Source organism: Silene latifolia, chromosome X, assembly GCF_048544455.1.
Source record: "Silene latifolia isolate original U9 population chromosome X, ASM4854445v1, whole genome shotgun sequence".
In the NCBI taxonomy this organism is placed as follows: domain Eukaryota; kingdom Viridiplantae; phylum Streptophyta; class Magnoliopsida; order Caryophyllales; family Caryophyllaceae; genus Silene; species Silene latifolia.
Genome location: NC_133537.1, coordinates 90,309,045 through 90,381,133, shown reverse-complemented (window position 1 = coordinate 90,381,133; position 72,089 = coordinate 90,309,045). Strand labels below are relative to the sequence as shown.

Sequence of the window (72,089 nt, the reverse complement as noted above, 5' to 3'; positions counted from 1 at the left end):
TTTGTTCAACATTACTTATTTCTTTCTTCAGTTGAGATGAGAGACTAGCGGGAAAATACTTTTCTAAGAAAGCCTTCTTCATTTGATTCCAAGTGGTGATGCTCCCGGTAGGGAGATAATAAAGCCAATCATTTGCCGCATCCTTGAGTGAGAAAGGGAAGGCCCTTAGTTGAAGTTGCTCAGCGGTAACCCCATTAGGCTTCATGCTTGAGCAAACCACATGAAATTTGTTTAGATGCTTGTTGGGATCTTCTGTGCTAAGTCCATGGAATTGGGGCAATTGGTGAATGAGCCCGGACTTCAACTCAATGGTGGCATTTTCCGCCAAGGCCGGAAAGGAGATACACAAGGGCACTTGTGTGAGATCCGGGGCGGTAAGTTCCTTAATGGTTCTAGGCCTTGGTGGGTTCTCTCTTTCACCATCTTGGTGTGGATTCCCGTCTTCACGATCACCCATGATGATTTGTATGGGTATGGGTTGTTCAAAAGGAATGTTGTTATCTTCTCTTTGGTCTTGTTGAAAACCGGGATCAATTTCTTCAATAACCGGGTTGTCTCTTCTAATACCTCCTCCTATCCAAGAAAGTGATCTTTGAATCTCCGGATTGAATGGAAAAAGTGGTTTGCTTGAATTCCTAGTATTGACCATAAACAACGCTACACAAGAGCACACAATCAAAAAGTTCACACAAGTGATGAACAAGACACTAACAACAAGAAACAAAGAGTAACTAAAACAACTATTCTAAAAACACCAATAACACACTAGCAAAACCGTTACCTTTCCCGGCAACGGCGCCAAAATTTGGCACGCCTAAAACGTCGCACTAAAAGACGGCCAAATTAACAATTTATATACCACTAAACACACTAATTAACACTAATTATAAACTAGTAAAATAGTAAGCAAGGGATCGAACCCAAGAGAAGATGGGTTTTGCAATAGTGAAATTAAAAGAGCAATTAGAACAATTGTGACAAAGTAACAACAAATATGTAAAAGGGGAGAGGGGGGGGGGGGTATTTGGTTGAGTTTTCAAAGACAATTAAAGGAAATTCAAACAAGAGTATGCAACAAGTAATCAAGCAAGAGAGTTTTAAGATGGAAATTAATCAATTTTAAAAGAGACTTAACCCGACCCAAAGTTAGGCACTTTAGTTGACAAAACCCCTCAATCAATCCTTTTAATCAATATTATTGTCCTATTAGTGAGATTAAATCTCCAAATTCCCTTAATTAGAAGTCAATCACAAGGAAATCACACTTAATAATTGACCCAACTTATCAACTCCTCTAGTGGAAATCACACACATAGATTCATTAACAAGAAGATGAAGCAATAGGAATCTAATAGGTGGAATTACTCACAATGAAATCACAATTAATGAGCAATCACAACTTAATCTCTCCAATGTTAATTAAACCAAGAAGAAATCACATTCATTAGTCTAATAACAAGTTGTTGCAACATGGGATTACAAGGAAATCACACTTAATAAACCCAACAACAATAAATTAAGGAACTTGGAAAGATTATGTAACAAGGAAATCACACTTAATCACAATAATCTAACAAGGATTCCAAAATTAAGCATTTAAACACAAGAGATTAAGAACAATAATAATAATTAAGGAAAGATTGGGGAGTCTTACAACCAAAGATTAAGCCTTTGAGTCGGATTAAGAAAGGGAGATTAGTTCTCTATGATTAGATCTAAACCCAATTCAAAAGATGAAAATATTCCCAAATTACAACTTGATTAATTAAAGTGAACAAAAGATGCTTAACCTACTTGCAAACATCCTATTTATAGTCTACCGTAACCTAATAATTATGGGCTTAACAAAGGGAAGGCCCGTAATACAAATCACCATGAAACCCAGATTTTTCGCACCGTGCGAGTTCTGGTGTCTGGAAACTCGCACGGTGCGAGTTTGGTCCTGGAGTGCGTCTTTCTTTCGTTCTTCCTTTGATCCTTTGGAAGGCTTTCTCGTGGTATTTCTTCAAGCTTGTTCTTGGCTCTTCCTTGGACACTTCTCTCGATCTCTTGGCTTCTTAATCTTCACTTGAAATCATGCTAAATGGTGAAGCACATGGAATTGGTTAAATAACGTCAAAAACGTCAAAAACCGTCACCAAGTGCTACCAAATGAGCTCAAAATGGTGCCAAAAAGTAGTAGAAATAGGAGCTCATCACATAGCTTAGGTGATGCCCAATTTCCATATCCCAAATAATCCTATCAAGATAGTGTCTTGGACTACAGCGCAGTACATACTGTTTATCGAGCATGGCTGGGGGGTTAAAGGATTCCAGACGGCGGAATCCTAAACCACCTTCAACTGTACTTTTAACACAATTTTTAAAGATAAGTCTGGATGTCTGGGTAAGATATTCTTCATTTCAACCATAGTTTAGTTCCTATAACTATTAACAATCTCTTCTGTCAGACCCATTGGCGAAATCAATGAATAAAATCTGAGATAAGTCGATCAGAATCACCAGAAAAGAAATTTTCATGGCCACCAATTCTGACAGAGGGCTAGGTATACATAATGCACTTTGGAGCGTTCCTGATCTAATGAAACAAACACTTGTTAAAAACTTTTCTTTTCATTAAAACAAAAATATTCACAAGCTCATACAAATCAAATTATAGCTGACCAACTATAGCTCATAAAAATATCCCATCTATTAGATCCAAAGCAAACACTTGTTAAAAGCTCTTAACTATCTGCCTAAAATTAACTTTCCTAGAAAGTTACAAACAGTAAGTCTTATATCCCATCTATTATATCCAAATCAAATTATATATTTGTCTTATATATACAAGTGTTATGATACTTGACCCGTCTTAAGCTTAAGACGTATAGTGCCGTCTTAAATGAGAATTTGTGTTTTACAAAAAAAAACGTTCATCAGGCAGCAACTACCTATGTTTTATAAAGTACATAACAGTGTCTAGAATCCTGTAGTACTGAAAGAACAGAGAAGAATGTTGTCCTTGAAGTCCATCTCTAGTCCTCCTATTCCCACCTGTAAGATTATTACATGGGCTTCCTCCGATCACGAGATCAAACCCGCCAAACTCCGTAATCCACTGTCTTATCATCGGATAATCCACTTTCTCCACATCATCCATATGGATCAGCTGACCCGGCTGCTCTGTCTGCTCCCACCAGTCCTGAAATATCTTCCTATTGACTTCTGATATCTCTACTGAAACTACTGTCTTCAGTGGGATTCCTAGTCTGTGGAGGGCTACCTCTGCCCCACCAATGCCGGAGAAGAGGGACAAAATGGTCATTCCTCGTGGGTAGATGGGTTTCAGAACTGATAGGTGGTAAGCAATTGTGTCAATCTGAAACGGTATATAACAAAGTAAAGAATAGAGAGCCAAAGGCTCAGTTAGAAATTTAAATATGCCTGAATCTGACTTAAACCGCACAAGGAAACTTGCTATAGACACTGAAGGCTAGCATTTCCTTATCAGGAGTACCAACATTTAACTTTCAAGCTTGCTGTAGTAGGATCACTTCACAAGTTGCCGCGATAAATAATACTCCGTATAGATTATGATTAAGAATTAACAATAACAGATCATTGGTTCAGAACGTTGTTTTTAACAATAACAGATCTGTTATTGTTAACAATAACAGATCAACAACAAAGCCAACTAACTATAACGATTAAGAATTAACAATAACAGATCTATTTCTCTAAAAACAAAACAGTGACAGATCTAAATATGTCTTTCGATAAGTAATTATAATTACAGTGACAAAATTAGTGAGCAAAGCCTGCAAACCTGAAAGGAGTTCCCTAAGGCTTTATATCCGTCGCCGGCTAACACCTCTTGTGTGATCCTGTGGAAATCCCAACAACATCTCCATATCACTAGGTTCAAGTACAGCAACCTTGTACTTCCCAACCCAAACCAAGTTCCATTTCTTGCATTGTTTCATAACAAAATCTATGTCACTTGGAGACGGCGTACCAGATTCCACACGCTTCCTAATCCTCTCCGTAAGTGGAGCACTTCCTATACAAGTTAAAAGGCAATTTAACTTTTGTCTTTTGTCCCAAGTGGGCCACCATTTTTTTGTGGATGAGAGTGCCTCATGTATGGTTTTGGGGGGGATAGGAAGAAGAGGTTGTCTGTTTTCTATAGGAAGGTTATGTATATAACCCCTTTTTCGAGCAGCTGCTGAGAAATGAAGAGAGTCCACAAACTCGGGTTCTATGTCGTACAAAAACCGGGAAATCTGATCCCAAAGTCCCAAACACCCTTTGGAGTGCAGGGGACGTTTTCGTAGTAGAAGTAGGGAGGACCAGAAGCTAGTTTTGGAATCTCCCTCTTAGTCACCCTTGTTGAGTACCCAAGAATCCCAAAGCCAATCATATTGTTTGGCAGATTGATTGAATCCCTGATACGCACACTTTGAACCAGTTTACGGGGTCGCTCTATGGACCCAAAACTAGGTTTTCTCTTTTGGGGTGTTAATGTAGGGGCATTAGTGTCAGTCTTCACTGTTTGAGCGGCGAATATGAAGTCGGTAAGTTCGTCTAGTGGAGCATTAGATCCTGAAATGCAAGCCATATATCAATCAATTTATCAAACAAACGGAATCATGTCAATTTATATAAAAATAATACTTCATTGCTAACTCAGGAAAATAAGTTTTGAAATATACACTGGCCAGCACCAGAATTTGAAAAGATTAATATTTTGCTAACTCACCACATTGCTCGATAGCCTTTACCACATCAACATATTGATAACCCATGCCAGTGAGGCGCGATAGTGTGTCTACCGTTATATCTTCCTGCAAGGCAAAACGGATGGCATTTACTAGTAGAACTTATCTAGCTTTAAGAAAACCATTCCTGATCGCCAAGCTAAAATTTCACCAGGAAGAAAAGTAGATTGAAACTTGTTGAGTGTCAAACAACGGTAACACCGTAACATGTAAAAAAGACATTCAGGACATAAGGTATACAAAAATGAAGTTAACAAAATTCATTGCTAATCCAAAGTTTTGCCCTTTAAAATGGATATACTGGCAACATTGTGGAATAAGGAAGAAAACAAACTAGCATTTCCAAAGAGCTTGTACAGAATATTTCACATTTTTCTTTTAAAACGAGAAAGATACAAGGCACATAGCTAAGCAATGTAAAGATATTATAGCGCACACACCTCCAAGTCTGCGCAAGAACTATTGCAGTCAGAAAGCTCCTCATATGGGAAGCTTGCTCTAGAAGGACAAGGGTCTTCGCTAGGAAAAATTTCAGTAACCTGCATTTATGCATATCATGACAAAGTGTATTTGCATCCGAGGGCCATCCATCAAACTTAAGCTGAGTTTTAAATTTGTAGTTATACAATGAAACATATAATTACAATACATTATCAAATTAATCAACGGTTAATAAAATTGTGTATGCACACTAAGACTAAGCAAACATCACGTAGAGAAAGTACATTAAGCAACGAAGGGGCCTATGTGTTTTGTGGTTACAATTCATGTCAACCGACAAGCTAATGTCATTTGCATTAGACTTCCAATTCATAATGAATGATTGTGAATCTACTCATGTTAGTAGGGCTTTGGAGTTCATAAATTAAACACAAATACCTCAAACTAGCTAGAGCTATCACATCACAAGAGTAAAATGATGAAACAACGATAGAAGTTAATGTATTGAGAGATGATTATCAAAGTCAATAGGGACTGTATAAAATATAAATGGGATGGAAGGAGTACTTGATTAGTATGCAGTTTTTGACACTTTCCTGGTAAGCATTCCTGTCAACTGAAGAACTTAAATAATACGCTGCCTATTTAGATGACGATTCTCAAAATAAAAACTATTCAACTAAACCATTTGATTATGATACATTGACGCCAGTAAGGTGTTAAAGGCTACCATATTTACCATTTACCAAGGCCTTTGAGAACACGTTATCACACTGAAAGTAAAAGAAGCATTACCAATGGGTAACAAAACCACTTACAGGATAAGAAAGAAGGGTGTTCAAAATTGCTTCAGTATCCTCCTCCCCTGCCAATTATTGGTTCAGAGCATTAAACAATCAATGGTATTCAAAAAAGGATAATATGTCAATCTCAATCAACTAATAGGAATATTTATAATAGTTGGGCCTCAACCATTACCTTAAGGTTTTGGTTGAGTTGGTTCATCTATCATGGTATCAGTGCCAGTGTGACCGAAGGTCACGGGTTCGAATCCTGGCAACCTCAAAAACTCTCGAAGTGGAAACCCAGCACACGGTACGGGGGAGCCGGTGCACAACTAAGCGTAATAGGAATATTTACAAAGAAGAGCTATACAAAGATGTGAATGGACATCTTGAGGAGCAAGATTCTACTACTTTCATCCCAAATCATCTGCCCGTTCGGCTTTGATGATCAACTCATGACAACTTGGGGCATTAGCTACTCAAAATATATGTATACTAGTACGTACAATGTAACATTCAACATGATTGGTTTATTTAAAAGTGGTAGCATTGCATTTCGAAAGTAGTAGTAGCCGGTTTATTTAAAAGTGGTAGCATTGCATTTCAAAAGTAGTAGTAGCCATATTTGAAGAGTCAAGGACGAGGGCACCTAAGAGGGGGAGGGGGTGAATTAGGTGTCTATTTAAAATTTAAGCTTAATGAAAGCTTTTTTAAAAACTCTTAAACATATTAAACAATGCTTAGATGAAAGGAGGAGTCGATACTTAGAACTAGAGAGTTAGAAGTATTCAACAACGATTCAGCAAGCAGAAGTTACAGTGTACTCAACAGTTGATTATGTAGATAAAAACGTGAGTAGAGTGTGCAGCGGAAATAAAACGAAATAGACACGACTAACGATGTTTTTAAAACTGGTTCGGTCACTACTCCGCGACCTACGTCCAGCGCTATTTTATTAAACATCTCAGAAGTAAACTCATACAAACTAAGACCACCCCGAATAATAAAACAACTCCCCAACCTACTCCGGTTGCTAATGCTTAAAAGCTACTCCGCTTCCAAGACTTTTGCTTTGGGCTACTCCGCCGAAAGACTCCTTGCTTAAAGCTACTCCGCAATAAGACTTTTGCTTTGGGCTACTCCACCGAAAGACTTCATGCTCAAAATCTACTCCGCTTCGAAGACTTCATGCTTAAGGATAACTCTATCCTAAGACTTTTTGGTTCTACCCGTTTGTTACAAGACCACTTATCTCAATGTTGTTCACTCAATTGAACGGAGTAGATAAAGTTTAAGTACAAAACACGGGATCCTTGAACACGACTAAAACGACTAGGTGCAACAACAAACTCAAGTAAAAGACTCAAAAGATAAATAAACAAACTTGCAAAAGATTCAAATATTTGAAAATGATAAACGGTTTTGCAAAGTTAATTTACTTGATTGAAAGCTTAAGTCTTTTTCAGTTTAAAACTCGTTTGTTGTACACTTGTAAAAATGAATTAAGCAAGCTATTTATAATGTTCAAGTAGTATACTTTACATTAAAATATCTTACACTCGTAAGCACAAGTGATTTAAAATATTGTAAGTAGTTTGCTTGGGCAACATGCAAAGCCATCCGAATTCCTCTACAAGCAACCGAGTATTCTTCCTCAAGAAATCGGTGCCTAAGATTGCAAGAAATCAGGTTGTGCACACATACAAAAATAGGCTGGGTTTTTCAACAAGAAACAAGCATAAATGGTTGTGTTTATGGGAACCATAAACATTTTCATAAATGTAAAAGCAAACAACCCATTTATAGTAAGTGTCTTATTGTGCAAGCAAACTCCTTAGCAAGTCATTGAAAGCTCTATATTCTTTAAAAGACTTCAAAATATTTCCAGAAAACATTTGTGAACATTGAAAGCATTTTAACAAAGATTCAAATATTTTCGAAATATTTCTTTCAAAGACGAGCCTTAATTAACTGTTGACTCAACTGTTGTTTTTGCACCTAAACGTAAATTCGTGTTAAACGATCACCTTACAACACATGACATTAGCACTAATGACTATCTTCATCTTTGATCTTCATGATGACATTCTTGATAACCTTGAATTGACAATTGGAGCTTCATGCTACATGGTTAAACTTAAGAGGCACATAATTAAATAACAAATGAGATTAATTTGTCTTAAGGCATCATCAACACTAGCTTAATCAAATTGGGTCTCTTCAATTTCCCCCTTTGATGATGGCAAGACAAATAAAATTCAGTGTGCAATTCCTCCTTAATCCATGGTCAAGGTTAACAAGTCAAAACATGATCAAAATAAGATGCATAAATACATGCTCATTGAAAATTAGTCAAATTTTTCGTTAGCCTAGGTAGAACATTTAATCGCCAAGTTAATTTAGTTACGGTGTACGCAAGCCTAAGAGTCATTGAATCACCACCTGCAATTTTAAACAACTTCCCCCTCTTGACATCATCAAGTAGGAAGAACACAAGTCTAAATAAGGATTAGAGTTATACAAAACAAATTGTTCAACAACTAACAACATAACCAATGATTAGCAAAATATATCACAAACACAAAGCCAAGGCACAAAGGGATGAGAAAGGCTTTTGTTTTGATTAGACATTAGGCATGGTTATGGCAAAAGGCTTGGTACGGCATTAGGCATAGGCTAGGTACGGCATAGAGCAAGAGATCAATCATCGACTTCATCGGTATCCTCTTCTCCAACCAACCCGTGAACCATCTCCAAGAGTTCTTCATTTTGACCCTTAACCTCCTTGAGTTCCTTACGCAAACCCGACACTTCCAAACGAAGACCCGCAATCTCACTCATTTGAGCATGTTGGAGATCCAACAAGGCTTTAACATCCTTAGTGAGACGTGTCATAGAAGACGATTGCATAGAGGAGGAGGAGACATCCGTAGCCTTCATACCCGACCAAATACGAGCAAGTTTATCACCATCAATTTTCAAGTACATTTGTGATAAAACTCCCGAGGTCATAGTGTCACACATGTGATCCACACCGAAACTAGTCAAGTCCACAATATCCAATTTCTCGAAAATAACCGATAACCACATCCCATATGCTAACACGGTGGAACTATCAACCTTACGCTTCTCAACAATCTTAGCAAGATGATCAATGTGAAAGAACATCAAAGCGGGTAGGTTAATTTGAAGATGTTTAGCAAGATAATAAATCAACCATATGTCTAGCACACCACACACACCACGACTCTCATTAGATGGAATCAAGGTTCTAAAAATGAAATTAAAAAAGAACCGGTGGTTTATTTTGATTTCTCTCGGTTTGAGTGTGATAGGGGACGTAGCTTTGGGACTTAGAAACTTTGTTACGGTCAAGGAACTTATACCATCAATAGTCGGCCAACCACCCTTAGGAAATGAGGACAACCCGGTTGTAGGAATACCGAGCAATTTCCCGACAATTTCGACATTGAGACACAAGGGTTTGTTATTGATAACGGCGGTAAGACTACCCGATTGGACATCGAGTTTGACCGTAGTATAAAATTGAACAATCTCCGCTAAATAAACTCGGTTATAGAGATTAAGAAGACTCTCCCACTTTTATGCATGAATTGCATCTTTAAAGAATTTAAAAGCGGGGAACGAATCATACCATTAGAGTTCATAGCGACGGCCCGACTTAAAGTTTCCTTGAATGACATGCTTGCAACAATCAAATATATCCTTTGGAAAGCGGTAACCATGAAGAATCTCGAGTGCCTTGGACTTGTTCTCATCAAGAGGTTGCTCAATAGCAATCATAGCATTATTCGATTCATCGACTTCCTTTGCCATTTCCTCCACTTTCCTTTTCCTTGAGATAACCCGAGTGGACATTCTCCTTGCTTTGCCTTCCGGTTTGGGAACGGTTTCCTCCTTGAATAACTCGTCATCATTGAAGACGGCATTCAATTTCTCCGTGTCAAGTTCCGTTTCCACAACCGTTGCCTCACTCACGGTTTTGCCTCTCCTTTTTCTCCTTTTATTTCCAACCATATCCTTCAACATTTCATCACTACCAACACTTCCCTTCGATTTCGATTTTGATTTCGATTTCGATTTCCCATTACTCTTCTCACCGGATTCCTCAACAACATTCTCAACACTCATTTCTTTTTCCTCACTTTTTTCAATTGATTTTTCAACACTCTTTTCTTTTTCTTTTTCAATGTTTTCCTCATTCTCCTCTTCACTTTCATTTTTCTTTTCCTCACTGTTTTTCTCTCCTTCCTTCTCGGCATCCTCATCAACAATCTCCTCATTTTTTCACTCTCCTTTTCAACACCAACATCAACTTCCTCAACTTCTTGAATGATTGGATTTCCATCATCATCAATCTCACCAACAACCCGTGTGCTTCCTTCTTCACCCTCGGTTTCGGTTGCATGCGGCATATTCAAATCGAATTTTTGATTGAACACCCAACTTGAGAATCTCCTAGCCTCGGCAGCTGTTTTAGGACGATTAGCAACTGATTTCTTTCTTGTCATTGAGGCGTTTGGCACAAAAACTCTAGGTTTCTTTGGTGGTTTTTGATTTTGGGCAGTTTTTGATCCAGGACTTTCGATTTGTGGTTCAACCGATGGTATTTTCGGCTTGTAGGAGTCTCGGATTTCCTTCAAGGTTTTCGGTTTTGGTTGATTTTGGAGGCATGATTCTTATAGTGAAAGTAAAAGTGACAGTTGGTAGAGGGATGCTTTTAACGGTTTTGGAGAATATTTGGGGAAGATGTAATTTTTTGAAAATTTTGAAAGTGAGTAAGGAGGATCATTTAAGAGTTGAAAATTCATATAGGTAGTAAATGAGGTGGGTGAATAGTGTTTAGCTTTTTTTATTTGATTGGTTGAGAGGAAGGGTGTGTAGCCGGCTAGGTGGGGTTTAGGCGGCTAAGGAATGGGTAATGGGGAAAGGAGATTTGATGGTTAGATGATGGTTGAGTGGCTCCATGTGAACAATATCTTTACCCATTGGATTTACATGCAAATTAATCATCTAATTCATTGAGTAAAAACAACACATAGTCACTTATAAAAAAAAATGTAACATCTACTCTAGTCAATCATCGAGGGCAAGTCGTCATAAAATTTTACGCGGAATCCAACAAACCAATTTCCAACCGAAGTTTTACGAATTGTTCTCTTTCAAGCGGTTTTGTAAAAATGTCGGCTATTTGATCTTCCGTTCTACAAAATTTAAGACGAATTTGACCTTTTTCCACATGATCACGTAAAAAATGATGTCTTATGTCAATATGCTTAGTCCTTGAGTGTTGTATAAGGTTCTTTGAAATGTTAATGGCACTAGTATTATCACAAAAAATTGGAGTTGAATCAAAGATAATACCATAGTCCCTTAGTTGTTGTCGAACCCAAAGAACTTGCGCGCAACACAATGCGGCACTTACGTACTCGCTTTCAGCAGTGGAAAGAGCAACGGTGTTTTGTTTCTTTGACGCCCATGAGATCAAAAACGGACCTAAGAAAGTAGCCATCCCGGATGTACTCTTTCGATCAACAACGCTTCCGGCATAATCTGCATCCGAGTATCCTAAAAGCTCAAAAGGACAATGTGAGGGATACCAAAGATACAATTAGACGTTCCAACTAAATACCTAAGAATACGTTTTACGGCAATGAAATGAGATTCTCTAGGACTAGCTTGGAAACGAGCACATAGACATACACTATATAAAATATCCGGTCGACTAGCGGTCAAATAAAGTAATGAACCGATCATACCTCGATACATCGTTTCATCAACCTTCTTACCATTCTCATCTTTGTCAAGCTTTGTGGACGAAACCATAGGTGTAGAGAAATGTTTAGAATTAGTCATACCGAACTTACATATCATCTCCTTTATGTACTTTTGTTGATGAATCATCACACCATCTTGAGTTTGCTTGATTTGAAGTCCAAGGAAAAAACCTAGTTCTCCCATCATACTCATCTCAAACTCAGATTTCATTAGTTCCGAAAAGTACAAATAAAGGAGTTCATTCATTGCACCAAATATTATGTCATCGACGTAAATCTGTAGAATCAACAGTTCACCACACTGTGACTTTATGAACAATGTCTTATCAACCGATCCACGCACAAAACCATTTTCCAAAAGAAATTTTGACAAGCGATCATACCAAGCTCTTAGAGCCTGTTTTAAACTATAAAGCACCTTGTCCAATTTAAAAACATGGTTTGGAAATTCATTGTTCATAAAACCCGGTGGTTGCTCCACAAAGACCTCTTCTTCTAAATAACCATTTAGAAAAGCCGTTTTGACATCCATTTGAAACAGTTTGATGCCTTTGTGAGCTGCAAAAGCTATGAGCATACGTATGGCTTCAAGCCTAGCTACTGGTGCGAAGGTTTCATTAAAATCAATGCCTTCTTGTTGTTTAAATCCTTGCACCACTAGTCTAGCTTTATTCCTTACGATATTGCCCGAATCATCTAGCTTATTGCGAAAGACCCATTTGGTACCAATCACGGTACAACCAGTAGGTCTAGGGACAAGATGCCATACCTCATTCCTTTTGAATTGATTTAGTTCCTCTTGCATTTCCATCACCCAACTCGGATCTTCAAGTGCCATGGTGATGTTCGTCGGTTCAATTTGTGAGAGCAATGCATGAGATGCAAAGAAATCATTGAGGGATGATCTTGTTTTCCTTCCCGAATTCAAGTCACTGGTCAAGTTAGAAAGGGGGTGAGATTTTTGGTGTTTCCACTTCTTTGGTACGATTAAGGATGGTGAGGCTTCTTGGGGTTCTGACTCAACAATTCGCTCAACTGTTGGTTCTGGTTCATTTTGTGTTTGAGGGTTTGTTTCTGTTTGTTCATTTTGTTCAAGTGTACCCTCATTCCCCCTGGATGTCGTAGCCTCATTTTGTGGTTCAAGTGGTTCCGTTCCCCCTGTCTCTTGGCCAGTTCCTTCAATCAACAGTTGGTCCGACTGTTGATTCTGCTCCTCTTGTTCGTTCTCCTCGTGTACATCATCCATGTCATGTCGGATCATTCCAAGCTCATAGTCCTCATCATCTTCATCATCCTCTTCCCGTGTATTAGAATGAAAAAGACTAGACTCATCAAATATGACATGCACACTTTCTTCCATTTTCATGGTTCGTTTATTATACACTTTATAAGCCTTGCTACGATCCTAATAACCGACAAATACGGCCTCATCACTACGAGCATCAAATTTACCCAAATTATCCTTTCCATTGTTGTGAACAAAACATTTGCTTCCAAAGCATTTCAAATAGGATAAATTAGGCTTTCTTCCTTTAAGCAACTCGTAGGGTGTTTTGTTAAGCATTTTTCGGATCATAACACGGTTATAAATGTGACATGATGTGTTGACGGCTTCGGACCAAAAATTCTTTGGCAACTTACTACTAATGAGCATAGTCCTAGCCATGTTTTCAAGTGTACGGTTCATACGCTCTACAACCCCGTTTTGTTGAGGTGTAGCACGCGCGGAAAAGTTATGGCTAATACCGTGCTCATCACAATAAGTAATAAACGAGGAATTTTCAAATTCGTTTCCATGGTCGGATCTCAAAGATATGAGCTTTTTATCAAACTTGTTTTGGACCTTTTTCAACCAAATTAAAAATTCATCAAATATTTCATCTTTAGAACTTAAATAGAGAAGCCAAACAAATCGTGAAAAATCGTCAACAATCACACATAAGAAACGACTACCTCCTTTACTTCTAACACGCATTGGACCACATAGATCAATATGAAGTAACTCAAGAGGTTTAGATGTACTAACGAAGTTTTTGGATTTAAAGGAGCTTCTTACTTGCTTCCCCTTAGCACAATCATCACACAAACTATTAAAGTCAAATTTCATATTAGGAATGCCATCGACTAAGTCAAGTCGCTTAAGGGTGTTTAATGTTCTAGCATTTACGTGACCTAATCTCTTATGCCAAAGCCACAGGTCGTTTTTTTTCAAAGCACTCATACAAGACATGGTACGACTAGACAATGCAAAAAGATTAGGCAAGTAAACATCTTTAACACGTTTTCCTTCTAGAACAACTTCCCTTGTATTACCATCTAAGACACGACATTCACTAGCACAAAATTCAACAATATTACCATTATCACACAATTGAGATATGCTAAGGAGATTATGCTTCAAACCTTTGACAAGCAACACTTTGTCGACACATTGTGACGATGACTTACCAACCTTTCCGATTGCAATAATTTCACCTTTCTTATTGTCACCAAACGTCACAATGCCACCATTGTAGGTTTCTAGTGAGAGAAATTGGTTTCTACTTCCTGTCATATGACGTGAACATCCACTGTCCAAGTACCAATTCCTGCTGCCTCTCACTAATGCCTATAAGAAATCAAGAGGTTAGTTTAGGAATCCAAACGAATTTGGATCCCTTTTTGTGAGTTGCATTGTTAATCAAATCTTTGCGAACCCACTCCTTTTTAGCAACCTTGATGTTCTTATTTAAGTCGTTTAGTTGGTTAGGACAACCATTAAAGTCATGACCAGTCTTACCACAAAAGTTGCAAACAATATACTCAGGAAGGCCTGCATATTTTCTCCTTCGAAAATCAGTCTTGCTTGGTTCATGGTTTCTGAAGTTACAGATTCATCGAATCACTTTGGAAACCAAGTCCAGCTTTCTCTTCAGATTTTTGGGACTGATTTATGAGGGAGTCTAAAATGTTTTGGCTACCTTCCCATTTCCTGTAAAACTCTTTAGCATCATGCAACTCTTTGGTCAATGTTTCAATTTTAGCAAGATGGTCAAGATTTAGTTTGCCTACTTTATCGAAAGCGGATTTAGCATGACTACATTCATCACTAAGCAACATAGCAATTTCTTCAAGTTGCTTATGATCATGTCGACACGAGGTAAGGTCAGCTAGCAGTGAGTCTCGTTCTTTAATCAAAATATCAACTTGAATAATTAAAGACTCGTTTTCTTTTTCAACATCGAAACAACAATGAGGCAAACATTGTTAATTTTGACGAGCTAGCAATATTCGTGAGAACAAGGTTTTCTTTCCTCAATTTTTTAATTTCTTTTCTGAGTGATGGAATGATGTTACTTTCTTTTATCTCGTCTAGACATTCTCTAAGACCAACATTTTCTTCAGCAATTTCCTCAATTTGAGTTTGCAAGTCATAGAGTTTATCGTTTTTAGCAAGACTCTTGTCAAGTACATCATCAAACATCAAACAAAGCTTATCCTTAGAAAGAGTTCTCACCTTGTTCTTGAGATTCATTACCTCGGTGTCGGAGTCTTCGCTGGAGTCGTCGGAGTGCACCATAAGACAGAGTGCGGATTCTTTCTTTGAAGACTTGGGTCCGTCAAGATCAAGACGAGTTGTCATACAAACTTTGGCATCTAATTCTTCCTCAAGGACTTCATCCTCATCGGAATCAGATACACCCCATATTGCAAACATGACTTTATGCTTAAAATCTTTCTTTGCAAAATCTCGTTTTTCTCTAGATTTGAACTCATTCCACTTGGGGCAATCTTTGATAAGGTGACCTTTCTCACCACATTTGAAACAAGCCACCATGGAATAAGATCTCTTCTTCTGAAAACGTTTTTTGTTATAGTATTGTTGAACTTCTTAGGATTGTGACAATTGATCATATCCGCCATGTTACGTGAGTAAATGGCTTGCTCGTCATCTCCATCATCTTCCTCATCACTTGAGGTTGATTTGAGAGCGAAACCTCTAGCTTTGGAACTTTCACCCGAGCGCTTTGCGAGACTTAACTCGTGTGCTATGAGTGAGCCCATTAGCTCATTGAGGGACAACTTGGACAGATCTTTAGCCTCCTCAATAGCCGTCACCTTCGGTTGCCATTTATCACTTAGGCTTCGAAGCATCTTTCGGACTATATCCTCGGATTCAAACTCTCTACCTAGACCTTTAAGTTCATTAACAATACTAGAAAAACGAGAAGAAAGACAATTGATTGACTCATCTTTCATCATATTGAACATCTCATATTGTTGCATGAGAAGGTCAATACGATGCTTCTTGACTTGGGACGTTCCTTCATAAGCAAGATTTAATGTGTCCCAAATCTCTTTAGCCGAGGTACATCCAGAGATGCGATTGATATCTTGTTCACCGATGCCATATTGAAGAATGGACATGGCTTTAGAATTTTTCTCGACTTTACGATAGTCAGCCTCGACATAACTTTCCTCGCTTTTTACTAAGACCTTGTTCCCATCGTAGTCGATAATCGTTATAGCAAGGGGACCCTTTTCAATAATGACCCAACACTCATAATCCGTACTTTTGATGTATTGTTCCATACGGTGCTTCCACCAGGAGTAGTTATCCCCTTTGAAGATAGGGTACTTAGTATGTTTCCCGTCCATGATTATAGGATCAACTCACTGGTAGTTAACCAGTTATCAAAAGCACAAGGCTCTGATACCAATTGAAGAGTCAAGGACAAGGGCACCTAAGAGGGGGAGGGGGTGAATTAGGTGTCTATTTAAAATTTAAGCTTAATGAAAGCTTCTTTAAAAACTCTTAAAACATATTAAACAATGCTTAGATGAAAGGAGGAGTCGATACTTAGAACTAGAGAGTTAGAAGTATTCAACAACGATTCAAAGCGAAGGTTCTGATGTACTCAACATTGATTCTCAGATAAAAACGTGAGTAGAGTGTGCAGCGGAAATAAAACAAAATAAACACGACTAACGATGTTTTTAAAACTGGTTCGGTCACTACTCCGCGACCTACGTCCAGCGCTATTTTATTAAACGTCTCAGAAGTAAACTCATACAAACTAAGACCACCCCGAATAATAGAACAACTCCCCAACCTACTCCGGTTGCTAATGCTTAAAAGCTACTCCGCTTCCAAGACTTTTGCTTTGGGCTACTCCGCCGAAAGACTCCTTGCTTAAAGCTACTCCGCAATAAGATTTTTGCTTTGGGCTACTCCGCCGAAAGACTTCATGCTCAAAAGCTACTCCGCTTGGAAGACTTCATGCTTAAGGATAACTCTATCCTAAGACTTTTTGGTTCTACCCGTTTGTTACAAGACCACTTATTTCAATGTTGTTCACTCAATTGAACGGAGGAGATAAAGTTTAAGTACAAAACACGAGATCCTTGAACACGACTAAAACGACTAGGTGCAACAACAAACTCAAGTAAAAGACTCAAAAGATAAATAAACAAACTTGCAAAAGATTCAAAGATTTGAAAATGATTAACGGTTTTGCAAAGTTAATTTACTCGATTGAAAGCTTAAGTCTTTTTCAGTTTAAAACTCGTTTGTTGCACACTTGTAAAAATAAATTAAGCAAGCTATTTATAATGTTCAAGTAGTATACTTTACATTAAAATATCTTACACTCATAAGCACAAGTGATTTAAAATATTGTAAGTAGTTTGCTTGGGCAACATGCAAAGCCATCCGAATTCCTCTACAAGCAACCGAGTATTCTTCCTCAAGAAATCGGTGCCTAAGATTGCAAGAAATCAAGTTGTGCACACATACAAAAATAGGCTGGGTTTTTCAACAAGAAGCAAGCATAAATGGTTGTGTTTATGGGAACCATAAACATTTCCATAAATGTAAAAGCAAACAACCCATTTATAGTAAGTGTCTTATTGTGCAAGCAAACTACTTAGCAAGTCATTGAAAGCTCTATATTCTTTAAAAGACTTCAAAATATTTCCAGAAAAGATTTGTGAACATTGAAAGCATTTTAACAAAGATTCAAATATTTTCGAAATATTTCTTTCAAAGACGAGCCTTAATTAACTGTTGACTCAACTGTTGTTTTTGCACCTAAACGTAAATTCGTGTTAAACGATCACCTTACAACACATGACATTAGCACTAATGGCTATCTTCATCTTTGATCTTCATGATGACATTCTTGATAACGTTGAATTGACAATTGGAGCTTCATGCTACATGGTTAAACTTAAGAGGCACACAATTAAATAACAAATGAGATTAATTTGTCTTAAGGCATCATCAACACTAGCTTAATCAAATTGGGTCTCTTCAATATTACTGAGATCGGATGGAGGGAGTAGTTCGCAAACCTCAAATCAAATATAACTCAGGTTACCCATCAAATGTATAATAACTACGGAGTATAATAAATTCACTTGACTGTCAACGTATATAATGAAAGGCTGAAACAAAACAAGTACATACTTGATCATTTTCAATCTCTTGAAAGTATTCCATCTCAAGCTCATCATCAGTGTCCCACTCATCGCTTTCCACTAAACTAACATTAGTAAGATCCTGCCAAGCAACACAAATATTTTGAGAGAACAAATGACACCTTGATATTATTATACTATGCTTAATCGCTACAGTAAAGACAATGGAAAATCCAAATTCAAACCCTGGAAGCATTTATGTTCCTTAACTTACAATGAGTGACATCAAACCAGTGGTGGAACCAGGGAGGGGCTAGCAGGGGCGGTCGTCCCTGCTGACATTTGAAAATTTCAAAAATTTTAGTTAAAATTTTTGAATATTTTTGAGGCCTCCTTATATTATTACCGTTTCGCCCCTGCTGAACATTTTCGCCCCCGCTGACTTATATTCCTGGCTCCGCCACTGCATCAAACTAAGCCAAGAAAAAAAACAAAAAGTTATCTACACGTTAATGCAATCATGGGCAAATAAATATGCATTTTTTAGCAGCTTGTTTTTACTAAGGTGACCACCAAGACATAATAATTAATCTAAAGACGAATCAGATATCGTTAATATACAAGCTCTTGATGATTAACTCATTAGTCATTACCAAAAGAGCATTAATTCAAGGCATGGACAAGTTAAAGCCTCAAAATAGATATCCAAAAGCAGATGAAAACACACCATTATTGTGTTAAGATAACACTTGCACTAAATTAGTACTGCTCTTGAGACTTTCTTTCGGGAGGATTTATCAGCTCTACTTTGTTTCCAAAAGCATGCAAATAGAGACACGTTAATAATCAACTCTCAACCGGCATAGTTTTTGGCCTCACTAAATACGTCAACATAATATAAAAAAAAAAGGCATAGGGTCATTTTCAAAACCTTTACAAAATGGTCGCATTTTTTATATCACGTCTTAATCAAAAATTATAACCATAGTTTTCAAGGATTTGAGCAAACACTCAAATACAAACCTCCAAAAACAAAATCCAACAAGTCTAACAAATGTGAAATGTATAACCTGAAACAAATAAATTTCATTAGCACAACCCTTATTTAAAAAGTTAAAACTCTCAAAGAACAACCTATAAGAGGTTTGTATTTCAATGAATAAATTTACAATGAGTTCCATCCTATTTATACTACTAATGACCTAATAGATGGAGTCATATACAAGAAGACTATATTTATAGTTTATGGAAAAATATATTACAATTATTTACTCGAGTTATTTGTTGCAGTTTGTGACTCGATTTTCTTGCTTGAGGAAGATATGGAAAGTATGGGAGATCTTGAGGAGATATTGTTAATACGCCCCCGCAAGATGGACGTAGGAGGAAGGAGTACAATCTTGTCACGTAAATCATTAAAACGAGGCTTGGGCAATGGCTTAGTAAGAGCATCGGCCAATTGATCCTTACTTGAAACGTGTTGTATGCGAATGTGGCCAAGCTGAAGCTGTTCTCGAACAAAGTGAAATGAAAGAGCCATATGCTTCATACAAGAATAAAAGACTGGATTTTTGGCATAGAGGGTCGCAGAGATGTTATCACAGTAAATTGCAGGCGACTTTGTGACTTGAATGTGCAGCTCAGTGAGTAGGTTTCGAAGCCATAGAACATCAGTAGTGACAGCTGCAATAGCCCGGAATTCAACCTCAGTGGTGGATAGAGCAAGACCTCGTTGTTTTTTGGAAGACCACGAAATGGGATTGCGGCCTAGATAAGTAATGTAGCCGGTTGTAGATAGGTATTGATCCTTATCACCCGCAAAGTCAGCATCGCAGAAGGTATGTAAGCACAAAGGAGAGTCCCGATAGAGTTGGATGCCAAAGTTTTGAGTACCCTGGAGGTATCGAAGTAATCGTTTGAGAGCAGACCAGTGAGTTGCGGTAGGATGGTGCAGAAATTGTGCTAGTCGGTTTGTAGTAAAGGCAATATCTGGTCGAGTAAGTGATAAATACTGAAGACTACCGACAATAGCGCGATAGTTCGAATGGTCATGAATGGGGTGATTATCTTCACGGAGAAGATGGCAATCGACTGCCATAGGTGTGGAGTTTGGTTTTGCATTTGACATATTGTACTTGAGGAGTAAGTCATAAATATATTTGGATTGGTTTAGATGAAGGCCAAGGGAATTTGGTATGACTTCAACACCGAGAAAGTAAGAGAGTGGTCCAAGATCTTTAATGGAAAAGCGTGTTGCTAATTGGTTGATAAAAGATTGTAAATGGTGTTGGTTTGGTCCTGTAACGATTATATCGTTAACATAGACAAGCATGTATATACAAATGTTATTGGTTTTAAAAATAAATAGAGAGGAGTATGAGATAGATTGTTTAAAACCATAGGTGAGTAGATACGATTTAAGCTCGCTGTGCCAAGCTCGAGGAGCTTGTTTGAGGCCATAAATTGCCTTGTTCAGTTTGCATACATAGGTTGGTTTTGATTCATTGACAAAGCCTTGTGGTTGTGACATGTAGACATCGTCTGTCAGAGTGCCTTGTAAGAAGGCATTATTGACGTCGAGTTATCGTAATGGCCAGGATTGGGTGACTGCTAAGGAAAGAATTAGTCGAACAGTGGCGGGTTTGACGACTGGGCTAAATGTCTCAGTATAGTCCAATCCGGGTCGTTGATGGAAACCTTTTGCAACGAGGCGTGCTTTATGTTGTTTTAGTGAGCCATCGGGGTTGTATTTAATTCGATAGACCCATTTACATCCAATTACATTGTAGGATGGTTGTTTAGGGACTAATGTCCATGTTTGATTCCGTTCAAGGGCACGAAATTCTTCTTGCATAGCTGCGCACCATTGAGTGGAAACTAGAGCTTGTTTTACGGTTGTGGGCAGCGAATGTGATGAGGCGGAAGCAAGGGCAAGGTTGGCATAGCGTGGGTTTGGTTTTCGTATGTTATTGTCTAGACGGGTGACAGCTTTTTGTTGTGTAGAAGGTTGTGGCTGGCTGTTTTCGTGACTGACAGTGGATGAGGATGGGATTGTAGTGGATGAGTTGACATCATTTGAAGAAGGTGTGGAAGATGGTGTGGTTGTGGGATTAGTCACGGTGGTTTGCCTTCTAGTATAGACATTGGTGATTGGGTGGCGAGAGCGAGGAATAAGTGTAGATGTCGAGGTGGTGGTTGAGGCGTGATTTGGGGTGGGTGTGGTTGCAGCCGGCAGAATGGTGTGCGTAGGAGGACACCACTCATCCGGGTCCGTATTGTCACTTGGTGACGAAGTTGTGGTGCGCAGTCGAGATTATGGAAAATCGTCTTCAACAAAGTTAACATGTCTCGAGGTGTATAATCGATTGGTTTTGGGATCGAGGCAGTGAAACGCACTTTGGGTGGAAGAGTAGCCAACGAATATGCAAGGAATAGAACGATACTCAAGTTTAGGTTTTGTATACGGTCTTAGCCATGGATAGCAGAGGCATCCAAAGTTGTGTAATTTTGTATATACCGGTAATTTGTTATGCAATTTATAGTACGAAGTTTGTCCTTGTAATGTAGGTGTGGGTAGTCTATTAATGAGGTATGTGGCCGTGCTAAAAGCGTAAGGCCAAAACGTGGTAGGCAGCTTAGCGTGGGCAAGCAAAGCTAGTCCGGTTTCAACTATATGACGATGTCGTCGTTCAGAATATCCATTGTGTTCGGGTGTGTGAGGCGGGGTGGTAAAATGGCTTATGCCATTGTCGAGCAAGGTGGGTATCATTTTTTGAAATTCGCCACCATTGTCGGAAAAGAATTGTCTTATTGGTTTTTGAAAGAATTTTTCTACAAGTGCTTTAAATCGTAAGAAAACTTGGTGGGTTTCCGATTTTCGTTTTAATGGAAATAACCAAATGTATTTGCTGAAATGGTCAACGAAAATTACGTAATATTTGTAATGTTCAAGAGAATAAACTGGACTTGTCCATAAATCCGAAAAGATGAGTTCAAGTGGTGCGTTGGTTTTGAAGGTTGATGTTCCGAATGGTTGTTTCTTGCTTTTACTAATTTGACATGATTCACAAGACGAGAAATTAGATAAATTAATAGGTAAATTTTTATTGATAATTCGCATTACATCGAAGGTTGGATGTCCTAAACGATGATGCCATGATAAAGGAGTTGAGCTTTTCTTCATAAAACTTGCAGTTGGTTGGTGCGTGCTCAACTCATAGATGTCGTGTCTAGCTCGGCCTTGGTGGATTGGTGCTCCCGTCAACATGTCCTTAATAATAAAAGAATCGGATGAGAATATAACAAAGGCATTATTATCTTTACACGGTTTCGAGATTGACAAAATATTACGCGAGATTTTCGGAACATGTAAAACGTTATTTAGTTTTAGAGAATTAAGAGTGAAATTACCTATATTGGCAATGTCGAGAGCGGATCCATCGCCAATAATGAGGTCAACTTGACCGAAGTAAGGGGTGTGAAGGGCAAGGGTGTCGAGGTCGTGGGTTACGTGGTGTGATGCCCCACTGTCAAGAAGGTAATTTGGGTTGGGTATGGGTTCGGTGGAGACGGTGTGAGCCTGCGGTGGTGGTTGTCGACTTGGTGGGGGCAGGGAACACGTTATTTGGAAATAGTTTGCGGAAGAAAGGGCACTCGGAAATCACATGGCCCGTTTGTCGACACCACTGACAACGGCCCTTGAATGGCCGAGGGTTAGGGGTGTTCACGGGTTGCTGCTGGTTGGTGTGATAGAGGTGCGTGGTGTTAGGGTTAGATGCACGGTTGTGTTGGTAGTAGTTGGAGGTGTATCGTTGGTTGCCATAGTCTCTGTTTTGGCGATATGCAGGGTTAGCAGAGGGGTTAAAAATTTCGGTTTCGGGTTGTTGTTGCTTGATAAGTAATTCATTACGTAATAATTTTTCATGGAGTGCTTCGAATGTAATAGGGTTGTCTTGAGCACGAAGGTATCCATGACGGGTTTGTAAAGCTTGTAATCGAGGCCTTTTAAAACCTTGAAAACAATGTCTTCCGGGTCAAGAACTTTACCCATTAAAGCAAGTTGGTCGATGATGGCTTTAATGGAGTTCATATAATCGGTTATTGATTGGTCAGTGGTTTTGACAATCGATTCAAGACGATCTTTAAGTTGTAATATCTGCGCACGCGAAGGGTTTGCGTAGGTTTGCGCAAGCATATCCCAGGCCTCTTTCGAGGTTTTTGCCCAGACAATTAAGGCTTGAACAGTCGAGGACAAGGTTCCCATAAGGGCACCGAGTATGAGGCCGTCTTGTTTAAGCCAAGTGAAATAAGACGGGTTGAGTTTTTCGACTTTGTCATCACCTACAATGGTTGGTGATGGAGATGGGTGGGAACCGTCTAGGAACCCGAGTAGGCTATATCCAAAGAGGATATGGGTTAGTTGGAAGTGCCATGAGGTGTAGTTCATGGGAGTGAGTTTCACACAATGGTTGAGATTGAGAGAGGTGAGTGGGGTGGTGGTTTCATGAGGGTTGGAGATGGTGGTGTCAATGTTGTTAGTCATGGTAGCAGTAGGTGTAAATTGAATTTTGGTGTGGCGTTTGAAGATGAAACGGCGGGGTTGGAGGTGGGTTTTGTCGGATCGTTGTGAGCTTCGTGATATCATATAAGAGGTTTGTATTTCAATGAATAAATTTACAATGAGTTTCATCCTATTTATACTACTAATGACCTAATAGATGGAGTCATATACAAGAAGACTATATTTACAGTTTATGGAAAAATATATTACAATTATTTACTCGAGTTATTTGTTGCAGTTTGTGACTCGATTTTCTTGCTTGAGAAAGATATGGAAAGTATGGGAGATCTTGAGGAGATATTGTTAATACAACCTAATTTGTTATTTGTCAAATAAAATCATTAGTATTTTTACTCCGTAAATAAACAGACTTATAAAGGGGTTTAAAGTTTAAACAAAAGCATAAAACAAGCCATTACCCAAAAACAAAAAAAAACAAAATTGAAACAATTTTTCTTTTCCAATAAGTTGACATAATTTCCACAACTCAGAATACTTAACAGATTCTTCATGTTTTTATTAAACTACCCTTACAAATGAATAAAAGTGTAAAGAACAACTCCATTGATGATTTAAAGTTTTAAACCAAGTCAATGAACATGAAAAGTTTCAGTAAAAGCGTACCAACATCTTCAAGAGTTAATGATTTACATTGTACCTTCAAAATCGAAATTACACTAAAAAAAACTTGACATTGTAATTAAAATCACACAGATCCATGAAGGAAGAACCAAGGAATATGACAAAGCAAGTTTTTTTCCTTACATTTACACATTACAAATTAAAAAAAAAAATCATATCTTAAGAATATTAACGCTGGGTTTAAGCAAAACGCACAAAAAAATTGACATTGTACTAAAAAAAATCTTAGATTTATGTAAAGAAAATGTTAAGAAGATTAAGAAAAATCCAGAAAGAAAAATCTTAGATTTATGTAAAGAAGAGATAAAAGGAGACCGAAAAATCTAAGATGAAAATTTGTTGCATATTGACTAGTTGAGTAGCACCAAGTAGAGTGGAGAAGAGTTGAATATGCTAAAATGGATGAATAATAGGAGGAAAGTATATATGCAATAAAAGATGAGGAAAAGGAAGGATGTCAGTATTGTATTTGTCCTAAGTGAAAAAGAGAAGGCTAAAAATGGAATGAACCAAAAATGTGATCAATGGAATGCAGTATTCTCATGTACCAGAATACGCAAAGTTGGTCAGAATATATGCAGGGTGTTATTATGCCGCTGGCAGTTGTAGGGATGTAGAGGAGTTGTTGGCTTGGGTGAAAATGGAAAATATGCATTGGACATTCCACGTTCCTCCAAAATTACCTAATGATAACTATCACAATGTTATAACTCGGCGAATTTGAAAGTTCTCTCCATTGTCTACTATCTTATCTTTATTAATTCAGAAGACAATACTCAACCCAGGGCGTACCACGTCATTAATTCAGCCTATTTTTTCTTTTTTTTGGAAATCCATGATATGGTGGGACCCGTTAGTGTGCAATGTTTTTATTTCTTCAGAATTCTGGCTATACAAACATACGACAAATTCCGTCTCAGAACATATTTTATGAAAAAATATTATACATTCCGAATAAATGAAAATAATGGCTATAAGCGGAATGAATTACAAATCGGAATAAATAAAACTAATTACAAATAAACGAATTACGTAACTTTTAAAAAAAATTAAATAATAATAAAATTACATATTTACGAGAAGAAATTACATTTAATTACGGGATTGAATTACATATAATGCGAATAAATTACATGCATAATTCTTAAACACTACATAGTCCGATATATCTTTTAAAAAGAAATCATGACAGAGTATTTACTTACAGTATAAAACTCGGCAACTCAAATATCAGCCGCGCACACCGAATTTGGTAGGTGACAATGATAGGCTACCGAGTTAATTTACACTTCAACAAGCATTCTAAACTAAATTTAATTTTTTTTCTCTAAAAAAAACAAATAAATGTTTAAATTATTTGAAAAATTTAAATTTACAAATTTTAAAAAAATTATAACATAAATAATTCATAATTGTTTTAATAAATTTTTTTTTAAAAAAAATAACACGATAATTAAACCATTGTAAAACTTTAAAATATGTTGTTTTTTTAAAAAATAATCCTCTCAGATCTGTACAGAAAGCCGTTCATCACCGAGGATTTATTTACTTGAAGCAAAAATTCTGGCAACTTTACTATCAGTCGCGCACTCCGAACTCGGAAGATGACAATGATAGGCTACCGAGTAATTTCTACTTCGACAAGTACGTTTTATAGGCAACGTTAATATCGTCATGTTAAATACAGTTGGACCGTCCAAACTTCAAATCAGAAACTGCATGAAAATCAGAGAATCAGTTTAATCTGAAATTATGGCATATGCAGTTAAATATGTAATGGCAACAGTTACAGCCGTTTTCAAGGAGTGGTGTTGTCGGCTAATGGCAATAGTGGGGAAGTTAGGGTTACATAAGAGGTTATGTTGGCTTATAAATAGGAGTGCAAATAACCAGATTATCTCACACAAAAATTAACATTGCAAAGAAAAACAAAAGCTTAAGAGATAATGGCACATATCCAGAGTATTCCAATTTCGAGCATCACCAAAGAAACAGCGAGAACGGAGTAACTAACTGTTCGGGTTATGAGGTTGTGGTATAGAAAGTCAGAGACAAAGCCAAATGACGTGCAAGGGGCAGAACTCATTCTAATCGACCAAAATGTAAGTGTCCTTATTTCTGTGGCTATTTTTAAACGATTGTGACAAGTATTTGCTTAAGAAATGATGAACTAATATGTATGAATTCAGGGAGACACCATTCAGGCATCAATCAACAAGAGGCTTACACGGCTTTTCTTAGAGCACCTTAATGAAGGGAGCACATACAAAATCAGAAGGTTCAGCATATCATCAAACCGAGTGGGACTTGACATGGCAACATATCACCCGTGCAAGATCTGGTTCGAGTACAGCACTAGGGTGGTACCCATTCCTAATGCAGAGATACCACTTTGTACCCATGCTTTCTACACTTTCAATGAGGTCGTCATTGGTGCAATGCCAGGTAGACTTTATATTGGTAAGCAATAAATGCCTAGATTTGGATTTTATACATGTTTAATAAATGGTAACTAACAAGAGTCAAACATTGTGGTGCAAATGTAATTGGAAGGTTGGAGCATGTTTATCCAATAAAAGATAGTCATGGCAAGAGGAGGAAGCTAAGACTATTGTTTTGGGCAATAATCTGTAAGTTTACTCTAATGAACTATATTCTATAAATGAAATATTAAACTTAACAAAATCATAACGTAATGTTTATAAACTGTATTTTAGGAACCAACAGTTGTGTTGCTCATTGTTTGGGGACTATGTTGATCAAATTTCAGAAATCGAGCAAGAGTTCATTAACAAACAAAAGCCAACTTTGGTAATGCTATTCTTGAAACGTTCTGTTTATGAAGGTATAAAATTTTGGTCATGCAAAAAACAAATTCAGCAACACAAGCACTTTGATTACATATAAACTATACAAAAATATGTTGGAATAACATTCAGTCATTATGTTGTACTATGCAGGGGAAGTTAGCATCACAACAACATGGGGTGCAACCAAGATATTGGTTAATCCAAACATGAATGAGGTGAACGTGTTCAACAATTGGTATGACAATTAAATCCATTTTATGTGATGAGATCGTCCTTAGGGCAAAAGTAAATGCAAACACAGTTAATGACGAGAATAAAACATAAAATCTAACAGTCCAGAAAAATACAGTCCAAATACACTTTGAATTTCATTTTTTTTTTACTTTCCCGTTTCAGTTTACCTTTACTTAATTGCACCATCTCCCTTACCAGTTTTCCAGATGGTGATGAGTCCGTCTTTGGGGCTCCAGGAACTGCTGCATACCATCCCCCTATCCTCGCAAGTGCAAACATCAAAACGTTAACTGAGATAACAAATTTAACCAGAGGAGGCGCATATGTCACAATGGCAAAGATTCTTGAGTTAGATACATCTGGTAATAGTTGGTATTACTACTCATGCAAAGAATGCAGATCAAAAGTGAAGCAAGGGGAAGATGGTTTGTGGTACTGTGAAAAGGAAAAAGTTTAAACAATAATTAATAGGTTATTCAATGGTTCTTCAAACAATTACAAAATTGGTTAAATTTTAAACAAAAACTGTCTTGCAGGTTTCAAGTTAAGTTTTTTGTTACATACGAAGCTCCAGATTTGCTTGAATTCATTATTTGGGATGATGTAATGGCTGAATTGCTCGGGAAAACAGCACGAGCAATCCTTGATGAAGATGAGGTAACTATGCACTCATTTAGAAACAAACAAATTGCAGTAATATAAAAGCAAGTGATAATGTTATTAACCAATGTTTACATATCATTTCAGATCTACACTATCGTCCCTCCCCCAGATTTCAGGCCTTTACTTGAAAGGACATTTGTGGCAAAAATAAGGGTTAATCAGTTGTTTAACATTGAGCAAAAATCGAACTCATATGAGGTGATCAGTTTATATGATGATCCAAGAAAAATTGCTAAGTGGGATGCCATGAATAATGCAAGAAAGGTATGACATCAATTAGTGACTGATTTATAATAACTTAACATTTGTAGTTTTCATTTACTAATAAATAAATATCGTCCTCTGTTTTAGGAACAAGCAATTTCAACTTCAACAAGGGACACAACAAAAACAGACTCAATGATGGTGAATTGAATTGAAATTTCTGCTGTCAGCTACGATTCTAATACAAATGTTTTTTTCAGTAACCATTTTTTTTGTTAGGAGAAAATGAGAGAGATAGTTGAGTCTGAACCTGTGCTAAATTCTGAAGAGATCACACCGCAGAAAGGAGTCGTGCTGATGGCCGAGGCATCTAACAAATCATCTGCAACAAAATTGAAGGAAATTAAGATGGGCAAACAACCTATGGCGTTCTAAAAAACATTTCAAGTTTTAAGCAATTTATGGACCACGTTCTTAAAGGACATTTGTGTTTTTGTTTTTGGACTTTTTTGGTTTTCCGTACTGTTTTGGACCAAGTTAATTTCAAGTTGTAATAGAATAATTTAGGTAGTCATAGATAAGGTAGATGTGTAGCAAGTTTATAATGCAGAAAATCCAAGAAGCTGAAGGACAAACGAATGTACTACTCTTCAAAGACAGAGCTTTATGGACAACAACGATTGGATGCAATATAAAACCAGCAAGCAAGTAGATGGCAAGGTTGAATCATATTGGATAAGCTAGCAACATCATTAAATAAACCTTATTTATGTTCTATGTTTGTACTATTTTATTTCAAATTCACGAAGCTTTAATGTAATTTTCTCAACATTATCTAATATATTTCTTTACTTTTCATTTCCAGTTTATGATACATGTTATTAGTCATTAATAATTAAAGTAATGACCCAAGTTTTTTTCAAAAAACAGTACTATGATACATTAATTATTCAAAGCACGAGTAAACAAAATGTTCTGGAAATAAAACGGGACAGTTTGTTTAATCCTAAGTGACATACATTAAAATCATCGAATTAAACAATCAGATAGAGAAAATCGTACTATTTTACAACAACTGTTTCAAATAGACGAGTACATTAATTAGTCAGGGAACAAGAAAACAAAAAATTCCGTAAAAAAAATGTTCCGTGTGATTCATCTTAATGACGGTTGGAACAGTTATGGTAAACTGACAATGACTCACTAAATGCAGTTTATAAATAAGTGGGGCATTGTGGGCTAAACTTAAGTAGTTATTGTTAAAGTAGAAATAAATTGTGAGCACAACAATTGTCAAACAATTCCTATAAATTTGTTTTATAGAGTAAGAATCAATCAAACAAATATACATAGATAAGCAATAAAAATCTGTCAACAGTTGCACTACTTTTGTAAAATCAACGTGGGAAGCATTCAAACATTGGTGTGTTAAACATGGAAAACGGGAATACAAGTATAAGCATGAAAAAAAAAGGAAGACAGCAGGCGACAAACACAGAGAACAATATGTTTCCTATTTTTTATCTATAAATTAAGAAATTAGTTATAAAGTGTTGATGGTAACTTAACTTTCCATTTATCTTTTATGAACAATATGCATCACTCCATCTAACCAATGGATTAACCTATATCCTACAAGTTAATAAAACAGTTACATTAATATAATGTTTATGAGAATTTCTTAAAAAGAGAAGTTTCAAAAAAATAAAATGGTTGAACTTAACTTAACATAGAATTTGGAAGCTTCAGATTATTTCTGAAACAAGCAAAATTAACAAAGGTGAGTTCAATATTTTTGTAGAAAGGATAATATACAATTGAAATGCATAGTACAAAAACAAAATTAGCAAACATACTTAACTTTTCACATATGAAGATGTTTATATAGTATCTGCAATTAAGTGTTGAACAATTGTTAGTATAGTTTCTTAACATCAGATTAAAACTAACAATTCAAAGTAAATGAACTTCACAAATATAAACAATGAACTGATAAATTTTGATTGCCTTAACTGAAGTAGAGGTTTGAAAACATCTAAAGGGATCCAGGTTGTGTTGTGTCAGGTCAGACCAGCGTGATTTAGGTTAGGTTGTACCAGGTTGGGTTGGGTTGGGTGGGGTCAGATTGAGTTAGGTCAAACCCAGGGGATGGGTTAGGTTTGGTCAACGAGTTAGGTTGGGTTGGGTTATGTTTGGTCAACGAGTCAAGTTGGGTTGGGTTGGGTTAGGTCAACGTATGAGGTTGGGTTGGATTGGGTTAGGTCAACGTGTTAGGTTGGGTTGGATTTGGTTAGGTCAAAGTGTTAGGTTGGGTTGGGTTGGGTCAACCAAGTGGGTTGGGTTGGGTCAACCCAAGTTGGGTTAGGTCAAACCTATGTTTGGTTTGGGTTGGGTCAAACCCATGTTTGGTTGGGTTGGGTCAACCCCATGTTTGGTTGGGTCGGGTCAACCCATGTTGGGTTGGGTTGGGTCAACCCATGTTGGGTTGGGTCAAACCCATGTTGGGTTGTATTGGGTTAAGACTGTTGGGTTGGGTTGGGCTATGTATGTTGGGTTGGGCTAGGTCAATTTTGGGTTTGGTTGGGCCAGGGTAAACCCATGATGGGTTGTTCGGGTTAACCCATGTTGTTTTTGTGTTAAGTTAGGTGTGAATGAGTGCATTAGGTTGAACGGGTTAACCCATTATGGGTTGTTCGGGTTAACCCATTTGTGGGTTGGGGAAGGTAAGTTTGGAATTAGTCAGTCCACAATTGGGGGTGTCTCAGTTTGGGTAAGGTTCTACCCAGATTGGGTTTTCCAGGTCTAAACACAATTTATAATGGGTTAGGTCATAGTGGATTGGGTTGGTCCAGGTAAAACATATTGTGTTGAGTTAGGTGACATATTAATTACTTTGTCCATTTAATTAAACAATAGTTTGAATAAAAATGGTCAAAGTAATATTGAAAATTACAACAAATTGAATCATTAATATATGCAATTAAATGAACAAAATAATCATATGAATTCATTGAAAACAGGAAATGAATTAATGCACATAAATGTACAACTTTTTGATATTCAATATAAACACCAAAAGACGTCTCAAAATACGAGTAATGTGACAGTAATGGAATTTTATACCATGAATCTAGGGTTTTTATTTGTAAAATAACCAAAACGCAGCATACTTGAATAACATGGTATTTGAAATTTCTCAAATAAACATGCATATACTCGAAAAACAATCAAATAACCTCAGATCTAATAGTGTGAATTAATATTTTCCAATTACAAAAACATGCAACAAAGAACAGATCTATAATTATGAACTTATACGAAGACTAATGGTGTTTTAAAAAAAATTCTAAATCATCATTTTCATATTAAGGCAACAAATATTAACAAAAACGGCATGAATAAAACATCTTCAATAAACGCAATAAATATTAACAAAAAAAAAACACACACAGATCATTTTCATTATTTAGATCCCTAATCAAACAGATCTACTAGATTAGGAAAAAAATGCAATAAATATTAACAAAAAATTATTTTAAATTGTTAATAGCATGTGTAAATCTAATAAAGTCATAGATCTAATAAAAGATCATTCTAAATAACGAAGAAATAATTATTTCCATGTCGATTTTCTAATTAGCATTATTAATGCAAAAACGGCAAACAATTGATACATGCAACAACATAAACAACCAATTTAGAAAAATTGAAAATAAGTTGAAGTCCAAAAAGTATGCGGCGGAAATAACATAGAATAAGAGAGGAAAATTGATCTTACCATGAATATAACATCTTCAATAAACGCTTCTAAGAACCAGATTTGGAAACCTTCACCATCTTCATGGATGACCGTCTGCATGCGGGAAGAAGAGGTAGGAGAATGAACGGATGATAATCTGCAACATGGAGCACGAGGGAGAAGATGGGAGTGTGTAATTTGTAGTGAGAGAAGTTAATTTTTAGTCAGAGAGTGAAGCAGAGAGAGAGAGAGGGAGAGAAAGATGGAGGCGTGTAATAGAATTTGAGACGGGAAATTTAGGGTTTTAGGGGTGGGGATGGGTATATATAGGCTGGGTTATAATTAGGGTTTTATTTAAATTAGGCTGGACGTACAATGTAGATGGCTTGAGCCCAATGTCTATTGTTGTCAGCCCAAGTTTAATATCGCGTGACTTTAATATTTGTTCGGTATTTGTTCACATACGGTCCACATAGTTTACGATTTTAAAAAGTTCATAAAAACAGAACGTTTGACATAATTTGTCTTTTCCATTATGCTTGACGAATATAGGTGTTCAGATGCCACAAAGAAACTTGGTGATTACCGACAATACGCAACAATCAATGTCAAATCCTCGAGTACCGCTATCTGACATTACGAACGGTGTTTCTTTATTTTTATTTGTTAATATTTTAATATATATATATATATTTAAGTTTTTTAAGTTTTATTTTTATCCTTTTTCATTTGTTGTTTTAAAAAATTTATAATACCACATTACCAATTGTGAAAATTGCAGTTTCTCATACCCCATGTCATCGAAGCTGAAGAACAAACGTAAGTGAACAGATAGCGATAACAACCCCGCCAAGTAATGTTTCTAATGATCCTACTCCATCATATGCCAACACACTTATTCTAATGCCTAGAACGACAAGAGAAAAAAGATCGCGATTCTCTAAGAAATGTGCTGGTAATGTTCATAATGACGTTTCTCAAACTACGGTAAATTTTACACCAGCAACCTCCAACGTGACAGGTATATATCTATATTTAATTTTGTTACATTTAACATTTATTAACGTTTGTGAAAGTCTTAATTTTTATTAAAAATGTTGTGTAAAACTTATATGTAGTCCAGCCGATGTTGTTGAGCGTTTAGTGAGAGATCTATGTGCTTAATATGGTGAAGCTTTCAGTGAAGTGAATCCGTCTGTAAATCGAATTGAACAATCACCCGGTAGTTGTGTTTTTAATGCATCCTATTCACATGGAGAATCTTCGAGAACTCAGCAAAATACTTCTGTGCCGTTAAATAATGAGAGTTAGTTTATTCATGACTTTTTATTTGTTAATTAGAATTGCAAAATGCTTTGGTTATTATAGTCTACTTTTTATGTCTCAATTTCTGAATTTTGTTTTAAAAAATGCTTAGCATGGGAAGGATATTGAGACTGTGGAGATGCAGAATATGAGTGTGAGAAATGTCACGCGTTGATGTGGTTAGAGGAGAGAAAAGATAAAAGACGTGGTACAAGAAGTCCTAAGTTCTCACCTTGTTGTTCTGATGGAAAAGTTGAACTCCCATTTCTACAGCAGCCGTCTGAACTTCTAAAGTCGTTGTTGACCGGTCAGCTTCGATTTAGCAAGCATTATAGGGAAAACATTAGAGCTTATAACTCAATGTTCTCCTTCACTTCTATGGGCGGTAAAATCGATCATTCCATCAATCAAGGTAGAGGACCGTACACCTTTAGGATGGGAGGTCGAAATTGTCATCGGATAGGGACTTTGGTACCGACCGGAGATGCAAGGCCAAAGTTCTGTCAACTTTACATATATGACACGGAAGAGGAAGTTCACAGTCGAGAAAATGCCATTAGGTAAATATATTTTCTTTCGGTATTATTTTTTTTTTTTAAATAATTTTTTTTCCGTAGGGAATAATTTGATTTTAAAATGCAGTCCAGGGAATCCATCAAGGTTCAATGGCGATTTAATACGATTGTTGGAAAATATGATTGACTGTCACAATACAATTGCAAAGACATTTAGGATGGTTAGGGATAGACTGATTGTAAATACAGACAGTGAAGTGAGTATCAAACTTAGTTCAAGGAGATCAAGTGATGGAAGAACTTACAATCTTCCAACAGTTTCAGAGGTAGCGGCTTTAATTGAGGGAGATATTGGTCCACATATGGAAAAGCGAGATATTATTGTCAGAAGGTCGTGCGGTGGTTTACAGCGGATATCTGAGTTTCACCCTTTATACACCCCCCTACAATATCCTTTGTTAATTCCATCCGGAGAAGATGGGTATAAGCCCGGTATCCTATATAGTGCATCTTCTATTGGTGTTAGCACGAGTGACCAACCACGTGTAGGGAGTGGTTTGCTTATCATCTTCTAGAGAGACCACCAGATGTTGAATTTCCAACGATCTTATTATCTGGTAAGGCATTCCACCAATTTTTAGTTGATTGTTATATGCTGGTCGAATCGTATAGGCTCAATTTCATTCGTTTTAACCAAGATCGACTTCGAGTTGATAATTATAAGAACCTCTCAAATGTTGTTGGAAGAGGAGATGTTGAGCCATCTTCGGCGGGTACTCGGTTTATCGTGCCCGCTTCTTTCCCCGGAGGTGACATGTGGAAAAAAGCAAATTTCCTTGATACCATGACTATTTGTAAGTGGTTTGGTTATCCAGATTTATTCATCACTTTCACCTGTAATCCAAAGTGGCCGGAAATAGTACGATTTGTTTCTAAAAGAGGCTTGCGACCCGAGGACCGTCCAAATATTGTGTGTCGCATCTTTAAAAGGAAGCTCGATGAGTTGATTAGGGACTTAAAGGATCGACATATTTTTGGAAGTGCGCGAGGAGGTACTACCAATTGCTAATCGTTTACCTTAATATATCGTTTATGACATAGCATTACTATACAAAAATCTAATGACATTTATTTACGTTTGTTTGCAGTCGTCTATACTATTGAATTTCAAAAACGTGGAGTCCCTCATGCCCATATAATATTGTTCCTACATCGGGAGGACAAATTCCCGACAGCCGCAGATGTCGACAAAATCATTTCCGCGGAGATTCCTGATCCGACTACAAATCCCGTCTTAAATAGTGTTGTTTGCGAGTATATGCTTCATGGACCGTGTGGTAAAGCAAAGCCCTCATCACCGTGTATGGTCAGAGACAAGTGCTCAAAATATTACCCAAAGCCGTGCACCGAGAGAACAACGGTTGACGGTGATGGGTACCCTATATACAAGAGAAGCAAGAAAGGAGTTACGGTGATTAATGATGATGTGCCCTTGGGAAATGATTTTATCATTCCATATAACTCTCAGTTGTTGTTGAAATATCGGGCTCATATCAATGTCGAATGGTGTAATAAATCTAGATCCATAAAGTACCTATTTAAGTACATTAACAAGGGCTCTGATCGAGTTACCATGCAGTCGTCTTACACACGTCGTAATGAGGAGGACCCTGGTCGATTTGAGGAGATTAAGAGGTTTTACGATTGCCGATATCTCTCTGCATGTGAAGCCGCTTGGAGAATATTTGGGTTTGATATCCACTACAGAACTCCTGCTGTTGAAAGGCTACAATACCGTCTTCCAGACGAGCAACCTATTGTGTTCCACGATGATGATTGGGTTGATGAGGTCGTACAAAATACTTCGCTCGGGGTGTCACAATTTCTTAAATGGATGGGCTGTAATAATTCGATAGTACGAGAGATGCAAGTTGCTAAAGAATTATTATACTGTGAATTTTCAACCAAATTTGTTTGGAAAAATAAAGTTCGTGAATGGAGCCTTAGGAAAAAAAGGATTTACAATTAGTAGGTTGGTTCACGTTCCGCCGCAATGTGGTGAGTTGTATTTCATGAGAGTACTGTTGAATCACTTTAAGGGACCAAAATGATTTGAGGATATTAGGACTGTGAACGATTTTGTTCATCCGACATTTAGAGAAGCATGTTATGCATTGGGTTTAATTGGTGATGATCGAGAGTATATTGCAGCTATCAATGAAGCAGCTGATTGGGGGTCTGGCTTCTACTTGAGAAATCTGTTCGCGACGTTATTATTTTGTGGCACTTTGTCTATGCCGAGCAGAGTCTGGGACGAAACTTGGCAACTGCTATCGGACGACATCTTTCATAGGCAACACACTGTTCTTAATAATCAAGGTGTGTCTTTACTTAATAGTAAACATTTACCGCTATTTTAATTAGAACAACTTTAAAACAATTCTTCATATTTCGCATTCTTACCTTCATCTATTCCATGAATTTATTGCTGCAGTATATAAAATCACATAGATAATAATGCAACTTTTTTAACCACAGATTTACAGCTTACCGATGAAGAGTTGCAAAATTATGCACTTATTGATATTGAAAATTCTCTTCAAATAAATGGTAGTTCAGTTCGTCTATTTGAGGGAATGCCATTCCCAGACATGTCTGCAACGGCACATCATTGAAATAGTTTAGTCATGGATGCGTTGTCGTACAATAGACAGTCCTTGAGTGAAGAACATGAGATTCAGCTATCTTCAATGACTGACGAGCAGAGGTTGGTGTATAATGAAGTTATGGAAGCTGCTTTAAATAACAAAGGAGGGGTGTTCTTCGTTTATGGATATGGTGGAACTGGGAAAACTTTCCTTTGGAGAACTTTGTGTGCCGGTTTCAGAAGTAAGGGCAATATTATTGTGGCTGTTGGGTCAAGTGGAATTGCAGCAACTTTGATACCAGGGGGTATAACAGCTCATTCCAGATTTGGAATTTCCATTAATGTAACGGAGGACTCCATCTGCTCCCGAATTAAGCCCGACAGTGATTTAACTGAACTTTTGATACGTGCTAAACTCATAATATGGGATGAAGCACCGATAACTCATAGGCATTGCTTTGAGGCCCTTGATAAAAGTTTAAAAGATGTAATGCGTCTTTTGCACGTGGGAAATGCTGAACTGCCGTTTGGTGGGAAAGTTGTGGTATTCGGGGGTGATTTTAGACAGACATTACCGATTGTTTCGAAAGGAAGTAGAGAAGATGTTGTGGCTGCATCCCTGTGTTCATCGTATTTGTGGTCTTTCTGCAAGGTATATATTTCTTTCTTTAAATATCAATATTACCGTTTTATGTGAGTCTTACTTAAATTATTATTGTCGTACTGTATTTAAATGATATAAAACGTATACCATGTATAGGTACTTAGATTGACCAAAAATATGCGATTGCAAGTTGGTAGTTCAAGTGACAATGTTGAGGAGTTACGAAAATTCTCTGAATGGCTCTTGGAGATTGGAGATGGTATAGCAGGCGGTGAAAATGATGGAGAAGTTGATCTAGAATTACCAGCCGACTTACTCATTCAGGATGTGATGAATCCTATTAAGACATTAGTAGATGTCACTTATCCGGATCTGCTTGCACAATTGTGGAATCCGGAATATCTCCAACAAAGGGCAATCCTCGCCCCTACTCACGAGATTGTTGGATCAGTAAATGAATATGTTTTGTCGCTTATTAAAAAGGATGAGAGAATTTATTTAAGCTCCAATGAGGTGTGTAGTGATGACAGCGGTACAGGTGACGGTGACATTCACTCTACTGAATTCCTCAACAGTATCAAATGTGCCGGACTCCCGAATCACCAATTGAGGTTGAAGGTCGGTGCTATGGAGATGCTTATGCGAAACATTGATCAATCACGTGGGTTGTGTAATGGTACGAGACTAATTGTGACTGATTTGGGGGCACGTGGATAAGATGTACTGTCTTAACTGGTAGTCATAAAGGTGATAGAGTGCATATTGCTCGACTAACACTTACTTCATCGGACACCAGTAGATTTCTAGTACATTTCAGTAGAAGGCAATTCCCCATCGCTATTTGTTTTGAGATGACGATAAACAAGAGTCAAGGGCAGTCTTTATCTCAGGTCAGCATCTATCTGCCAAGACCAGTGTTTAGTCATGGCCAGCTTTATGTCGCACTTTCCAAGGTCACCCGAAAAGAAGGCTTGAAAATTCTAATTTGTGACTCAGATATGCGTACTTCTACTACGAGTCTACGACTACTAATGTAGTGTATCATGAAAATTTTCAATTTTTAGAATAATTTTTATATGTTAAAGTTGATTATTAAATTATATTTCTTTTATCCGGATGTAAAGTTTTTATGTATGCAATTTTTATTTACAAGAGTAGATTACGTTATTTCTTCATAAACCAATGCATGTGAACACGTATTTGTAACAAATTTAAACATTAATTATGTAGATCATTGATTTAGACCAACTAGATAAGTACAATAGAAATGCAAAAAAAATAAAAAAAATAAAAATACATCCAAAAACATTAATACCGGCCCAAATACATACCCGTGCAATTTTGCACGGGTTTAAAACTAGTTGCGGATTAATGGAATATTGCCTTGTTTTCGTCTTTTCATGTTATAAGCATTTCCTGTCATTCAACCGATTCTTTACATTTTGTTTTCTTCTGAGTAGTTGTTTTGGTATTTTTTTACCGAGTTAGTTAATTTAGGGTTAAAGCGGTCTTATACGTTAATCGAGTGATTTTGGATTCGTACGATTGACTATGATGCAAGTAATAATGAACGTGAATAAAAGGGATTGACACAAGAGATTTGGTGACTCGGAAACCCAATGTGGGAAACGACCGTGGGAAGGAGATGGTAACCTTCCAAGATTTCAATATATAGTACGTAACTTTGTTCACGAGTACAAGAGAATTAGACGGTTGATCTTCTAGTATTATGCGTGAGGCTTTCTGTGTGTGAATGAATGAGATGCTTTTCTCTTCCCCATCTTATATAGAGCTAAACCCTGCTAGCTTGCTGATATGGCTAAAGTCGTATCACCAAATCAAAATAAAACTATCTTAAAACTAACAAGAATAGCTAGTGGTAAGACAGGTATCGAATCCAGAGGGAGGCAGTAAAATTCAGTCTGTAAATATTTAAATTGTCTAAAAGTAACCGTTTTCTTGGGGGTTTGTTTTGTTTGTTATCTAACCAACTAATTGCAAGTAATTTAAAAGGATTTAAAACAATGATATTAAAAGTCCAGGATTTCCGGTTCACTAGGTCAATTATATGGGGTCTCTTAATCAATTGCTAGATCTATCAAGTTGTCTAAGGTCATAAGATTGGTCGATTCTATTATGCCCTTTAGATCGATTCTAACATGCGGTCGCTATAATTAGATACAATCTATTTGATTATCGCAGCCTATATTAATTCTAACCCGGTCTGTGAAAGGATTAATTTGCTACACTAATTAACAACTCAGGCCTAAGTTAATTAACTAGAATAAGAACAATAATCAAACGACAACTTATGTGATTTTTCTAGCAATTAATCAATTTCCCCTTTCTAATTAACCTAGATCCCCTTCATCCTAGATGAGGAAATTAGCTACTCATGACTAAGCAATAACAACAATAATGATAATTGAAGACATGATTAAGAACATGAAATGAAAACAATAATTGAATAACATAAACTTGAATGATTAATTATTGAGGATAGATTAGTACCGTAGCAAGGAAAGATTAAAGTTAGAGAGAGTATTCAGCTGTTCTAAGCAAAATAAAGCATAACTTAATTATCCCGTACGAGTTTCTAATTTATAATGCAAATAACTGTTTTAGGAAAATCCGGAAACAAATCTGCCAGAGAGGTTCCTCGATCGAGCCTGAGGTGACTCGATCGAGGATGATTACTCGATCGAGCCTCATGGGACTCGATCGAGGAACCAGCTACACAGATAGATTCCTACGTTTCTTCACTTCTAGCCTTCATGCTACCTCGTTCCTCGTGCCATGCTTCGTGTATTCTACTATGCCATCTCCGCTACGCTTATCTTAGCTTGATTATCCTCGTAATGCGTCATTTCTGCATTGAAACATAAAATTGCGGCAGTATCGACAATTCATTGAAATAAGGCATATAAATGACAATAAGGCACGAAAACGGTATATAAAATGGTATGAAAGGAGCTATAAAAGTATATATAAAAGTGATACATCAAACTCCCCCAAACCAACCCTTTGCTTGTCCTCAAGCAAAGCAATCAAACCAAACAAGGACAACAAACAGATGGTGAATGAATAACTCAGAGCAAATGTCTAGGCACATACAAATCCCAGCTATCCACATCTATAACAAAGTAATGACCAAAAAATGTGCCAATAAAACAAATTCAAAGACACGGGTAACAGACTAACGCAGCTCTTACTCAAGATGTGACATGATACCGAGACTCAGTCAAATGCTTTTCAACCTTGCAAGACAATTTTGTTGGATTCTCGCGGTTTCACTCATGCGCTCATAAGGGGTGAGATATATGTAAGATAGAAAGAATAAAGACACTCACTCAACTTATGAAACATGCATGCAATCTAATGTGATAGAAGATTCTCCAACTAGTGCGCATTCACAATACAGACCAAGTACATGTATCAAGGACATAATGGTGGTAAAGTGGCATGGGTATAGAAGTGGCTTGTGCAAAAGCACGTATGGGTATGTGAGGCTCAGACGGTAGTCGCAGCGTTAAACCAATAGCCAAACCTAATAATATACAGAACAATCATCCTACCGGAGAAATCATTTCAACTTTGACAGCATATGAGAGAACGAAAAGACTCTCCAAATGTGCATTAGACTCCAGTAATTACCACTCATGACCTCCTAACAAAACTTGATGAAGCAATAATTTTTTTTCTTTTCCTTTTCTTTCTTCCTTCTTTTTCGATTTTTTCTTTCTTTTTTTTCATCTTTTTTTTTTTCTCTGATTGTCTTTTTTTTTTTCTCTTCGTTTTTCCGATTGCTTCATAATATTTTTCTTTTTCAACATAGGAGGTCACACAATTGCTACAAAAAAAGATAGCTACTACCCACATGATAATAAAAGTCCCAACCCAACCAAAGCAGCTATAACAATAAAGACTCAAGCAACTGCGACTGTCCCGAAAAAAGTAGGCAAATTCTGGAATGTAGCTAAGAAATAGGATATAAAATGGCTACATGGTTCAAACGGGCTAACAAAAACTGGGTAATGTATGACATATTTGAACAAAAAGAATCGCCTTTCCTCATGTACTCAATCATATGAACGCGCAAAAGCTAAGAAACTAATGTCACACTTATGCAGTTTGATATTACATATTCCACAAGGAGACCACACTCTTCAGCCTAAATAACAATGAGACCGGGTTATTGATGTTCTCGGCCTAGGAAGCTCTAAAGACCTCAGAAATTTAAGTGGTTTACCAACAAAATAAAGTCAAATTTACTCGGCATAAGGCATATTGTGACGGTCAAGACTTGAGTAAAAGAGCTTTGTTTATCATAGCTAACGGGTCAAAACAATGTACATGGACAACTAGATGGGATTCAAATGCAAAGACAAAGCAAATTATCATCATTGCTAAACAATTCACCAAGACTCGACTCAAAATAAATAAAACATGTTTTTGTGTTTTATAATTTTTCAATTTGTTTTGGATTTTTTTTTTCACACAACAATAAAATAAACACACAACAGAAATAAATACCCTCCCCCAAACCTAAATGTCACAGTGTCCTCATTGTGACGCCTACAACATAGCAATCATACAGAAATCCAACAACCTATGGGACACAACTAACAAAGGGAAAAGGGAAAAAAAAGAAATGCAATAAAACAAAAACAGGAAAGATAATACCAGCTGTAATGCAAAAGCCTCCCCCAAACCAGCTGGAAAGTGAGGGATGTAGTGACCATCTGTCACTACTGAGCTCCATCATCATCAAGGTTAGCTTCATCAAAATCATCAATCTCAGCATACAAAGACAGCACCTCAGGGTCAGAAGCAGGGGTACCACGGCCTCTAGAACGGCCAGCTCGTCTACCACGGCCCCTAGAACGGCCACCTCCTGGAAAAGCTGTTGCAGCAGAAGTAGAAGCTCCAAAGTGACCAAACTGCTCACGCTGTGAAAGAGGAACACCCACATCCTCGGGAAAGACAAAAGTATGCTGATGGGGACGGACTGGAGTGTAGAAAGGACGACCCAAAGCACCATAATCAGTACTAAACTGTCCAAACTCAGCAGGAGTCACTCCAAAAAGGTGGAAGACACGGCTATCATCACCAGGTGTGGTGTAGTAGCTTGGAGAAGTGCCCGTGTACTGTCCTGCTACAGCAAGAGTCATAGCCTCCATCTGCTCCCACATACGCCGCTCAGTCAATGCGGTGTTAATGCCCTGATGAATCCTCACCTCTCTCGCAAGGACTGGGTCAAAGTGATAACCCTGGGTAGGATAGGCTGTAGGAGGTGGAGGAGGAGGAGTGGGCTGGTAAGAACCAGGTAAGTGGGTGGCAGGCTGGCGACGTCTCCGACGCCCACCAGTAGTAGTAGTAGTAGTGCTGGAACTGGGAAAAGTAACTAAGAGGTCCTGTGGGATCAAATAAGTGACAGGTGGGGGTCTCTCCCTAGCGGTACTCTCCCCGAGAGGATCCACAGCCGGCAAACGGTCACAAGGCAAAAGTATGTAAGAATGACCCCGGACCTTCCAATAATGATCCTTCCCGTTCCTAATGTCAATGTAGGAAACATCGTAGAACAGGTGGTCGTCATCGGCTAAGGGCTCGTGGTCATCCATAGGCTCATAGGGGTCATCCCCCTCAAAATCACATAAAACCCGAGCAATCTTAGTAATGAGGGAACCAAAATCCAAATCACCATATCTCCCAATCATACGGTCAAAAGCATGGCAAACAAGAGCAGGGGGAGAAAACTGGAAGGTCCTCTCCCGAAATGGGTTCAAGTAACTAGCTAGAATCAAGACCTCTAAGGAAGAGGCCTTGCTCTTGTCATGCCTCCCGTAAAGCAAGTAACTCAAATACCGTAGGAAAAGTCGAAGACAAACATGTTGGACATCCAACAAAGACATACTACTAACGTCTGCATCCGCATAGCCAGTAAACAAAGGGAAATATCGGACTGCAGACATCCCACTACCATTATATAAATCCCCATCGGTATGCTTATCAATCCCCAGAATTTCGGAAAGACGGTCAAAAGTCAAAGACCGTTCTACATTAAGCAATCTAAACCGAATAAGATGGTCATTAGGGAAATAAGCATATGATCTCAAAAACTCAAGGGTCAAGGCAGGATAAGATAACTAATGTAGTAGAAAAAGACCCTGCAATCCAATTTCAACAAACATACCCAACATAATGTCATCAATCTTCAAGGTTCGCAATATTTTCCGATCCACACACCTAGTGGCACTCATGGATTTAGTCATCAAAAACTCGAACCTATCCCGTTGCTCCTTGTCACGGAACTCAACAAAAGGATAATCGTCAAATGGTGATAAATCCTCCTCCTCTGAAGACTCCACCACCTCCGGTATCACCTCCGGTTGACGAATAGGAGCGCTTCTCTCCCGTGTCCTCTTGTTCCTTGCCTAGTAGACGACATTATCTGCAAAATAGACAAGTATACAATCATACCCCAATCAAAAGGCAAAAACAGTCCCGTTTTTTGGCAAATATGGGTCGAAAAATCGATTTTTAAGACCCAAAATCACAAGTAAACCATCCAAAAAGCTAGGGGATCATGGTTATATATCAAATAATGAAGATTCCAAGCATAAGAACACCATTTCTAACCAATTTAATGCATAAATTCAACCCGGATTTTGAAGAACTCTAATTCCCAAATCAACAAATTAGGCATTTAATTCAACAAATAAAGGGCTAAAAAGTAAGGAAATAGCAATTGTATAAGAGCAATGGAAGATTCAAAGCAATAAACTCAAGATTTAAGCAAGAAATTTCAGATTTTCCGGGACAATAAGAGAGCAAATCGGGACTTACCTTAGCAAATAGAGCAATGAAATTGCAAAAATAAGCACAAAAGATTGATGTAATCACTTAATAAGCAAACAAACACAAGTTTTATGAGAGATTTGATGATGAATGATGAAGAATTAAGAGAGAAAGAGGGATATGGCAGGAAAAACGCAGCACAAAAGTGATGGAATAAAAGGGGAATTGGAAATATGAAGAACAAATCATAAAGAAAAACCGGCCGGAAAAACACGCAGAACCCGGTTCAACTAGGTGCCTCGATCGAGCCTGAGGTGACTCGATCGAGGAACCAAAATCAGTACATGCCAACTTTCGTTCTAACTTGATTTAAATTGCCCACTTGGCGCCTCGATCGAGCCCCAGCACTCGATCGAGCACGTTAGTGCCTCGATCGAGCCCCGGCGACTCGATCGAGGAACCTCTCTTTAGCGTCTTTTTTCGTTCTTTGTGATTCCTAACTTCAAATTCCGTCAAATCCTGCACAAAATACTTAGAAAACATATGAAATTCCCTCCTCTCATCTCTCAGAATTCAAGGAAAACTTAAATGTAAATGCAATAATTAAGTTTTAAATCCTAATTTACAAATTAATATATTACAATATCCGAGCTGCCTCTCGGTAGCGCTGGTTTTTGCGGTCCCGCACGACCTTAATTCTTCATCAGTAAGAAGAATCGATGGTAAAGAGGTCAAGGGCCTCTATTACCCCAACATGAGCTCCTTCATAGTAGACTTTCAGTCGTTGCTCATTCACTTTGAAGGTATCTCCTTTGTCAGTTTGCAGTGTAACTGACCCAAATTTGTTCACATCAGCAACAGTGAATTGTCCAGACCATCTACTCCTCAGCTTACCTGGAAACAAACGCAAACGAGAGTTAAATAAGAGAACTTTCTCACCAACATGAAATTCCCTTTGCAAAATATGCTTGTCATGCCACTTCATCGTTCGCTTCTTGTACACTTGAGCACTATCATAGGCATGCAGCCGGAATTCATCGAGCTCATTCAACTGCATCAGTCGTTTCTCACCCGCCAGTGAGGGATCCATATTCAGCTCCTTTATGGCCCACATAGCCTTGTACTCAAGCTCCACAGGTAAATGGCAAGATTTGCCATAGACTAGACGGTAAGGTGATGCTCCAATCGGCGTCTTGAATGCAGTACGGTAAGCCCACAAGGTGTCATCTAGCTTCCGACTCCAATCCTTTCTGTTCTTGCTTACTACCTTTTCTAAGATCTGTTTCAGCTCTCTGTTAGAAACCTCTACTTGTCCACTGGTTTAAGAATGATAAGCCAATCCTCTGCGGTGTGTAACACCATATTTATTCAAGAGAGAATTAATATGACGTTAATTGAAATGCTTTCCTCCATCACTAATCACCGCGCGAGGCACTCCAAACCATGGAAAGATAATATTATGAGACATCTTAACAACAGATTTAGAAACATAATCTACATCTACTAATATATATTGATTCCCACTCCAAACATGTGAAAGTGGTCTTTTCCTGATCGTCAGGATGAATGGGTATCTGAAAGAAACCGGAGTAGCCATCTAGGTAACATAAATAACTATGACATGCTAATGTCTCTAACATTTGGTCAATCTAAGGAAGTGGGAAGTGGTCTTTCTTAGTAGCAATGTTCAACTTCCTATAGTCAATGCACATCCTCCACCCTGTAACAAGTCTAGTAGCAATCAACTCATTCTTATCATTCTTTACTACTGTAGTACCTCCCTTCTTAGGTACAACTTGGACAGGACTGACCCATTTAGAATCAGATATAGAGAAGATAATACCAACATCAAGTAATTTCTGTACCTCTTTTGTTACCACCTCCTGCATTGGAGGATTTAGTCGTCTCTGACCTTGTGCACTAGGCTTGTGGCCTTCTTCCAAATGAATACGGTGCATACAAAAATCAGGACTAATACCTTTCAGGTCATCAATGCTATACCCAATGGCCTTTTATGAGTTTTCAAAACAGTCAACAAAGCAGATAGTTGACCTTCAGTTAGGCTAGCATTGACAATCACTGGGTTCATTTCACAGTCATCAAGAAATTCATACTTAAGATGAGAGGGAAGGGGCTTTATTTCAGGTTTCTTTACCTCGGTTACCTTAGGTGCAGTACCCAAACTATATACCTTTTGATGGGGGCCTTCCTCTCCAGTTAGAAGCCTATCAATCCGATGAACTTATGGACTCCATGAACCCGTCTGATCAGCTGAATTCGTAACCAGGGCAATCTCCAGAGGATCCCTGTCCAAACACATAGGAAGACACTTATCAATAGTAAAATGAACAACATATATACTATGACAAGTCTCTTCTATCATGGGATGTTTTAATGCTTTTTTCAAGTTAAAGACAATCGTATCATTCCCCACAGCTAGAGTCAATCTCCCTTGCCTAACATCTATAACCGCCCCCGCAGTGTGTAGGAACGGTCTGCCCAAAATGATAGGGATTTGGTTGTCCTCAGCCATGTCCAAGACAACGAAATCAATGGGGATGAAAAATTTCCCAATACGAACAGGAACATCCTCCAACACCCCGGGGTGTTTAACGATCTATCGGCCATCTGTAGTGTCATATTAGTAACCGTCAACTGACCCATATTTAGTTTCTTACAAATAGAATAAGGCATAACGCTGACGCTAGCTCCTAAATCACAAAGAGCTTTACTAATAGCAAGATGACCAATATGACAAGGGATAGAAAAACTTCTTGGGTCCTTTAATTTAGGTGGTAAATTGATTGGCAACATGGCACTGCACTTCTGACTGTAAGCAATAGTTTCCACCGCATCAAAGGATCTCTTCCTTGTCAAAATCTCCTTCATGAACTTTGCATAAACCGACACTTGAGTAATTAATTCAGTAAAGGGAACACTTACCTGTAGATTCTTCACGACCTCAATAAACTTACCAAACTGCTTGTTCAGCTTGGATTTTTGTTGCCGATGAGGAAAAGGTAGTGTGATAGTAATGGGCTCGGCTTGCTTGACCTTAGAATCAAGTTTTGAAACACCGTCGTCTGTCAAGGTGGTGCCTCGATCGAGCCCTGACTTGGATCGTTCGATCACACTGGTTCCTCGATCGAGCCTGGGCTGACTCGATCGAGGAACCTCAGCAGGTTCAACTTTGTCGTTCTTTTTGCTTTTATCGTCAGCTCGTGTTTCAACTTCGTCAGGTTCTTTCTCATCATCACTAAGCTCCAAATTACCCAATCCCTTGGAATGCATGAAAGGTACCTCAGCATCAGCAGTGGGCACATCATTATCAAGGCTTTGTAGGTCGGGATTTGCATATGTGGTACCGCTCCTCAGCTGAATAACATTGGCTTGTTCGTGAGCTTGTTTACCTTGAGGAGGAAGACCCCCGGCCTGTTTTGATGGATTTTGAAGTGCCATCTAAGCCACCTGGTTATCTAGCATCTTATTGTGGGCAATCAGCTCAGAAATTTGAGCCGTCTGCTTCTGCTGCATTGACAAAGCTTGTTGCAAAAGATTATGCAACTCTGCCATCTCATTGTTCGGAGCTTGTTGAGGAGTATGTTGAGGAGGCCGTTGATATTGATTGTTAAACTGCTGGCCTCTTTGATTTTTCCTTTGATATCCCCCTTGTGGTTGATTACCACGATTGTTGGGAGGGACATAAGTATTCTTTTGTGGTTGCAGCTGCTGCGGGTTTTGCACATTCTGACTAGACCATTGAAGGAATGGATGCTCCTTCGTTCTTTCATTATAAAAGTTGGAGAAATGTGTACCTTGTGCAACTTGTCTGTAAGCCTGAAAGGCATTAACCTGCTCCAATGTGCTGAAACAATTAGCTGCACTGTGACCGTCTAACCCACATCTAGCACAAGACTCCTCAATTTGCTGACTCATAGCATGAACTCTTTCTTTATTACCAAATGATTGGGTAGTCTTTATCTCGGCAATCTGAGTAGAAATAGTCTCCAACTGTGTCGCACGAGCACTATCAACACCGGTTCCTCGCGTGCTCCCCTAGGATTTCCATACCTGGCAGTATGGGTGGAAATCTAATCAATTAACTTCCACGCGGTATCATCATTGGTGTTGTCCTGAAACCTCTAATTAGCAGAAGAATCCAAAAGGGCACGATGATCGTCATACAACCCATTATAAAACTGGTTGCAAAGAAACCACTTAGTGAAACCATGATGGGGAACTGATCGGACCAAACGTTTGAAGCGAATCTAAGCTTCATTCAAATCTTCAGTAGCTCCTTGCTTGAAACTAGTAATTTGACTTCATAGTGCATTGTTGGAGCTGGTGTCCTCCACAAATTAGTGTGATAACATTTGTAAATCTCTTACCGGTTCACAAGGGTATACTTCGTATATTTAATCAGTTGATTAACGTTTACCTAATAACGGTTGGCTTGCTAGAAAGTTTGACGTTATTATCATACAGATGGCGGTGATCAACTGGTCCCTAAAGGTCACACCTATAGGACGTATTTGAGAAATGTGGTTATAGAAATATAATTACATTGATGCCCAAAATGACTAAAAAGTTAGTCAATGTGTTGATGAGATAATTATTTAATGAAAATTAAATAATATTAAGTTGAGACGAATTAATCACAATTCGTAAATTAAATATAATAAGTTATATTTAATTAAATATATATAAGGTTAGTTTGAAAGAATTAATCATAATTCGTAATTAAATATAATCAATTGTATTTAATATCAACAAGTTGAATGTGTCATAGTGGTAATAGTGAGGGTACACAAGCCAAGAGGTCATGGGTTCGATCCTCACTAGATGACAATTTAACACACTTTATATATTTTTGGAAAGACCAAAAAATAAGGAAATTTAATTCCTTATTTCGGATCACATTAGCCGAAATTAGGAGATATAAATCTTTCCTAATTGATTTCGGATTTCGGTCTATATAAAAAGAAAGGTGGAGAATTATTTCTAACCTAATTCTTTTTCTGACCTTGCCTCCTCTTTCTCATCACAAAACACAAAGACAATAAAATTTTACAGAAAATTTTAGATTGATTTCTAGCATAATCAAAGGGTATATCTTAGATCGTCTTGGGTGAAACTAATAGGCGAATATCAATTTTGATATTGTTCTTAGGCCAATTTTGCAAGGACCCGAGATTAATTCTAAATCTTTTTACTTATGCTTATGTATTTTATTTTATGACCATAGATCATCTTTATTATATCGTTATAATCCTTCATGTTAAAGGGAAGTATACAGATTATTTCCCACATGCATTAGTCTTCTGAGGCGGGAAGTACCTCTTGTAGAAAGCAAGAGCTAAGGTATTCCAGTCTGTAATTCCTTTACCCTCCATATCCAAGTCTCTCAACCACTCAGTAGCTCCATCTTTTAGAGAGAAAGAAAAAAGCACCTGCTTTATCTGATCTTGTGTCACTCCAGCTATTAAAGGAATAGAACAGCAATAAGTGACAAATTTCTCCATATGTGTCGTACGATCCTCAGCAGCTGCCCCTCCAAATAAGTTTCGTTCCACCAAATTGATGTAAGATGGCCGAATTTCAAAAGTTCCATTGTCAGTAGTGGGCAGCTTAAATCCTTGTGGGATAGAAGCTAAGGTCGGCTCGGAGTGACTGGCTAGAGTAGGCATGATGGTAGTCTCGGGAATAGGAGTTTCGACTGGGATATCGGCCTCGGGAATTTGGTCCTCTGTGTAGGACTGATCGGCCGACTGTGCTGAGCTTGCCGTCTCGACGTCAAGTATACTGAAGTCTTCTACTTGACCCACTTCTTGATTAAATTTCCGTCTGTAGCGAAAAGTCATTTCTGGTTCAGGATCAAAAGGAATAACCGTGGACCTATTCAACCTGGGCATACACGGAACTAACAAGAAAAGTGTGAGAACGGTCTCAAGGAACTACGTTCCCTGAGACAAAGAGACAAAATAAACAAAAACAAACTAAACAATTGTTGCCTCCCCAGCAACGACGCCAAATTTGATATGGCTAAAGTCGTATCACCAAATCAAAATAAAATATCTCAAAACTAACAAGAATAGCTAGTGGTAAGACAGATATCGAATCCATAGGAAGGCAGTAAAAGTCAGTCTGTAAATATTTAAATTTTCTAAAGGTAACCGTTTTCTTGGGGGTTTGTTTTGTTTGTTATCTAACCAACTAATTGCAAGTAATTTAAAAGGATTTAAAACAATGATATTAAAAGTCTAGGATTTCCGGTTCACTAGGTCAATTATATGGGGTCTCTTAATCAATTGCTAGATCTATCAAGTTGTCTAAGGTCATAAGAGCGGTCGATTCTTTTATGCCCTTTAGATCGATTCTAACATGCGGTCGCTATAATTAGATACAATCTATTTGATTATCGCAGCCTATATTAATTCTAACCCGGTCGGTGCAAGGATTAATTCGCTACACTAATTAACAACGCAGGCCTAAGTTAATTAACTAGAACAAGAACAATAATCAAACGACAACTTATGTGATTTTTCTAGCAATTAATCAATTTCCCCTTTCTAATTAACCTAGATCCCCTTCATCCTAGATGAGGAAATTAGCTACTCATGACTAAAGCAATAACAACAATAATGATAATTGAAGACAAGATTAAGAACATGAAATGAAAACAATAATTGAATAACATAAACTTGAATGATTAATTATTGAGGAAAGATTAGTACCGTAGCAAGGAAAGATTAAAGCTAGAGAGAGTATTCAGCCGTTCTAAGCAAAATAAAGCATAACCTAATTATCCCGTACGAGTTTCTAATTTATAATGCAAATAACTGTTTTAAGAAAATCTGGAAACAAATCTGCCAGAGAGGTTCCTCGATCGAGCCTGAGGTGACTCGATCGAGGACGATTACTCGATCGAGCCTCAGGGGACTCGATCTAGGAACCAACTACACAGATAGATTCCTACGTTTCTTCACTTCTAGCCTTCATGCTACCTCGTTCCTCGTGCCATGCTTCGTGTATTCTACTATGCCATCTTCGCTACGCTTATCTTAGCTTGATTATCCTCGTAATGCGTCATTTCTGCATTGAAACATAAAATAGCGGCAATATCGATAATTCATTGAAATAAGGCATATAAATGACAATAAGGCACGAAAACGGTATATAAAATGATATGAAAGGAGCTATAAAAGTATATATAAAAGTGGTACATCACTTGCTTCCCAAGTCAGCCGAAGTCCACTTGGTGGGCTTGCTATCTGCTACCGTTGGCCTGATATTTGTGACCCACGACTTCTTTCTTTCCTTGTCTAATCACTGCATTCTTCGGCCCAATTAGTCTTCGTGGCCTAATATGCAAGATTTGGCGCAAATAGTTTGCCCCTACTTTCTTGCGAGACACGCTTCAAGTTGACGAGCGGGAAATTAACTGATCAAAATTTGCGCAGTCTTTTCCTCGGCTTCTTATAAACTCACCATTACCCCACCCACTTTCCTATTAACTCTTCCACTTTTCCTTTATTTAGTCCTTCTCCCAACTGCCCCTTCTCTCTCTCTCTCTCTCTCTCTCTCTCTCTCTCTCTCTCTCTCTCTCTCTCTCTCTCTCTCTCTCTCTCTCTCTCTCTCTCTCTCTCTCCTATTTAAACCGCATAACCCCTCCTTCTCTCCTCCATTATTCCCAAAAACTTTAGTCCTTCCAAAATCCTCCCACTTCGTCTTCTTCCTTCACCGCTACCTTTTCTGACAATCACCATCTTCGCTGGAGCTTCAATTTGCGTTTTCAGGTAACCCATTCCTCTTCATCAATTGATTTTCTTTATTACTTACAATGGGCAAAACTCGTCAATCTTCCTCTTCCTCCAACCCGATTAACCTAGAACCCGATGAACTCTTCCCATCCCAAAATCTTTTAAAATACCCCCATAATTGTGACTCTACTCTCACCGCCGCTGACATTCCTAGCATCAAGGAATCGTTGGGTCCCGACAACGAGGTTGAGATCCACATCCCCGTACCCGAGAAGAAGGTTGATGGTTATAGAAGGGGTTGGGTGTGCATATACCTGTATCCGTTTAAATATGGTCTCCGCTTCCACCTTCCTCCGCTGATTCAAGAATTCCTCTACCTGAACCGTCTCCCCATGGCCCAAGTTTCCCCAAATACATGGAGGGTTCTTGCAACACCCCCTTCTTACCCGACCAAGGTAATTGGGAGAAGTTACTATCTCGGTTTCTCGAGGCGGTAAATCGGAGATACAATCAATAAACACTCATTATAAATAACAAGTTTAGTTAATTACATAACCATGAATGAATAAATAAAAGAAAGTACAACTCATGACAACTATACTCTTCTAGCCAACTATACTCGACTCGGATGCCATCAAGGCTCGTCCCGTCTCCCACGTGCTATCAAGATAACCTGTACTCAACCTGCTCCCCATATGATTAGAAATATCATATGGATCGACACAGGCCACCCCGGAAATAGGTGACAAATACACAGACAGACAAACGTCAGTTTCAATAAATGAAGTGTGACACAACTCAAAGTGTGTGAGTATGCAACATGACTATGATATGAATGAGACGCTATCAAACAACCACCACACCGGTACCGGGACACGCCCAGACGTACCCACAACCTCCATGATACCGGGACACGCCCAGACATACCGACAACCACACTGGTATCGGGACACGCCTAGACATACCAACAACCATAAATAGGTACCGGGACACGCCCAGATGTACCGGGTCGGGAAGCCAACCAGATTGTTAGGAAATCATATTTTAAATATCACAAATTTTGGTTTAAAGTTTTAGTCATAAAAACTTAAAGATCTTATGCATGCAAAACTAGAATAAGAGTAAGGAAAAATCGTTTCATACCATATGAATATTTCGGCCAAATGGGCACAAATGAGTTCTCCTTCTCACTTGTTCTTGAGCTTTCCATATGTTAGGATGATCCTCCAAAGACCTCAAGTATAGAAGCCACTCCTCTTGATTGCACCCAAGAGTATCCCTTATCCCCAGTAAATAATATTAGCTAGATATTAGTTTTGTAGTTTACCTTAAAATTAATTACAAATACTCATATATTACACTAATAATATTAGTAATATTTTATGAACAATTTAAATCAAAAATCTCATGTTTTGATGAAGGAAAAAGATGAATATGTGTGAGAGAGAAACTTTTGCATGTGTATAAATATAAGTGAAAAAATGAGAGAATAAAATTTTCTCTACTACATACACAAAACCGGTGGAGGGAGTATTTAAAGGCCAATGCATGGTCTTTTCTTTTACTTTTGTTCTTTTTTAAGTAAAGTAGGTGTAAGACTACCCTACATCATAGGTAATCATAGTGTTTTATTTATCCATTAAACAAAACACCCACTCACCCATACTACCTCCAATATTTCGGTCATATGAGATAAAATGGAACTCCATTTTATTTTGTCAATTTGTCACTTGTCACACAATATGTCACATGTAGTATGTTACATGTTATTAATTAATTTGATGCATATTTATCACATAAATATCATTTCATGAATTAATTAAATTACATACAACAAATTGACTAGTGATACTTGATCACATAAATAAAATGGGTCATATAATTATAATTCACAACATTTTGTAATTATAATTAACCATTCATTCTTATCTCTATTGTTTCTCAAACAATAAACAATTTTAGTAATAAGGCATTTTATTACTAAAATAAATCTTATTTAATCCCATTACAATAAGATGATTATTCTCTCTCACAAATTGAATTGTTCAATTTTAAGGAATTGATCAACTTGCATCGTCATACAATTAATCAACTTTACAGATAAGGGCATCATCCTTTAGGTGTGACCTTAAGGGATCAACTGATCACCACCGTCCCACGACAGTAACGTTAAACTCTAGCAAGCCAATCGTTACCGATTAATGTTGGTCAGTTGACTATATAATTGAATCATCCCTTATGTATTCTTAAAATGAGATTTAAACATGTGATCATCATGATCGACAATTGTGATCGCATTATTGTCGGGGACACTCCAACAATCTCCCACTTGTCCTCGACAAGTGTGCATCATCAATTCTCTTATCCTATTACTATCTCCCACTCAATGCAAGGTGTCTTTCGGGTCGTACTTGTAAGTGATCATATCGAGAGTGGTTTCCTCGATCTGGAGAATAACTGATTGACCGGAATTTATCTACCATAGATACCTTTCGAGCGTGGCCACGGATTTCCAGTTCATTACTCCTCGAGTGGCCCTGAGATATTGTTTTAACCCTGATAAGGGGGTGGACAATTCCTATCGCACTATTCCTTTCGACTAGCTACATCCATCATAACCCAAAATATGCCCATTTGACCCCAATTACGAAGGTCGTAGTAACATAAATCAAAGTTAATCTGAAACTGTGCCACCTTTAGGCGAACAGTCTTTAGTCAAAACAATCGACTCATTAGAATACTATAGTAGCTCTCGCCACGACCAAGCTATATAAATTTGCCAGAACTCTATAAGCGGTCACTGCCCGACAAAGTGTTCCTAACAGTCTGCCTATGTGATCGACTAGTCATCTCACATGACTGTATGGCACTGAACTTGCCATCAATCGCATCACACTCTAGTCACCTCGAGACGTCACCTCATACAAGTGACTATGGGCGAATACTATGTTAATCCGGGTTCACTTTAACGAGGTTCAATATTGTCTCTACAACCCGTTTGGATGTAACAAAGTATAAAAGGAGTTTTCAGATATAAAAACTCGAACGACAAATGTGATTATCACATATGAATAGTCAATACCTGATTACTACTTCATATTCTATAATCCAGTTTGATCTTGAATGTAGTTGTTCATCTCAATTCAATTGAAATGACATGACCCATCATGTTAAGCCTATGAGAAGGCTTTGGTTAGTAGGTTTTATCAACTTCTTCTACCTTACTCAACCTTACTACATACTCGTTTTCCTTTGTAATGTATACATTTGCATTACAAAACTTTCTGAGTACGTGTCGAGATCCAATCAAGACATAGACCCTCTAGCCTTAGAATAGCTCCCACTGTTTTCACAGTGTGCGGGACTCATCCTTCTTGCACATCCCATGATAGCAAGTGTACTCAATTTCCGTTGTAAATATTTCTCATTGTTCTTTATTGCCTAGAACGATTCTAGAAAAAAATCTATTTCTTAAATAACATAGCCACAATGGTATCTTAACCATCCTAATGTGTTTTGATTATGGTTTTGCCGGAAACCATGCGCAATCTCAATTGTCAATTGTCATTTGTGTAACACCCTTACACAAAATTGCACCAAAAACACTTTGCTTTGCATCTTTAATGCTTCTGCAAGCACTTAAGGGTAATCTTTATGGCTTACTTGGTAACTATTACTTAAATTCGATTTGAAACAATTCATCATACTTAAAGTATATGAAGTGTTATACATCATTTCCTATTTAATTGATTCGGCAAAAAACAAATGGAATCAATCAAATATGTTCAACTCGATTGAACTAATCATGAATCTTATCAACATAAGACTTCTTATTTGATGCTAATATCATGTGGATTTATCTACATAAATCTGGATATTAAAGATGTATTATATTACTTCAAAAGTCTTAAATCAATCCCAATGATCAATATGTCATCCACATATTAGACTAATTAAAATTTCCGTAACTCCCACTAAACTCTATGTATAAACACAACTTCTCGACCTATCGAGAAAAGTTTTATAACATGATCAAAACATTGATTCCAACTCATTGATGTCCTACTTAAGAAAATCTGTTAAGTTGCACATTATCTTAGGATTGTAAGAATCTATAAAACTCATGATATGTATTGAATACATTCCTTCTAATTGAAGAAGTGAGTTTTAGATTCACTCTTTATATGTATATCATCATAATGAAATACAATCCCTAAGAAGATCCGAATAGACTTAAGCATTTCAACTAGTGCAAAACCCTTTGCCACCAATCAAGCTTTGATATCTAATAATTCACTTGGAATTTATTTCGGATTTTCATGGCTCTAAGCCTTGTATTGAGTTGTGACTTAAACACTCTCATGTAAGTCATTTGTTGATTACTTTCCGAAGTAATCAACTTGAATCAAACAATTTCTTTGTAAGTTGCAAGCTCTTTACTTTCTAAAAGTAACACTAATTCATCATCTTCAACAAGTGATGACTTTAACCTCCTAGGTTTTGAAGAAACAACGTCTTACACAAAACGTCTCATGTAGCCAAGAAAGACCAGTTTCTTGCGACATAACATTCTTTGTGGCTCTTGATTAATTTCTCCCACTCTGTCTTCTAGAAATAAACTTGTATTTTAGAAAGACAGCTTCACGAGCCACAAACCCGTTGTACTCGTGATTATAATAAGGAAAAATGAGTATTTGTTTCTTTTGAAAACTTACAAACATGGTACCTTACCATTTCATATCTCATATGATTCGTTTTAGATTTAGTGGAAAAATAATTTAGACAAAATGATAAAATCCCCAAAAGGATCAAGTAACTCAAAGTAACTTGATTGAAGTCCAAACCATATCGAATAGCGTTTGATTTCTTTATCCAACCACACATTATCCCATAATGCGTGCTAAGAGAGATTAATTTGTGATACTATATCACATTTCCTTTGGCTTATATCAAAGTCTTTACTTTGATAATCCCATCACGACTAAATCGTGATTCTTTGAACTCTTTGAACTTCTTCAAAGATTTCTGTATTTACCTTATTAAGTGAACACATTAGCGTCAACTTAAATCGTTGGTAAAACAAAATGATCAACCTATTTTGGATCAATGATTTACAACCTCGATCTCCTTTTCAACCAAAAGGCACGAGACATCTTGCTTTGAATACAAGATACGCATATACCATAAGATCTAATGGTTTCAAGAGTACTCGATAACTCTTTGCGTTCATCATTCCAGAATTTAAGGTTTAATCATGGGATACCAATTTGAGTCTTGCATCATCTACATGATGTATCATTATAGTTTGGTTAAGAATATATTCACCTTGATAATGGGCTAGCCATACATCAAATCGTGGTGTATAGGGTCACAAAAGTGAAACCTCTTTTGTATCTTAACAAGTTTATATTCTTATTTAGAGTTTATGCACTTAATAGTCATAATTAAGTACAACTATAAACCCAAAACTTAGATTGATTACACAATGACTCTATCTCTCGATATTATTTGATGCTAGTCGTCATATTATAATCATCTTATTTATCGAATACAATGATGAAAACCTCCACTGGTTTCTAATATTGACGAAGTAGTACTAGCAAAATTTATGTTAATCAAATAAACATTTAAAGAAGAAGGTCCCATTAGATGTCCCACAACTAACTTGTTGATTCTTCAATAATTTGGGGTAGTTTCCTTTCTAGAGTCCAACAATTAAGACAATGGAAACTTTATCGGTCGGGATTGATAGGTTTAGTATCGTTATTCTCAATAACTTTACTTTTAACATTACCTTGTATCAATTCCATTCTAATTTTACTTCTTTAAAACCTTATCCTATTCTTAACGGTTTAAGAGAATGCTCCCACTCATTTCAATGAGTCTTTGCTAAGAGAAGAAAAATTGAAACTCATGAAGACTACTCTTCATTCGTTTGTTTAGTCTTAAAACTTTCATTGAAGTGGTTGCGGTATTTTGGTCAATTTTGATTTCAAACAAATCTAGTTACCAAAATGATGTAACGTTTCAAAGTACTTAACTCAATTAAGCATATGAGAAACAATTCATTGTAAGTAGATATGTTAGTCAAAAATCAAAAACCCTTTTGATCACGAATAACTTTTATCTATACTCTTCACAAGAGATCCTTACAATGGATAATACGAGGTTTTTAGAATAAAAATTCAAATTTTGTCTTTAGTTATGATGTTTTAATGGAGATTTGAATCAAAAATCGAAATGATATCGTATATAAATTGTGGTAAAGAAATAGAACAATATGATAACGGAATAGTGGAAAACTTAACATTTATCGTTTCATTAATACTTGTAAATAACAAGTAAAGCATTTACATAGTGACCTCTACCCAACTATGATAAATGATTCCAAGATTTAAATTCATATTAACTTGGGGCACGGTGTGCCGAAATACCCTTTATTAACATGACTCGGTGGATTAACTCTTTAATCGATTCTACTTTTAGAACTCTTGGTCGATAAAATTACATTAATATTTATCTCTAGCCCGAAACACATCCGGAAATCGTCGTGAATACTTTCATTGAGTTCAACCCAAATTTCGAATAAATGTGTCCATGATCCAAATTCATATCAACTTAGGGCACGGTGTGCCGAAATACCCTTTATTAACATAAATTCCGTGTATAGACATTTATCACCCACTTCCCCTACGTAGCAAGGTTTGTACCCCGGTAAGGCCGATTGCACTCCCTCACGAAATAGGTTTTCATGGTTTCTACTTTTTGGTAAGGCTAAGTCTCAATTGTTTATTTTAGCGAGAGGTCATGTCAATTTATTATCTATCACGTTTTAAGTGAACTAAAGCGGTGAACTACGATAATTGTAATTGACACGGTCGATTAACTCGATTAAATGATAATGCATGTTTTAGTTATGGCGATTTAGCCATGCATGCAACATATAAATAAAATGCAAAGCATAAACAAATTCCTAGTATGGCCTTCCTAAAATAGTAAATCTAACAAACTATTACAAATTCGGAAACCAACTCCTTTGGTCCCTTGAACTTCGGTCTTGGCACGCATTTCAAGGCAATAATATCTTTGATGGATCGCCTTCTCGAGTGGCACCGTCTCCAAGGACTCCGGAATAAATAAATTACATAATAATTACATAATTTCCTATTATACATTTGTAATTAAAATAAAAATAAAAATAAAAATATTAATTTACAAAACGGTGATACGAGATCACAATAAATTACAACCGAATCGATATTCCCATACATTTCGGGTAATATCAATTAAAACTAAGGCCATACTAAGTAAAATTACCTGATTCAAAAATTACATAAAATTAAAATATGACAATCATAACTAAAATGCAGCATTATAATATGTATGAACATACCCAATTTTATGCTAAATCGCCTTTAAGGAGCCAATATCGTATATTAATCGGTTTTTACGGATTTGCGTGATTTAACCTTTTATAATCACAATAACTACATAAATTCATATTTATGTACAAGTTAATTACCCTAACCAACTTAGGACTCAAAATTAGTCTCCACTAACATATTGACAATAATTAACTTATATTTCTTAATATTTTTCATAAATGGACTCAAAAATACAAAATTATGCCACAAACTTCAAATTAAATCATAAAATTTTAAATAAATTCAAAATTTGAAATTTAAACACATGAACATTCTGGAAAAATACCATGACACTCATAATGTTAAAAAAACTTAGGCTAAAAATTTCGAAAATTTATCGAGAAAAAAATGTTGCGGTTTATCGGTTTTAACAATTATGACCCTAAAAATATGAAAAAAATTATATTCATCAACTTTTCACTTTTATATCTGAAATATATGATAAAATGCAATATGTGACGTTTTTCCTTAGTCATGAAGTATGTTTTAGCATTTTTACTAATTAAAGTCACTATTTATGTGATTTTTCATCAAAAATTCATAAATCATGCATAAAGACTTCATTATAGCCAAATATTTTACACAAATCTTGTAAAATTGCATGTGACAACATACTAAATTTCTATGACCATATTCGAAATATAACTCATATTAACCTATTTTCTCATTTAAATACGATTTTATCTTGAAAAATCCATATTTCGAGCATAACAACTCATATTATTATGAAAATTTACAGGCCATCAGTAGATAATATATGTGAAAACATATCCAGAAATCACTGAAAAAATCGAAGTTTAGCTATTTTTAGTCCAAAAATGACATTTTTATCCTATAAATCACATTTTAATGCCATTATGATATAAAATGAACAATAAAATCCATAAATAAACCAAAATGTCCTAAAAATCACTTAGGACCAGAAACATTAACATGCAAATTTATTTTAAGGTTTTTCTTCATAAAACCAATTTAATTAGTTTTGTATGTTAATCATATAACTCGGAAAAATTATAAACCGATTTGCATGCAAACAACCTAAGGCTCTGATACCACTTGTTAGGAAATCATATTTTAAATATCACATATTTTGGTTTAAAGTTTTAGTCATAAAAACTTAAAGATCTTATGCATGCAAAACTAGAATAAGAGTAAGGAAAAATCGTTTCATACGATATGAATATTTCGGCTAAATGGGCACAAATGAGTTCTGCTTCTCACTTGTTCTTGAGCTTTCCATATGTTAGGATGATCCTCCAAAGACCTCAAGTATAGAAGCCACTCCTCTTGATTGCACCCAAGATTATCCCTTATCCCTACTAAATAATATTAGCTAGATATTAGTTTAGTAGTTTACCTTAAAATTGATTACAAATACTCATATATTACACTAATAATATTAGTAATATTTTATGAACAATTTAAATCAAAAATATCATGTTTTGATGAAGGAAAAAGATGAATATGTGAGAGAGAGAAACTTTTGCATGTGTATGAATACAAGTGAAAAAATGAGAGAATAAAATTCTCTCTACTACATACACAAAACCGGTGGAGGGAGTATTATAAGGCCAATGCATGGTCTTTTCTTTTACTTTTGTTCTTTTTTAAGTAAAGTAGGTGTAAGACTACCCTACATCATAGGTAATCATAGTGTTTTATTTATCCATTAAACAAAACACCCACTCACCCATACTACCTCCAATATTTCGGTCATATGAGATAAAATGGACCTCCATTTTATTTTGTCAATTTGTCACTTGTCACACAATATGTCACATGTAGTATGTTACATGTTATTAATTAATTTGATGCATATTTATCACATAAATATCATTTCATGAATTAACTAAATTACATACAACAAATTGACTAGTGATACTTGATCACATAAATAAAATGGGTCATATAATTATAATTCACAACATTTTGTAATTATAATTAACCATTCATTCTGATCTCTATTGTTTCTCAAACAATAAACAATTTTAGTAACAAGGCATTTTATTACTAAAATAAATATTATTTAATCCCATTACAATAAGATGATTATTCTCTCTCACAAATTGAATTGTTCAATTTTAAGGAATTGATTAACTTGCATCGTCATACAATTAATCAACTTTACAGATAAGGGCATCATCCTTTAGGTGTGACCTTAAGGGATCAATTGATCACCACCGTCCCACGACAGTAATGTCAAACTCTAGCAAGCCAATCGTTACCGATTAATGTTGGTCAGTTGACTATATAATTGAATCATCCCTTATGTATTCTTAAAATGAGATTTAAACATGTGATCATCATGATCGACAATTGTGATCGCATTATTGTCGGGGACACTCCAACACAGATCCCCTGCCAGTCGTCGTGTCTCAATCACACGAGTCCCTCCGTGACTCAAGCCATTAATGTGCACATCCCTCTTGGAGTTGGAAGCTCCAAGAGGCGACTGAAGCGTAAGACGGTCTCCCAACCGCCTTACGTCTCCATAACAACAAGTAAGCCACCACGTCCTCCGACATACAAGACAATATAATAAATGCAAGATACCACACAATATGCCAATTACCGACTCATCCAATCGTCTCGACTAATATCATGTAATAATGCAATGACCAATAAAATACGACTCACATGACCATTCAAACATATATTAAAACTGAGTAGGATTAACCTACATTTTAGCATACTCCGTAAGCAATCCGGCTAATAATAATCTTCCACAAAAACCGTCACCTAAATATAATAATTAAATATATTTAATTACTAACTAATCTAATTAAATTAAATACGAATTTAATTAATTAAATAAAACTCGTCTTAAGCTATTTAAATCCCGTCTTAATACACTACCCAAAATACCCGACATAAACCTACCAACCACCACCAAAGTAGCCACCACTGGCTGCTGCCACCGTGGGCCACCACCACCGGCCATGGCGGTCCATGGCCAGCAACTCACGACCACCAACAACACCCGACACACCCTAACACAACACACTACCTTTCACCCCACCAAACCGCCACAAATGGCGCCGCCACCACCACAGTGGTCACGGCATGGCCCCACGGCCTGACCTCGACCAACCGAGCCTACCTACACCCATAACAACCACCACATTCGACCACAACACTCGACAATAACACACCCAACACAAACCCGTATGCCCCTTTTCAACCCCACTTTCTACCACCCAAACGCCACTCATTCCACCACCCATGACCACCACTACAACCCTCACTCAACTCTTGACAAAACCCACCCAAAATCAGCCCAAAACAAGCAAGAAAGGTGGGTCAAAAATTCGTCTTAAGAGGTGAGTCAACGGGTTGGTCAATGACGGTCAGAGGTGAGTCGGGCTCAATGCCGGTCGACGATATAAATTAAATAATATATAAGCAAGTTTAAGACGGTTTTACCTTACGATCTCGAGGCGGAGGGACAAAATCTTCATTTTCCTTTCACTCTTTCTCTCTAGTAATTTGATGGGTGGAGGATTGTGTTGTGATTTTGTGTGGATAAGGTTAGTATTGATATGGTAGAGTGTATATAAGGTGAGGTTGAAGTATATAAGGTGAGTATAGTATACGTATATTATACATGTACCGTATTACGTATTATTATTATTGTTATTTTTTTTTTTTTTTATTATTATTATAAGGATGCGCGCAGCTTTCATTAAATGAAAAACAAAAGTTTACATGAAATTGGTGGGGAGCCGAGAAACTAGCTGGGCTCCCACACCCTTAGCAACAACAAAGCTAAGTCTAGTAAAAATGTAAGCGGCCACCCGAGCCCCCGCATCCTGAGATACCGAGAAATTCTGGATCCGCTTGAGCAAGGCAACAGCATCCGAACCCAACTCCCCAAGTGATGAGAAAGAGAATGGAAGGAAACCATAACCCGCTGCCGCGCATAAATCCCCATACTTAGCACACTTACGTTGAGCAACATCAACAACAACCCGGCCAGGCACAAAATTCGTATTATTATTATTATTATTATTATTATTATTATTATTATTATTTTTATTATTATTATTATTATTATTATTATTATTATTATTATTATTATTATTATTATTATTATGATTATTATGATTATTATTATGATTATTATTATGATTATTATTATTATGATTATTATTATGATTATTATTATTATTATTATTATTATTATTATTATTATTATTATTATTATTATTATTATTATTATTATTATTATTATTATTATTATTATTATTATTATTATTATTATTATTATTATTATTATTATTATTATTATTATTATTATTATTATTATTATTATTATTATTATTATTATTATTATTATTATTATTATTATTATTATTATTATTATTATTATTATTATTATTATTATTATTATTATTATTATTATTATTATTATTATTATTATTATTATTATTATTATTATTATTATTATTATTATTATTATTATTATTATTATTATTATTATTATTATTATTATTATTATTATTATTATTATTATTATTATTATTATTATTATTATTATTATTATTATTATTATTATTATTATTATTATTATTATTATTATTATTATTATTATTATTATTATTATTATTATTATTATTATTATTATTATTATTATTATTATTATTATTATTATTATTGTTAGTACTATTGTTAGTACTATTGTTATTACTATTATTATTGCTATTATTATTGTTGTTACTGTTATTATTATTGTTATTATTGTTGTTATTATTGTTGTTATTATTGTTATTATTGTTATTATTATTATTATTATTATTATTATTATTATTATTATTATTATTATTATTATTATTATTATTATTATTATTATTATTATTATTATTATTATTATTATTACCATCTAATTATTATTATTATTATTATTATTATTCCGTCTTAAACATAACTCGTATAAATATAATATAATATTATTTTATAAAAATATAAATACAGGGTATTACAGTTCTTCTTTCCGCTTTGGCCATAAATCAGACAATGGGTGTTGACATTGGTTTGGAAGACCTGGCCCATAAGTTTGAAGTCTACTCCCTTGGCAGAGGCCAATACTCTTTCAAGACTCGGCTGGGTTCTGAAGAGTTTTTGAAGCCAGCGTCCAAATCAAAGGATGGGAGATGGTTTGAGGAGTTCTTCTATGTCAAAGTAGACTCAATTAATGTCCATGCTGAATACATATTTGAAATCTGGATCTTAGAAAAGAGTAAGCCATCCCTCTAACGCTTCTGCTTCTCTTGCTTCACTCACTTTCTTACCTCCTGTTTGTGTGCAGGTCCCAGAAACGCAGAGATATCTGAAGACGAAGCTGCTTCCCTTGTCAAGCTACACTACGTTCATGCTAATCAAAGAAGATTCCCATATCCGATCCCTGGTTCCTCCTCCGCCACCTCATCTCACACCATGTTTTCGGGTAAGCCAGTACCTTTCTATGCTCTTTACCACAATGATGACTTGCTGCTTGTGATTGCTAGTGCTTGAGCGGATCATGATACCTGTTGTTTCAATTTTCTAGGAAGTGCTAAAGGTGACCCCTTTTAAGCCATCCTGGCAAGAAAGAGGGCTGCTGGGAGTTCTCCTATTTCTTCACCTGCCAAGAGAAGGGCTTCTGCCCCTGCTCCCTAATTCACTCCTACTGCCTCTGGCTCCCGTGCTTCTCGCTCTGCTGCTTAACCCATTGAGGTCACTCCCCCATCACGCCATCCTCCTACTCCTCCGTCCAACCCTGCTGCTGATGATGGGCGCCTTGATGTTCACTTCCCCGAGGGGTTTGGCAACCCTGAGCTTGCACCCTACTGGCCTGCCAAGGACCAGCTCATGTTTCCGTCATTTATCCAAGAGTTTAGTGGGTTTGCTATTGAGCATATGTCTGATGCTGATGTGGTGAATGCCTTAATTATAAGCCTTCCTTCTGACAACCTGTACATGTATATATTTACTTTTTCCACATACCTTTCACACTTCCTTCCTTTTTCTGAGCTGTTGTCGCCTTTGCTTCTCAGACCATGCAATAAGCTCTCTATGCCAGGAAGGTGATGAAGAGGACTCGGACCGAGAGCCTAGCTATCAGCTCCAAAAATAAAGAGTTGACTGCTACCTGTGCTAACTTGAAGCGGCATCGAGATGATCTCAGGGCGCGAGTGGTTAGTTTGAAGATGGAGCTGGCTGACGCCAAAAAGCAACGAAAGAAGGATGCAGAGCAGCTGGCTCGCACTCAGGAGTTATGCAGGGAGTACTGATGGCTTGTCTCGGGCTGAGGCGAGGATTAGGGACCTGGTTGAGCTGGCTACCAACATTGCTGCCCATACCACCTGACAGGGCAAAGTTAATGGAATGCGGGCAGCTATAGAGGGGTCCCTCACTATCCGGGACCTTGAAGAAGAATAAGAGAGGCAGCTGAAGACCCCTTTCCCTGTTACTCCTAACCTCAGTCTCTGTAACACCCCCATACACCAAGGTGCCTTACCAAGACCACCTAATGCAAGAAAATGCTACCATCTCGGTTACCCGAGGCAATGAATTTCAAATAGACCATAAAGAAACATACTTAATTAAGTAAATGAGTTTAAGTGATTACAATTCCAAAACCAAACTGTAAAGTAAATACGAATGTTTTCAAAACCAATCCAACTGAAAGGAAAACTAAGTTCAAGACACAGCGGAAGACTATAATGACATGTGATGGCTCCATCCCAGCTATCCCTCGCGCAAGCCATCTCATACCTGCTCAATAACTGCTCACCATTCCCGAATGGATCACCACAGTTTTCAAAACATTTAAAACGGGGTCAGTTACCGATTACATAAAACAAGATACACAATATAAAAACAACACACAACTCCCAACTCCATTATATATCCACACATCTCACTACACACTAAAGTGTGTAGTCCTGCCAGAATACCCATCGCAACAGATATTCCACGCCGCCAATGGGGAACCGCAGCCGTACCCACAAAATCCCTGCTCATCTAATCCGAGCGATAACCCATGTTCCTTAATGTGTACATCCCCTCCTGAGGCGGGTTCCACAGAGGGCGAATCAAGGGCATGAAGCCACTCCCGCAAGTGACTCCACTCAGCCGAGGACATGTCTCGCGAACCACAGACAATCACACAACCAATTATACAACAACAACACCAATACAATCCAATACCTTAAAGATAAATAATTAACACAACCATCACCAACAACTATGTAACCAATAAACGAGTAGGGAAAACCTACCTGGAATAAGCAAATCACCAGATCGTCACAAAGCAGCTATTCAATATTGCTCTTCTACGGAACCACCTCCTATAATCACATAATCATATCATTACTATCTAATACATATCATACTCCCAAAATCCCCCAAAATACACAATTAGGGTTTTAAAAAAATCAACGAAAAGGCATAAAAACTATACAAGGATCTTACCCACGACACGACAAACTCAACGGCGTAAAGAACACGACGATCCGACGACCCTAGCCTTTGGGATTTGATAGCAACGCGAAGAAAGGAAGTAACATAACTTGTTTTCTCTCTTGAAAGGTTTTAGAAAAGATAAAAGTGACAAAGGAACTGACGGAAAGCTTTAAATATCAATCACGCGTTGCTAACAAAACACGGCTAAAATAATCCGCAGAACCGACTTACTCAATCGAGTAAGTCACTTACTCGATCGAGTGACCCTTACTCGATCGAGTGCCACCCTTACTCGATCGAGTACCATCGGCAGAACACTGTTTCGAAATCCAAACTCACTTACTCGACAGAGTAAGCCCCCACTCGATAGAATACCCAAAAGCATAGAAAACCGTAGTATTACAGTCTTCCCTCCTTAAAAAGAAGTTCGTCCCCGAAGTTCAACCCATACTCAAAAACAAAACATACTAACTCAACCACGACACAACAATGCAACTAAAAACTCAAAATAAAACTCCCAACCAAAACTTAAACCGACTCAAAGCAACTACTAACTGTACCAAAACTAACATAAACCATACCAAAACCTTATGCGATCACCTCCTACCCGCCTAAAAGAAACATGGTTACGTTCCCGTAACCACACATACCTGATCAAAAATAGACGGATACCGCTCCCTCATAGCCTCTTCTGTCTCCCAAGTAGCTTCCTCAACCTCATGATTAGACCATAGAACCTTGAGCCACACTGTTTCCCCGAACCTAGTTTTCCGAACCTTGCGATCAAGAATCTGCTTTGGCACCTCAAGATAAGACAAGGACTCATCAAACTCTATGTTCTCCACCTCTAGCACATGGGAAGGATCACTCACATACTTCCATAACTGAGACACATGAAACACATTATGCACATTATTCAAAGCCGCTGGTATCGCTAACCGGTGAGCAACCTCTCCCACACGATCCAAAATCTCATATGCTCCGATGAACTTCTGGCTTAGCTTCCCTTTCTTGCCAAACCTCATAACCCCACGCATAGGAGACACTTTCAGAAGAACCTTATCCCCAACCTGAAACTCTATGTCACAGTGATGTAGGTCTGCATAACTCTTTTGTCGATCCTGGGCCGCTTTCATCTTTTGCCTAATCACCTTAACCTGTTCTATCATCTCCTGTACCATCCGTGGTCCTAAAACCACTGCCTCAGCTCTGTCATCCCAACAAATCGGACTCCTACAACTCCTCCCATATAGAGCCTCAAACGGTGCCATCCCAATACTCGTGTGATAGCTGTTTTTATAAGAAAACTCAATCAGATCAACCCTATCGTCCCAGCTACCACCAAACTCCATCAAACAAGCTCGCAACATGTTCTCCAAGGTCTTGATAGTTCTCTCTGTCTGCCCATCTGTTGTAGGATGAAAAGCAGTACTCATCTTCAAGATAGTTCCCATCATCCTCTACAACTCTTGCCAAAATCGAGAAATAAACCTCGCCTTCCGATCTGACACAATATCCTTAGGGACTCCATTAACCTCACCACATGTTTCCTGTACCCATTAGCCAACTGAACCTTACTCCATGTATCTTTCATAGGAATAAAGTGAGCTGACTTAGTCAAACGGTCAACTATCACCTATATCATGTTGTTACCTTGCTGGCTCCTCGGTAAACCCATTATAAAGTCCATAGAGATAGATTCCCATTTCCACTCAGGTACCTCAAGAGACTGAATCTTACCTTATGGTCGTCGCTGCTCTCCCTTAACTCTCTGACATGTCAAACATCGAGCCACAAACTCAGCTGTTTGCCTCTTCATCCCAGGCCACCAGGAAGTCTTCTTTAAATCTTTATACAACTTGTCGCCACCTGGATGTAGTGAATACGGTGTGAAATGAGCCTCTGTCATTATTATATTTTTCAAATCCTCATCATTAGGAACACACCATCTCCCATAAAATCGAACACTCCTATTTGTATGAATAGAGAACCGAGACACTGTCCCCTTCTCTACTCCTGCTCTCCACTACTCAATCTTAGGATCAAGAGCCTGCTTCATGCGAATATCATCATAAAGGTCTAGCTCCACTGTCAAGTCTCCTCTAGCATCCCCTTTTTGTATCACATGAATCCCCATCTTCCCCACCTCATCTCTCAACCTCATCTAAGACATAGTTGTGCATAGAGAATGCACACTCTTCCTGCTTAGTGCATCGGCAACCACGTTTGCTTTCCCTTCATGGTATATGATATCCATGTCATAGTCCCCTATCAGCTCCATCCATCTCCTCTGTCTCATGTTCAGCTCCTTTTGAGTAAATATATACTTGAGACTCTTGTGATCTGAAAACACTTTAAAGGTTGCTCCATAAAGATAGTGCCTCCAAATCTTATGAGCAAACACAACTGCACCCAACTCTAGATCATGTGTCGGATAGTTCTCCTCATAAGGCTTCAATTGCCTAGAAGCATAGACAATTACTTTCCCATTCTGCATCAACACACATCCTAACCCATTCTTCGAAACATCTGTATATACCTCAAAGTTCTCAAACCCTTCAGGTAAAGCTAAGTCTGGAGCTGTGGTCAAACGGTCCTTTATTGTTTGGAACGCTGTCTCACAACTTTCATCCCAACGAAACCTGTTCTCTTTCCTCATCAACGCTGTCATAGGTCTGGAAATCTTTGAAAAGTCTTTCCCGAACTGACGATAGTACCCTGCCAGACCCAAGAAACTCCTGATCTCTGCCACGTTCTTCGGTGCTTCCCACTTAGACACTGCCTCTATCTTTGTCGGATCCACAACGACACCATCCTTGGAAATCACATGCCCCAGAAAGGCAACTTCCTCGAGCCAGAACTCACACTTAGACAACTTTGCATACAGCTGGTTGTCACGCAAAGTCTGTAACACCAACCTCAAGTGCTCCTCATGCTCGTCCTTAGACTTGGAATAGACTAAGATATCATCTATGAACACCACCACAAACCGATCCAAAAACTGAAAGAAAACTGGTTCATCAAATCCATAAACACTGCTGGTGCATTAGATAACCCAAACGGCATCACCACGTACTCATAGTGACCATACCTCGATGTAAATGTTGTCTTTGGTATGTCCTCATCCCGAATCCTCACCTGATGGTAACCTGATCTCAAATCAATCTTGGAAAAGACTCCTGCCCTACTCAACTGGTCAAACAGATCATCTATCCTTGGGAAAGGATACTTGTTCTTCACTGTAACCATGTTTAGCTCTCTGTAGTCGATGCACAACCTCAAACTCCTATCTTTCTTCTTCACAAATAGAACTGGTGCTTCCCACGACGATACACTAGGTCTAATGTATCCCTTATCAATCAAATCATCCAGCTTTTTCTTCAGCTCCTCCAACTCCTTAGGACCCATGCGGTACAGGGCCTTAGAGATTGGTCCCGTCCCTGGTTTCAGCTCCACACTGAAATCTATTTACCTCTTTGGTGGCACACCTGGTATCTCCTCCGGAAAAACATCTGGAAACTCTCCCACCACTGGTATCTGATCAGCTGTCGAACTCACCTTACTATGGTCTCTCACATGACATAGAATCAAAGGACACCCCTTCCTCAGATAAGACTTCAATGTCACCGCTGCAATCACTTTAACTTTGGGTTTGACAACAAACCCATGATAAGACACATTAACTCCCTTAGGACCTCTCAAAGAGACTCTCCTTTGGTGACATCTATTATAGCCTTGTACCTACCCAGCCAATCCATACCAACTATCATCTCAAAACCATTCATAGGAAACTCTATCAAATCCACCGGAAGGTCAACCTGCCCAACTATCATAGACAAACCCTTATACAACCTCCTACAAGATACAGACTCACCCGAAGTTATAAAAACCTCATCTTTTACAGACTCAAACTCTCTTAAACCCAAAAGCTTACCATGACTCAAGGATACAAAAGAGTGTGACGCCCCCGAATCAAACAAAACAAAGGTAAAAATACCATTAACAAAAAAAGTACCCGTGATCACGTGAGCATCATCCTCAGTAGCTTTCTTGTCCATCATGAATAACTTGCCACTGGTCTTTTGTCCACCTCCCTGGAGGGTACTAGCACTAGTAGATGGCTTGGCAACCGACCCCTGGTTATTGTTAGCTGTCGGTTTCTGATAAGAATTACCGCCATTGCGGTTAGATCCTCTGTTGTTGTTACTCTGACCACCTTGATTGTTCAATGACCCAGCCGACCTATTACTAGCATAACTCTGAGACAGACCCTGAGATAAACTCCCGTGTGATGGCCTCTGAAACCCCTTCCCACAGCACTATTACACTCATGTCTCTTGTGGCCTATACCGCCACAGTTGTAACAAGATATACCCCAGCTGCTACTACCACCACCATGACCACGCCTATAGGAAGCTCCACTGCTAAACCTCGATCCCGATGACTAAGCCCTTGCTTGGTTATGGTTGCCCCTCTTGTAACTGGACTGACCACCACCCTCACTCTCAGCCTTCCTCTTCTCAGGACCTCTCTCCCTATTCTCCTTGGCCATTTCGACCAATCTCTCAGCTCTCCCTGCTCTCTCATACACCTCCTTAACATCTGTAAGAACCCCAACCGGTAACTTCTCCATTATCTTATTGGTCAAGCCCTTCTCAAATCTCAGCGCTAAGTTCTCCTGGTTCAACCCCATATCCTCTGCATACCTAGACTTCTCATTAAACTTATGATAGTACTCAGCCACAGTCATATCCGAAGTCATTTTGAAATCATCAAACTCCTCCCTCAGCTTACTAAGAACATGCTCAAGCACAAACTCTCGGTGCATAGCTCTCTTAAACTAGCTCCACGGTATAGATGACTTCCCCTGCCTCACATACAAGTCCAGAGCACTCTCCCTTACCTTATCCCACCACTCTCCCGCAACATCTCTCAAGTAGAACGCATCTTGTTCCACTTTGAAGTCCTCAAGACAGTGAGCCACATTCAAGATATTCTCCATCTCCCTATGCCAATTGTCGAGCAAAATTGGCGCTCCGGTACCCATGTATTCTTTTGGGTTGAAACGGGATATGGTAGTACTCACCTTAGCGAAGTCTACCCCAGCCTCTTTGTCTTTCCCAAACTTCTTTATGGCCTCAGTAAGCGTCTATTGATGCTCAAGCATCTTGGCAACTTCATTCACACACATCAACTCAGCCCTAGCATACAAAGCAGTTCTCTTTGGCGGCATCTTTGAACTATATAAGAAAAGAGGCAAACATAAACACACATCCTACAACTACACCCGTATATAACATGTGCAGACCCCCCTCGATCGAGTAACTCATCCCATTTGATCGAGTTGAGGTCACTCGATCGAGTTGCCTACTTACTCGATCGAGTACCTCAATTCTAGAACCTGACAAGAAAGCATCCCACTCGATCGAGCCCCTCACTTCACTTACTCGATCGAATATCCCTCACTCGATCAAGTCCCCAACTTACTCGATCGAGTGCCCCAAACCAGCAGCGATTGTTCAAAAATGTCATATACCCCACTCGACCGAGCCCATCCC

The 72,089-nt window shown here is 37.6% G+C and overlaps 3 protein-coding genes across 3 annotated transcripts; all 3 read left to right on the top strand.

The window, feature by feature from the left end:
• Positions 1–24,823: 24,823 nt before the first annotated feature.
• LOC141617825 (uncharacterized) lies at positions 24,824–28,731 on the top strand. Its single transcript, XM_074434965.1, has 10 exons — positions 24,824–24,929; positions 26,151–26,241; positions 26,427–26,487; positions 26,575–26,845; positions 27,156–27,230; positions 27,346–27,430; positions 27,592–27,861; positions 27,966–28,086; positions 28,177–28,356; positions 28,576–28,731. Exons 1-10 carry the CDS (start codon positions 24,824–24,826, stop codon positions 28,729–28,731), a joined length of 1,416 nt encoding a protein of 471 aa, XP_074291066.1.
• A 4,783-nt stretch (positions 28,732–33,514) lies between these two features.
• LOC141617824 (uncharacterized) lies at positions 33,515–36,530 on the top strand. Its single transcript, XM_074434964.1, has 5 exons — positions 33,515–33,900; positions 33,983–34,410; positions 35,004–35,756; positions 36,067–36,234; positions 36,394–36,530. The coding sequence occupies exons 1-5, from the start codon at positions 33,515–33,517 to the stop codon at positions 36,528–36,530; spliced, it is 1,872 nt and encodes a 623-aa protein (XP_074291065.1).
• Positions 36,531–36,542: 12 nt separating this feature from the next.
• On the top strand, positions 36,543–37,823 carry LOC141617823 (uncharacterized). The gene is made up of 2 exons (XM_074434963.1): positions 36,543–37,154; positions 37,263–37,823. The coding sequence occupies exons 1-2, from the start codon at positions 36,543–36,545 to the stop codon at positions 37,821–37,823; spliced, it is 1,173 nt and encodes a 390-aa protein (XP_074291064.1).
• Positions 37,824–72,089: the final 34,266 nt, after the last annotated feature.

What these genes read in the sequence shown, in the direction of transcription:
- LOC141617823 (XM_074434963.1), top strand. Translation starts at nt 36,543, where the DNA reads ATGGATGCGTTGTCGTACAATAGACAGTCCTTGAGTGAAGAACATGAG. An exon ending in ATTTGTGGTCTTTCTGCAAG is followed by an intron (nt 37,155 to 37,262) that starts GTATATATTTCT and finishes TACCATGTATAG; the next exon opens with GTACTTAGATTGACCAAAAA.
- LOC141617824 (XM_074434964.1), top strand. Translation starts at nt 33,515, where the DNA reads ATGTGGTTAGAGGAGAGAAAAGATAAAAGACGTGGTACAAGAAGTCCT. An exon ending in AGTCGAGAAAATGCCATTAG is followed by an intron (nt 33,901 to 33,982) that starts GTAAATATATTT and finishes TTTAAAATGCAG; the next exon opens with TCCAGGGAATCCATCAAGGT. An exon ending in CACTGTTCTTAATAATCAAG is followed by an intron (nt 36,235 to 36,393) that starts GTGTGTCTTTAC and finishes TTTTAACCACAG; the next exon opens with ATTTACAGCTTACCGATGAA.
- LOC141617825 (XM_074434965.1), top strand. Translation starts at nt 24,824, where the DNA reads ATGAGGAAAAGGAAGGATGTCAGTATTGTATTTGTCCTAAGTGAAAAA. An exon ending in TCATTCTAATCGACCAAAAT is followed by an intron (nt 26,488 to 26,574) that starts GTAAGTGTCCTT and finishes GTATGAATTCAG; the next exon opens with GGAGACACCATTCAGGCATC. An exon ending in GAAACGTTCTGTTTATGAAG is followed by an intron (nt 27,231 to 27,345) that starts GTATAAAATTTT and finishes TGTACTATGCAG; the next exon opens with GGGAAGTTAGCATCACAACA.